The sequence below is a fragment of the Corvus brachyrhynchos genome, unplaced genomic scaffold (assembly GCF_000691975.1).
Source record: "Corvus brachyrhynchos isolate BGI_N302 unplaced genomic scaffold, ASM69197v1 scaffold32, whole genome shotgun sequence".
In the NCBI taxonomy this organism is placed as follows: domain Eukaryota; kingdom Metazoa; phylum Chordata; class Aves; order Passeriformes; family Corvidae; genus Corvus; species Corvus brachyrhynchos.
Genome location: NW_008237919.1, coordinates 7711695 through 7768167, shown reverse-complemented (window position 1 = coordinate 7768167; position 56473 = coordinate 7711695). Strand labels below are relative to the sequence as shown.

At 36.2% G+C, this 56473-nt stretch overlaps 2 long non-coding RNA genes across 9 annotated transcripts; both read left to right on the top strand.

The window, feature by feature from the left end:
* Window positions 1–448: 448 nt before the first annotated feature.
* LOC108446482 lies at window positions 449–31453 on the top strand. 7 transcript variants are annotated; one of them, XR_001861680.1, is made up of 4 exons: window positions 449–2856; window positions 3908–7031; window positions 10333–10537; window positions 23261–31453. It is a non-coding gene; the product is annotated as an uncharacterized LOC108446482 (long non-coding RNA). The 7 variants fall into 7 exon arrangements; XR_001861676.1 differs by having other exon boundaries at window positions 10333–11181; XR_001861678.1 differs by lacking the exon at window positions 23261–31453 and adding an exon at window positions 11018–13188.
* Window positions 31454–35177: 3724 nt separating this feature from the next.
* Window positions 35178–54048, top strand: LOC108446483. Of its 2 annotated transcripts, XR_001861682.1 has the most exons (4): window positions 35185–35259; window positions 39112–39254; window positions 41622–41749; window positions 47590–54048. It is a non-coding gene; the product is annotated as an uncharacterized LOC108446483 (long non-coding RNA). The 2 variants fall into 2 exon arrangements; XR_001861681.1 differs by lacking the exon at window positions 39112–39254 and having other exon boundaries at window positions 35178–35259.
* The last annotated feature ends 2425 nt before the right edge of the window (window positions 54049–56473 follow it).

The following is a 56473-nucleotide window of genomic DNA, read 5'->3' as shown; positions in this document are numbered from 1 at the left end:
TGAGCGGAGCTGCGGCCGGGGGGCAGAAGGGCACCGGGAGCCCTGATGGCCGCGTGTAGCGCGCTTCACCTCACTTCTGGCAGCGCAAAACGTGTCCATCCCCGCGTTCCACCCGAATCGCCTCCTCTTCAGGACTGAGGGGGCCAAGTATTTCACACTAAAGGCAGTTTGCACTCTCTGGTCCACCAAAAGGTTAGAAAACGGTGTATCAGTTTCCTCGTGTTAGGGGAAAAATAAAAGTAAATTAACAGAATTCGTTTTGTGCTCAACGCAGGACCTTCGTCTTCTGAAACAGTAACTGAAATTTGGCCAGTCAGCAATGAGTTGCTGATGAAAATCTTGGTTAGTCACCTCAGCATTTGCTGCCTTTTTGTCTCCTTAAGGAAAAAAGTTATGAGAACATATGATGAACATATTTATGAAAATGACGCTAAATTATCCAGATCTTTTAATTGCATAATTAAAGCCTTTACCATCATGCCTATTCTTGTGTAAAGGTTTCACATTATGTGCAATACTTAAGTACTGGGAGGAGACTGGATTAATTCTAGTTGTTGACATTGTGTTGCAAGACGTACAAAAGGAAATGTTAATATCAAAAATTTTAAAAAACTTGATTGCAAGCACTTTGTTAGAGCCTTATGAACAGGATCTTTACAGGCATGTTAGGAACTGACACTGCCTGTGTATGGACAGGAGGAGAACTTGGGTTGTAGTTGGGGGTGTTCTAGTGTGCTGACCTGCTAGTAAAGGAAGGAAAGACTTGCAGTTTATTTTTGTCTGTTTATTTTCCATTAATAACATATGAATCCCTTAGCTAGCATCAGCCACAATGAACAAAAAGTTTTGAAAAATAATCTGGAAAGGAGCATCTCAGCCCTCAAAAAACCAGCAGCATGAATGGCAATACCTATTACATTGAAGAATCCATTCATGGAGGATTGCTGTCTGAAGCACAAATTAATAGAAACCAGCTTTCTTTGTTTCCTTTTATTATGAATTGATTTGCTTTTATGTGAGAAGTATTAGGAACTTTTCTGTGTTTTAAACTGTAACCATAAAATCAGAAGACACAGACCTGGCAATATCAGTAATGTAACATTTTAGTATTCCTTCATTCTTTAGGATGTTATTGTTATTATTTATGTATCATCCATTTCCAGGGCAAGTTTTCCAGATTCAGGAGGGAATACTTTGTCACGTGTTTGTAAAGCAGCCAGGTCTCTAGAGTCTCTGGGCAGATTCTGTTGCTGTACTCATAAGGAACAGTAAGTAGTTCACTGGTAGAGACAGCAAACACTCTTCTTCCTGAAACAAACTCAACAGTGTGGAGTCATTTTTGTGGCATTGCATAAGCTAAGTAGTACTTGAGTTATGTATCTTGAATCCAGGGGCATGTTTAGGAACAAACATGGTGACTGCCAGGGCGGGTAGTGGAAGTCACAGTTGCATTAATTTAGGCAGCAATATCTTGTGCAAGTTTGTCAAAGGAGCCTGTGCCCAGCATCCTCACAATCACAGTGTCTGTCCTGGCAGCAGATTGCACTACAGGCTTTGGAAGGAAAAGGACCCATGAGGGGCCCACTAAGGCTATTGGAGGGAAGAACAAACACTAAGCCGTGACTCTTGGGCATGCAAGCAAACAAAGCTTGGGTACTGATGCCCATGGTCAAACTCTTCTAGGCAGGCCCACAATAACAGGGTTAAAAATGTTGAAATTAGGATTAAATCTGATGTAAAATCTTTTGTAATAAAAGCTACTAGTGCTGAAATCAAAGTTGTACACTTGGCATTACTGTAGTCTAAAGCTCTCTTCACTATTCAAACACTTTTCATGCCTTAAAGAAAATTGTAGGCCATATAGGACCTCAGACAGTTCCTGTAAAATGCAAAGCATGTCTATGTTGCTCTTTACAGTGAAATAGTACAGTTTACGTGCTGTCTTATATAGTGTTAGAAAAGTCATTTTCTAAGGAAACTGAAAATTGAATACATGAAGATAGAAATGCTACCTTTTTCATTGCATAGTTCTGTTTCCTCCACTGATATGCCCTAACTAAAATAAATATGTATTTATATAGATACAAATATATATTTTTGATTTATAAACGTATCCTATATATTAGACACAATAAATTGTACACAGCTATATATGTGATAAGGTATATCACTTACACAGTATTTGCTGTACTATATAGTACATGCTGCAAGCTGTATGTAACATAGTGCTACATACAGTACAAGTTGATGTACTCTGTGCTTATAAATAAATTTGTATATTTGCATATAGTAACATCCATATAGAAATAGCATATTATATTATCCTATGTTAACCATTACAGGCATATACATCTTCTATATATACCTATGTGCCTCATTCAGCTTCTTTCAATACCTCTTTTCAGAGCACCCTCTGTAGGAAAGGTGATCTTAATTGACTTACTGTTGCTGTGTGCTTCATTGCATTGGTGTTTTCTAGTCCAAGGCAGAGGCAGATCATAAACTAGCTGCAGTTGTAACAGTGTGGGATTCTGGCCTGCAGTCTGCACAAGTTCACACACAGGCTGTTAAGTGCCTGTCACCTGCTTAAAGACACAAAAATTGCCATGAGCCCTCAGACTAGAAGTTTATGTATGAATTAATTTTTTATTCTGACTTTTATTGCAGTGATATCATGTTTTTCAGTGAATACACTCCTCTGTGAGTGTCTGTAGAATGAAGGCACTGAAATAATTTGGTTCTCAGTTGCAGATTGAAAAAAACCCTGTTGTCATTCTGCATCTTTCCAGTCTTGGTGCACCTTTGCTGTAGGAAGCCCATTACTCAAAGTAAAAATGTCCATACCTACCTCTAAGGGTAAGAATTAAAAACGTTTGAGTGATAGCAATTAATACTTTCTGAGTGAGTTTTAAGAAGCTACTAAAGGTTCAGAGCTCTGTGTGCACATCCGTGTGTCTGTGTATGGGAGTGAGGCATTCTGTATTTTTCTGTGAACTAATTGTTAAAAAGAAATTAAATCAACTTATCTACCATATGTGTATGAGAAGAGTGACCTGTGTGGTTGTCAGTTTTGTGTCCAGTTGATAGATAGATTTTTGTGAGGTTGCATGTTAAACACTATCCTGTTTTGGTTGTAACAGATTGACATTTTTTAGTGATATTAACATAAAAGATTTTTAAGTATTATTTTTTACTAGAGAAAAAGAAAATGCTACAAATATTTTCTGTAAGTCTCTACAGTAACTGTTTGGGTAAGTCCCCTACTGGAACAGTCCCTTTTTCCCACATGCCGCTTGTCACAGTTTTAGCTGAATCCAGAATTTTACAGGTCCTCTTCTAAGCTTAGATCTTTTCTGCTACATCACAGGTTGTGTCTTCTTGTCACAAAGTCTGAATCTAAAGGGTGCATGTTTATGACTGTGTGTCGTTCTGGCCTACGTTGGATTACATTCTGATTATGTTCTATTTTTCCTGGACTGATTTCGGTTCCATAAATACACAACTCAAACTTCTCTCACGTCCATAAGCAGGCTGGTGCGGTGCGCATTCTTCTCATCTCCAAGTGATACACAGGATAATATAATGAATGCTATATTGGCAAATCATCTAGGCCACCTTCTGTAAGCTTTATATCAACAGCTAGTAATTGTTAGCCTCTCACTCCGCCCTCATTCATACACACAAATAGCTCTGTCACTAGCATAAAATTTAATCCTACTCCTGTTAGTGAAAGAGATACATGTACTTCAAGTTTTGTGATAAAATTTGTATAAATATGATTAGAATGTAGAATTCTATGATAATATATAGACAAATCATATCTATATAACCAACCATTGAGGTTGGTTTTTACTGTAACCATCAACAATGTCTATTCTAGGCCAAATAAAATTCTTTTCTTTTACAGCTCACGGTGACACAGAACACAGCACGTTGTAACTACAGGAACAGACTCAACTGTGAAAGATCTCTATCAGGCATCACAGAGAATTTGAAGCAGCTGGCAGTTATCAGCTGAAGCAGTTAGTCAGTAGAACTGTACAAGATAAATAGATAATTGCAAAGCCATCTGGAAACCTAAGAGAGATAATAAGCCTCTCTTCTGGAAGGGGGGTAACAACTCAGGTAGGTCACTGATGAACTCAACTCCAAGATCAGTGCTAATATCACTTAAAATACAGTGGTGATTCATGCCTGTCAGCTCTGAGGTAATATTCAAGTTGTTGTTGGAAATGCAGTTTGGCACGTTCAGTTATACAAATCATGATTGCAACGGAGTGAAGAAGGATTGTACTGCTGGAAGACGAGTGACCAATATCCCAGGAGCAACATGGCCCTTTGTTAAATTACAGTTGCTAAAATAGAAAACTAGTAACATTCCCTTTTTACCTTCCATGCTACTTTGTTTATATTGCCATGTAACCAGTAGTATTCCTGCCACGTTGACCACGGTTGTCTGTAGGGTGAGTTCTTTTTTGTGTAATTTATTTTTGTATTCAAATAACAGAACTATTCTGGTTTCTCTACCATGAGCACAGAGAAGGGAGGGAAAAGGCCAATGTCTATAAGTAAAAGAATGTGTTGATCTAAGTAGCTTCATTTTAAAAGAGTCCTAAAATCATCTTCCTGTTCAAGTCAATCTCATGATTCTCAAATTTCTGACTACAGAAAGTGTGAAATCTTGCATGAACATGCAAGGAAACTGATACCGTTTGGTAACTCTTCTTGCTGGGTTCTGATCTCTCATAGATCTATATTGGTTGTAGGGAGATAGCATGAGATATTTTTGTGAGAGTGGGCACAGAAAAGAAGTTTCTGGCCTTTTTCAAAAAAGGAAGTGGCATCTTTCCACCAGAGAAGTGCTTGAATTGATCCATTGACATCTGTATACTTTGTTAAACCACTCAGTTGGACCACAGGAATAACTGATGCCAGTGTAATATTAATTCTTGTGAAGCTGAACAAAACAGAAAAAAAACCATAAAAAAAACAACAAAACAAAAACCAATAAATACTTTGCTGCTCAATTTACTTTGAAAGATGCTTTTAAAAATCTGTCTACAAGAATTCTGTCTAAAAATTCTCTGCATTTACACTGAAAGAACATAAAGAAAAACACATGTATCAAATATTTTTAAGAGTATTAATTGCTACAGTTATAGTACTAACTAGGCAAGCAACATATTACATTCACAAAATCCATTAAGAAAATTTGCATGTGTTCATGTTGCTGGTTGCAGAAATAATGTGAGTCATTTGAACAGTCTCTGTAAATCTTAAAAAGTAACTGCTGTTTTTATTTTTTATGTATTGTTTTAATATTTGTTTTACTAAGATACTGGACATGAATTAGTTGTGTGCCTCTGTAAATTCTGCTTTTAAGTAGTGACTGTTGAGTATGTCTTTCCTTTGATATCTCATTCTATGACTGCCAGAACAAAAAGAGGCAAAGTTTTAAAGCTTAGAAATGCACCAAAAGTCTTAAATTACCATTTGCTATTTTGAAGCCTGATTCATCTTTCCATTATAGTCCTGGTGATAGAATTCAGGTGAGTCTAGATCCATTTTTTATATCAGTTTCTCGGTTTAGATGCAATTGTACAATTATAAATTACCATTGTGTTATAAGATATGCCTAACTTCACTAGATTACAAAATTTCTTGGGTAGCAGGAGAATTTTATTTCTGACTTATGTATTTTTATTTGTTTTTAAAAGAAGATGAAATGAAGTAGCCAAAAAGATTGCTTTCTAAATAAAATTCCAGAGTCTGCCTAAATATTCTATAAGAATCCAGTATATCAATAATTATAATTTAAAAAGATGTTGACAACATGCTGTTGTAAACAGTGCAAATAATACTTAGAATAATATACCCAGCCAGAAGTGAAAAAGCATCACTCCCAGGGAAACATCCTTATAATTAGGATAGACACAAATCTATTTTACTTTTTTCTCTCCCTTATGAATCCTTTGAGTATTTCAGTCTTTTTCTGTGCTGTGATCCAGATTCAACAGGAAAAGTGGAGAATAAATAGTTCAGCTCAGGCTCATGCGATATAACTCTCTGAGATTTAGGTACTGCTACAAGAGGTCTGAACAGAGGAAGTACTTAGACACTCTTTATGGTCAAGTTCACTAATTGTGCGTGAAGGGAGACATCCTTCATTATCTTTTGTGTTCTATGTGTGTGGTTCTAAAGTGAATTGTGAGGAAGGAAAAGTCAACTTTCTATTTGGGGAAGGTCTCAGACTGCTAATCCAAACCCCAAAAATTTTCCCCAAAAATTATGTAGCATGGCAATGTGTTTGCAGGTGTTCACATGTCCTCTTACTTTTTGGTGACTTTCTTATACTTTAACAATTAGGCCTGATGGAGCTTCTGCTGGTGCCCCAGGATCACACTGTTCTGTTTTGATTATTCCACAAAATTAGTAATAATAATTTCTTTTTTAAAGTTTCCATTTTATTGTCAGTCATTGTCTCATTATCAGTAATGTCTTTGGGGACACAGGTCTGATACTGAAGTGGTATTCAAATATCTACTTCTTGTCAAATACTTGAATTCTGTAGAAATTTATTGTGGTCTAGGGTGAGACTTAGGTGGGGATTGAGACATCTAAGGAATCTATATGGAAGGGCTCAGGCATAAACTATGTGTGTAACCTCTTGCTCTAGACAACAGAGTCAATATGTGGACCCTTCTCCGTGCCTTGTCTGCTGATGAACTGCTTTGCATATGTTTCAGAGGGAGCTGAGTTGCTCTCTAAGCTCCACCTGAACACAGAGAAAAATTATGGCATTGTGTGAAATGTACTGTCAGTTTCTGTCTTGCAGCTCTCCACAGGATGAAATTCCCAGAAACTGGAAAAACACTATACTGTTATCACTAAGTTCCTGAAAAAATAGTGAAAAGAACTTTCTTGAGTTTCTCCCAAAGACGAATCAGGATTCCATAAAATTGTTGGATCTTTGCTTGTCATTTGCTGTCACTCATGGACATCATACAACAGTACTTGAAGCTATTGGCCAGGTAAAGCCATCTTGGATATCTTCATGTGCTTTTATTCTGAAAATCTGTATCAAAGTAATGACAGTTCTTGGACCTCTCAGGCTTATTCAATGCATTTAAGATACTAACAGGATTGTTTGAGTTGGTAACCTGAAATAATCTGACACTGCATTTATTGATGCAGAAGGTTATTCTGAATTTTGTGTCCAAAGGTCTTACTTACTTACTTACTTACTTTGCTTACAGTTCCATGTGAATAAAATACTTTGCTTTAAACATAGTTTTTCATTTCCTTTGTAGTGATTCTGTCTACTGTGGAAAGTCATTTGTCCCTTATCCTAGAGACTTTTGCTTCTCATAGCACCAACACCACAGGGTTTTTTAGAGCATTGGGTTAATCTGAAGATCTCCAGCTAATATACAACAAAGCAGGTTGGAATCCAACCATAAAATAAGATCAGAAAGCAATAGCAAAGGACACAATCCAAGTTGTGGTCAAACTAAGGTTACACAGTGTGGCTACTGCCACAGCTACAGAGACACAGCCTCAACAGCTGCAGAGCAGTGGCAGCCAGCCAGCATGCCTGAATAGATGAAGATGAGGCCAAAAGGAGGAGAACTTAAATCTCAGATATTAGCTGCTCTAATATAGAACTAACAAGCTATATAAGAACCTCACATACCCAAAAAAGAACTAGAACAGCTAGTTGAAAACAAAGTCCTTGAAGTTTCTTGTGCAACTTTTCAAATAGAAATTATCACAGCCAAAGTATTTAAAAAATATTAGCTTTTAAGATGATTTAGTTCTAAAAAATTGTTTATACTAGGTACATCATAAACAGTCTTTGCCTTCAAATACATCATATACCCCATAATTTTATTTTTCTTGAAAATGTGAGGCCATTAAATTGAGGCCATGTCTTCACAGGTGCATTACAGTTTATGCAAAGGTAATCCTGGATTACCTTCGTTGGCTGGAAATTAGAAGCTGTTTTCCTATATACTGTTTTTAGTATCCAAAACAATCCACTCTTCATGTGGGCTAGTTAGGATACTCTGCTGTGTCTTCTGAACTTTAATTGTTTTTGAACAAACAAAAACTATTTATGAAAGCCCTGTTTCTCTCTGAAAACTGTGTTTTTCAGATGTAATGTGTAAACTGTGTTTCAGCCAGTTCCGCTGGCTGAAAAGATTATTTTTCCCATTCTCTTTATAAAGGATATTAGTGCTTTACAGAATAGTTGCAAACTGTGACACAAAGATCTGGCAATTGAAAAACAGTCAATTAAACAGCTCAAAAAGGAGGAAAAGAAATGCAATACAAAAAGACCTATGCAGAGAACCCATAGCTGTTTGCAACCCTTCCCATTATTCTGTGTAGGACATACTCAGGATTAGCTATGGATACAGATGATGTCAGAAACAGTCCTCTAAACATTTTCAATTTTCCAGTATGAAAATATGCTGTAGAAAATATGTGGTGTGGTATCGGATATGAAACAAACACGTTGGGGTTTTTTTTTTATGTCAATAGAATTTCTTTTCATTAATTTTTAGTTCATCTGTGCTGTATACTTTTTTCCTATTGAATAAAAAATCTTTCCTGATAAGGACATCCTTTCTGCAAGCACTTCTTAAAATAGACTAGCTTGATGCTGTGGATAGTGCTTTGACATTGAAAAAAACCAGTGAGATGCAAACAAATTCTTGCAAGTCTGGAACTGATGCCTGTATACTTTAGAAATGGTTTGACTTATTAGTAGATTAATAGGCTGCACAGAGAGCTGGATCTTTGAAAGAAGTCAGTGAATTAAGAGCAGACTATTACCCTGTAGCTCCCATTAACCTGCACATTAACCATCTAGATCTACAGATATTTCTGTCCCATACGAATCACTGGAATGATGGATATAGGTTTTATATAAAATCTTTGTGGCCATAAAATGGAATGTAGGAACACTTTTACAACTACTGCAGTTAGAATGGCCAAAGCATTTGAATACAGCTTTGTCAGGGTTTTTATTCTCAAGAGCCCACGTAATTCACAAATCTGGGGTAGCTGAATATCACAGAGTTAGGTTTCCTAGTATGGTTATTTTTTTCTCTGTAATAAGTCATAAAATCATTTAACTACTGTCATGGAAAAATAAAATTTGACAAATCTGATAGAAAATATACCTGCTCTTGGCTGAGGGCAAAGGAATGGCTAAGAGGACCTGTCATCTCTGATTGCAAGCTACTGTTCCCATCCTTTATCTTTCAAACAGTGATGAGTTTTGGTGACAGACACAGTGAAATATAGCAGTCCCTTCCAAAGGGCTTATAGTGCTCTGTGTGTGCAGGAAGGTCATAGGAAAGGTGAGCAAGGTCACAAACACTCCACATTAAAGAGTTCCTTCATGGGCAGGAGCCTTTGCCAGTTCCATTTTGAATTTCAGTTACTTTATGTGAGATTCATAAAAGCAAACGAAGCTTGCAAAGTAGTAGCTGCATTGGAGCTAAGCATCTTGGCTAATTCTCAGCGGTTAGAAATAGGCATCAGAAGGACACAGTTAATTTCATCAAAAAGGTCTGAAGTGGGTCAATGGAATTGTGTTCTGGGACTACCCATTTGTCTCTATTGACCACAAAGATAAGCCAGTGTGCTAGTATAAGCATGAACAGTGGCAGTTTAAAAATCTAAAGGCAAATGAAATTGCTTTATGTGTAACTTTTCCCTCATTTGCATATCACCATCCTCTTTCATGTAAAAAGGGATAAGTGGACTCAAAACAGATATATCATACTTCCTTTAGCTGATTTTTGACTGCTCAATAGTTCGTTATATTCACTCTGTGTTCCTATAGTACAATAACTTACCAGAGACTTCAAATTTTGGGTGATACTTCTGCACTGGATAAGCACATTATTAGTTAAACTGAAGAAAATAAAATCAAAAAGCCATGTTATGTGTGCACACTAATGAATTTCCAGAGTAATAGACTTCGTTCTACAGTCTCCAACATTGAACAATGACAAAAATGGAGAAGACAAGGATTGCGATGTCTTTCCTGATTTTATTTTTGATGCAATAAGAGAAATTTCAGCCTGATCCTGCCTACCCACCAATGTGTGCACCTAAACATAAAGACTTAAAAATTTGTTGCTAAGTTCATTTAACTGCAGGTTGCTAAAGTACTCCAAAGTTGCTAATATATGCCATTTGAAAAGTGTGCTGTGAAAGGATCCTGTAGTGTGGATATAATATCCAAGAGAAGTGAAAAAAATGGCACAATTTTTCTGCACTCATATTTTTTGTAAGTTGTAAAGAATCTTCTTACAGATGGTGTGAACCCCCATAAAGCTCTGCAGGAACAGGAGTGTTTTACTCATTGACAAGCCCAAAGCTACGGCTAATGAACCCAGGCCAGCAATGCAGCTACCACAGATCTGCCCTCAGCTGGCAGCTGATATGTGATATTCATGGAAAAGATATTTTTCCGATGTGTGCAACATCTATTTGCTGATTGTGTTCAGACTTGGCACAGGTAGGAATATTCTGTTTTCAGCTATTTTCTTTTCGATAGGAAACAGTGATCTTTTGTGAGTTTTTTCTCCCACATGTGACAGCTATATTCTCTCTTTCTTTTAGACCTCATCAAAAACTTAGCTAACCATAATTACAAAAACACAGTAAAAGAAGTAATATTCATTTAAAAATCCTGTCTACCATTCTTCTTGTAGTAATATGGATCATTTAGAATTATCAAATAAAATAAGGCGATGGCACTCAAAGGGGAGAAAATTGGATGCATATATATAAGGAATTCAATTTCTATTCATTTTTCAGTGAGAATTTTTAAAGACGAGAAGGTTGTAAAATTATAGTCATATTTTGAGTGAACACGAGACTGATTTCTTGTTTATAAACCAACACTCATGTTTTGTTATGCATATATGACTACAGTTAATTTTTTATCTTTATGTTTATTTTTAACTTTATTATTTTTATCTTTATGTTTATTTAGTGCTTTTGTCATGCATTTCTGTCATTATCCTGAACAAAAGAGGTGAAGATAGAGTGGCTTAAAAAGTAAAGAAAAAACCATCTAGACAAACAGCTCACCCTCCAAAAAAAATCCCAAACCAAAACAAAAGTTTGGATGGAGAAAATCCCTCTCTATTATTTGGGGTAATTTATTGGTCTTTGTCTGAGTATTTCATTTTGATTGTGGTATGGTAATTATTTTTATTGTGAATTAACTCAGAAGGGCTCATATTAGCAAATGAGTGCTTTTCTAAATCTTACTAAGAAAGATCAATAAGTGATTCTAAAATTACTTGTGACAGATCTCAGCAATAACAGAGGAATATAGTTTTCAATTCACTTGTGTACTTCAGTGCATTTATGTAAATGAGACTGATTATATGTTATGGCTGTGCAAAGAATTGATTTTTTAATTTAGCTTCTGAATTAAGCAATAGAAATAATTTTTGTTCTGCGAAACCAGTGGTTTGTGGTTGGGTTTGGTTTTTTTTTCACTTTAAGTTCCAGAATGATTAAAATAAAATCACTTAGTTTGAGACTAAAGTGTTTTGTGGCCTGTATAAACAATTTTCCTTAAGCACAGGTAAGAAAAGGCAAAGAAGGAGTTGGACCAGGTCCAGACAAAGCTGCTGGAGAAAGCCGAATCTTTCTTTCTGTTTGAGTATTATAACATCCATCTGCACTATGCAGCTTAGGTTTAGTTTTCAGTTCATCTTATGGGAATTAAATCTTAAACTTCTCTAATCCTAAATGCTGAGCATTGAATGGTTTTGAAAAGAGGACAATTCTAGCACAATTAAGAGAAACCTCATTTCCTCTTTTCTCTGCATTATTGTCAGAATATCTGTAGCCTCAGGAGAAATTAATAATTTAAGCTATGAAATAAACTGTCTCAGATTCCTACCCTCAATGAGAAAGAGAACACAACTGAGTTCATATAAGTACCAATATCAGGTTGGATGTGGAGCTTGTGAAGGCTGGGAAATTTGTGGATAAGATATCCACATGTTGGGGATACTCTATTATATATGAGACATCATCACTGGCTCAGAGAGAGCAATAGCTTGATAATATGGGGTTCAGAAAACTTTTCAAGAACCACTGGATTTGAAAGCACTAATAAAATACAGCAGAGTTGAAACTAAACATGCTCTCCCATTTCTTCTCTGTACCCTGGAGTTAGGATGCTAACCTAGGATCTGTGAGAAACCTGGGAATTTATTCATTGGACTGCCATATTTTGCATGAATCTCAGGAGCACTAGATTAAACAGGCCTAATGATAGTCCTACATTTGCATGTATGTAACAAAAATTTGAAAATTCTGGTAATGAGCACAGTTGGCTTGCACTCATATCATTTTGAAGTGACTGAAAAGACTTTTGTGGAAGAATTATACTTTGTCAAATTATCATCAACATCATCATCATCATCTCTACTCATGTCTCCTCATCTGTCACCAGCCTTAGTTGCAGTCCTTCAATGGATGAAGATGGAGCAGAAATAAAAGATACCATTGGGAAGACTTAGCACAATAAGGGTGTTTGATATGGAGTATGTTTCATTTTGCATCCTGTTACTAAATTACTACAGTTACAGGAAAGGGGAGAACTATTTCTAGTTTGTCAAATGTACCAAGTTTTGGTCTTACAGAATAAAAACATTTGACTTTAAGAATTGAAGAGCTTAAATGCAGATTCAGGAAAAAAATTAAGATACTGATGCATTTCAAATTTGGAACATGACTGTATGAAAAAGGGCAATGGGCAAACAGAGCAGTAGCTCCCTCTGTTCCTCTGCTTATGGGGTGTAGTGACTTCCTTGACTGTTTTGGACTGATTTTAGTTTCTTTGTCATGTATTTCAGTATTTTGCAGACTGAACAAAGGAACATCAATCAGAATTACAACAGATGCTGTTTCCTGCTGTGTTATTACATCCTAAATACAAAAGTCTTCTTTCTCTCTGTCCCCCCTTCACACATACACTTAGACACAGAAAATTTAGAATAAGTGAGTTTTCATAACCTGATGGTTTAAGTTTGTGGACGAGATTAGAGCCTAAATTAAATCCAACTTAGTAAGAGAAAACAAGAGGCTGTTTTAACCTAATATACAGTGTTATAGAAACTTGTTTTTGAAAGAAGAAACATGAATTATATTACCGCAGGCCTGGTTCCTATGGTATATCACCGTGTCCCGCAGCTATAGGGAGGAAGAGGAGAAGAAGATCCAGCAGGCAGGAATTGTGCAGCAAGATTGATTTATTTAATTATTTTACAAACTCTTTTATAGACTTCTTTCTTCATAGTCTAATTGGACAAAGGACCAGCCACCCCTTGGGGGTGATTGGCCAAAATCCTAAAACATCCATTATCAAAATATTTTCTACTATACCATAAACAAGACTTTCCAAGGTTGCAGGTGGCTTGGTTGTTTACATTCCCTGCTACCTCTTCTGTGAGAGAGAAAAGTCTCTCACGGACTTAGAAAAATAACAAGAAGATCCCCACTAACAGCATTTTTGTACCTACAGAATTATGTAAATTATATCTGTTTAAACTAAAGTTACTCTTGATTATGCAATTTCGAAGTTTCTAGGGAAGTCATGAAAGTGTCTTACTGCGAACCTAAATTTTTTTGTAGAGGAAGTGTGCATGCACAGTACTATCATAGGTTTGTTTTCTGAAAGTGTCAGAAAGAGGATTTCAAAGGACATTTTTGGCAATCAAGTTCAATTTTCTGCTATTTCTGGCTATGTTGTTACAATAATTTTTAAGATTTGGACATCTACATTAAAATAAACTTTTTTTCCCAGAGTTCCTCAATATTTTCTTCCCAAACTCCTCACTCTAGATGGATGGATTTTAGAGCTTCTCTTAGATGATAAGTGTTACGATCTCTTTCTACTGAAATGGGATACAGTATTAGCCACATCCAAGGTTTCTGTTTACTCTCCTTACTCACATATTTATCTTTACCCTATTTTGAAATTGCTTTAAAATTAAGTTCTGAATTATCTTTTTGAATATATGTCTTCTTTGGTTTTTATTCAAGCTTCAAGCTGCTCCCTGTAATTATTGATCTGTTAGCTATGTATTGACTCAAGAAAGGATAAAACTTATTCATTCAAAGAACTCATGATGTAAATTTATGAGTGAAATATTTTCCTTCACTGCACTATGTAGTTAGATAAAGCTGTCCATTAAGAAGTGTACTAATACAAACATTTTCATCAATCTGTGGAGTTTACCCTGGTTCTTAATTGAGGCCATTCACAACAGTAGGCAGTCATTGATTTAACAATAGTCTTGGGATGACTCATACACAAAACTATTTTTGAAATACACCATAAAAATTTTGCCAAAAGGCAAGTAGTTATTCTCTCCAAAGCTGATAATATTTTGCTGCATCTGCAGAGACCAGGCAGATTCTCCCCGAGCACTCTTTTTTCCCCTTCAGCTTCCTACTCAAACTAAGAATATAATTCTTAACTCCTTCAGCACTGAATTCCCTATTCCCTGCAACTGTTCTAATTCAGATAATAGCCTTTATATTATTTTTATGGAGCAATGTCTTTTGCCAAGTGTCTTTAAAAGTGATTTTCTGTGATGCACATAGATTGAATTTTCAGTTCTATGCTTTCCATACCTGAAACTGATCAAAATATTTCAGAAGGCACATATTGCTATACTGAATCTGGTGATGTCTGTATGTCATGAGCCCCTCCTTTTCTGTCTAAATCTTTGTAGTAATGTATATGATTGCAGAATTATTTGGTCTTGCAAAGCACTGCCTTCTCTACATCTGAACTCCATTATGTTTTAGAAGCCTAAAGACTGTTTCCCAAAATATCCAATCCAGAAACTGCTTGTTGGACAGTCTCATGAACTGGGAAGAGAGAGTTCAATCTATGACAAGACACAACTGCTTCCTTCAGAAACCATTGTTTGGAAAAAGATGTGATTACTAGGGTGCATTCACTTGTCACACTGCTTAGAGGTTGGAGCATCCTGGTGGAAGGCAATATACATAGGTTTAATCATCTCTCCCTAGATAATTTATGCGCATTACATTTAGTGTGGGATTAAAACAAAATAGTAATGCCAACAATGTTATTCACCCACTATGGAGCCTATCCAAAACTAATATTTCTAGCTGGGTGCTCTGGATATCACTGTCAGCCCCAAGCTAAGCTATAGTTTTATTGGGAGGCAGTTTGCTTGGGATATGAAAGCTGTGCATTTAAGCTTGTTGGAGTTGAAGGGAAAGATATAATTCTCTGCAACATTCTACATTCAAAGGGTAGGTAGCATCAGACATGCTTTAAAAAAGTTGAGCCCTTCTTGATTGTTTATATGTTTAGCCTAAGGAAAGAATTTAGCGCCTGAGTCCAAATCGCTTAGTGAAGTCTCTTTAGATTAAAAAAAACCCCAAAAACTGTAAACTCTGTATCCCTCCAGATGTCCTCACTGAGAATGTGGAATAGCTAAGCCTTGACAAGTTTAGTGAATTTCTGTATCAGCAGTAGCATTGACCTGCATCTTCATCCTGCAACAGCTGGTGATACTTGTACTTCTAACAGCCAGGGAACGAACACTCTTCAGCTCTAAGGACAACTGACACAGACTGGCCACAGCCACATAATATTCTTAGCCTTGGGCCTGTGCCTGGGACAGTATCCCTGGATCCAAAGATACAGTAATGACTTCATTTTCTTTATTTTTCAGTTAATATGTTTGAAATAATGAAAGAATGTTGAAGCCCAAAATGTTGTTTGCAAAGCTTGTTACTGAGGCCATCTGTTACAGATTCTGAGGTGTCATAGACAGGACTTGGGGGTGTATTCAAGGTGGAAGACTTGCTGGAATAGTGCTGGAGGTGGTAGTAGGTTAGTAGGGGATAGCAGGGTAGAGAGAGCTCTGGGTGGGGCAATGGCCCTTGGTTCTTGCAATGCCAAGTGTTTTCCAGAAGACTGTTAGAGGGTACAGGTGAAAACCATGCCAGAGATTATGTTAATTATTAAGCAGTATGAATGGTTGAGCTCAGGGTTTGAGCTTGCTATCTAGTCCCACTTTATTCAGCAGTGTAGACATAGACAAATGAGATAATGTTTTACTGCTGGGGTCATTTTCCCCTAATCCAAAAAATGTGCAAACATGAGTAGATAAGGAGACGGAAGCAGGTAACATCCAGCTGGTTTCAATAACAAGGACTGGGCAAAGGTAGCGCAAAACACTTGGTTTTCCCCTTCAAAGCTGAAGTAAACTATTCTTTTACCCTCTACTACACATACATATTTACTGGATTTTGTTAGAATGGGAATGCTAGAGACACCAGAGCAGAAATGGAAAGTAAAAGAGGAAACCAGATCACAGAGGTGCAAAGAAAGAAATATGAATGTGTTATAAACTCAGAACTACAGAAGTGAGTATAAACAGGACTTTCATAAATACAACAGATTGCAATGACACCTTCATCCCAGGCCCACAATAGATCTTTGGAAGGACTATTGACGTCACTTCTATGGTATCACCTTTTTTTCAGGTATTGGTTTTAAATAGCAGTTTCAAGTAATAAATTAGTCTAGAAGTATGTCAGTAAAACAGAACAGCTTCCTGAATTTTAAAAAGGAACTGTTACATCTTTGGACAACCCTGGTATCCAAATCTATCTCTCTTGAAAGTTTTTAAAGTAGACGTCATCCTTTGAAACATTTTGAGACAGTATGTCTATAAATTACAATAAAATAAGAAATATGCAGATACATTCAAAATATAAACACAAAAATATGGCAGTTTATTTCATTCTTTATAGATTTTTATATTATCACTTAATTCTAAATTATGATTTTGTAGCTTTCCAAATTACTCAAATTCCTACCTTTAGTATAATTTGTCAGTCTTTGGCTGAAAATTACTCTAGTAAATTCCTTAAGGTCAACAGAAATGACAAGAGATTTTGCAGTTGACTGGTTTCTGAAACAAATATATAAAGAAAAAACTTCTAATTATATTAATTTCAATTAATTGTAATTATATTACAATTCAGTTGTAATAGTGTTTTTAAAATGCAGAACACTGTTGCTGTTTCTTGAAAAAATCTCTTTTAGTATAGTTTTCCTCACAACATTCCATGCTGTAGGTTTTGTGATGTAGTTATTTAAAGGGATGTTAAATCACTTTTTAAAACATTATAGGTGAGCATCAGTTACATGCTTATACTATTTATTTCAATAAGACAAATTAAATGCTGTGACTCCATCCTCAACCAAGTGCTTTGACTGCAGTAGAAATGTGGATCTGTAAAGGGCTGAAATGGCAGGTCATTCTCCACATAGTGCTTTTACCTTTCAGTTACAGTATGATTTTTGAGACTTAGAGTGAGAGGTACTTCACAGAAAAATGGCCTGAAGTGAAGAAGAGCTGATCAAGCCTTTTGTCATTGAAAAGTAAATCAACAGCCGGCTGGTTTTAGAATCTCATGGACATGGCTTTATAGTGTCTCTCTGAGAAATATTATTTCTAATTTTTTGAGGGGATAAGCAAATCTGTAAGAAATGTTTGCTGAGAAGTCAAGATCCCAAGCTGGGAAGGAGGGATAAGATATAACTGTAACACCTTTGATTCCTTTGATGATCCCCACACTATAACTCTCTCTTACTTTGGGCAGGAGCACTAGCCTACTATTTTTTAGTGCATTGACAGCTATATAAAGCTGCAAAGGTACTGAATCAAGTACATTATTTACTAGCAAAGATGACAGTGGGAAAAGCTTGAATGACAGCTCTATGCTCTGCATTACCATCTAAAGATGAAGATCTGAGAACAAATCTATCATAAGGGCTTTGTACCGTAAGGACCTCTTTGAGGACAAAGCCCAAAGGGCTGCAATCACGTACTCATGAGCCTGAGAAATCCAGGTCTCCTTTATGAGTAGGAGAAAAGATGCTGTACTGCTTCTTTCAATGGCCAGTTACAAGCACAAATCCCAATAAACTTCATTTAAGTACTCTGTGTGTGTACTGTATTAAAACGTTTTTCAACTGTCTTGCTTAAAAAGATCTCTGATCTGCATAGATGAGATGATGATGATCAGCCTTAGCCACCCAGTCAAGTAATTTATTAAGAGCATGGATTTTGTCCAGATTCTGCTTGCTCTGTTTTGTGAGTTGCTGTTCTGGACAGCCTAAATCCTGAGGAAACTAAATTAATTTCCTCACCTGTGTACAGTTCTCCACCTCATTCACCAGTGACACATATTGGCCCTATACGACTATAAAAGCATCTTTTTATTTTCTTATATAAAAGAAATCTGTCATGGAACTAAACAAGTTGCCACCAGGTTTGGTTTTTTTGTTGGACTGATGTGATATTTTCTGATAGCAAGAGAGACTGTAATCAGGCAGTCTCTATCTCTACAGGTGGTATTATTTGACAATGAAACTGGGAAAAACTTTCTGTCCTTGTACCCTAAAAGGCAGGGAACATGTTCAGATGAAGTATATAAATATCATTGTGAATGAAGTGAGGAGGCCAAAATACACTGACAAGGACTGGAAGGGGTTGCTGTAAGCTTTAGTGATGACGTTTGCTTTGCATTAGTCCTCTTCATCAAGGAAAGAATGCACTTCATACAACAGGCTGATTCAGGGTGTTTGGGAGACTCTGAGAATCCCTCATCAAGACAAGTGTGAATCATTTCTGCGAGAGAGAAAAATCAGATTAATAAAAAGGAAGGAGACAGCATCAGAGAGATGATTCTCTGAGAGGCAGAGAGTCATATTCAACATTGTCCTCCATGTGATTTAGAGCAGAAATTAAAACACAGGTTTCATCCTGCATTTTAAGAGCAGAAATCCCATTTTGAGAAACACCAATGAGGTGAAATTGGTATTATGTGTAATTGTGTAAATAAGCCTAGTTATGCAGTAGCTGTAGTTTATTTAAGTAACTGCCATATTTCCAAGTTACTGGGAATGAATATCTGAATGCAGATATTTTCCAGGATGACGTAAATGTTTCATGCCTAATTTTCAAGTAGTTGTGGTAAAATAATCAGCATCTGCTGATATGGCTGGATTTTTGTAGCATTCTTTTGGTAGCTAGTAAATCAGCTGAACTATCTATCACACATCACAGGTTTTTTCATAGTTTATGGTCATACCCAAGGAAAGCATTTCAATGGATGTCTCTCAGTAAATAAAGGAATGGCCATCTTGACTTCAGAAACGTAAGGCAAAGCTTTTGTTTGTTTCTTCAGTAAGATAACTACATTCTACAAATAGCCTTGATCTTTCCCCTCAGAGATAATAAATTTACCATTATCTTCTAGAATTTTCCTATTTTGTAATTTAAATTTGAATTTCATCTTTAAAGAAAAAATGTACAGGATCAGTAACAGATGAACCCACATTTATTGAATAAATTTTGAAAAATATAGAAACAGTAATTTATATCCAAGAAGTGCCTGATTTTTCTGATTAACAAGTTAACAATGTCTATTCCCAAGGCTGTAATTTCTATCACTATAAGATATATTAATGAAATAATTATATGTTGTAAAATTGGTGAATGTATAGCTTCATGTTAAGCTCTATATTTCATGGTACAGCTTTTTATCAGTATATTTTGTAATATGGTAATGGAGCTTGGTAATCATAAAAAGACCATTATGCCAGATGGGTAAATAAATAAATAAACAAATAAGCAAAACAAAAAAACCCAACCAACGTAACAAAAAACCCCAGCAAACCAAGGGCAGGTACTTGGATAGAAACATCTATGAAATAAATGTTTACATAGTATTGAATTTGAATAAAAAATTCAAAACTTCTTTTTTGTGAAGTATTTCCACACAATAAAAACTCACATGTGTAGGTGAATGAATGCTAAAAACTGCCAATGAAATTCAACACTGATAATAGCACAGAAATGCACATAGAAAGAACAATCTTAGCTGTAGATACAATCACATGCATCAGTGTAACTGTTTCCACATGAAAAGAGATCTTGGGAGGTTTTTTGCGGTCAGTTCCCTGGCAATCTGAGTTTGATACAGAGCAGAGCAGGGAACATAAATATCCTAATGTGTAAACGTGGAATGTGCAAATAATAAATATTTTATTAATTTCTGAAAATACAAACACATAGAAACCTCCAAAACTGTAAAAAGCATGGAGAAGGGTGCATGGCATAATAAGAGGTAAAAACCTGCTTAGGACAAGTGGAAAATAAATTTAAGATTTTTTGTGTTTCAAATTCTGATTGCTTTCGCTTCAGATATATAATTTCCAGAGCATGTGCTTGGCATGTTTTTATCAAAAGGACAAATAATTTAGTATATTCCAGGATGCTCTTTAGGATTGATGGTTTTTCTTCTAAATTAAGTGCTTGAAAATTAGACACTAAATTTAGTCTTAGCTATCTCCCTTATAGATGCTACAGAAAAGTTTCAGCTCACCTTAACATAGTGATCCAAAATTGCTCCAATGAGTTGCCCTTGAGGTGTCTAGTTTCATCCATCAATTCTAAATATGGCTTAGAGTGTCTAACTCAGCTACAGTAACGTGCTGCTGTTATTTCTGCCATACGTATTTCTGCCACCTCTTTGGTCTACAACACTGTCCTGAAGAAATCCTTTATCGTGATGGAAGGTTGATCAGCTTTCACTTCACTTCTGAGATACCTAACTTGTCACAGACTGTTGGCCATTATTTTATCATACAAACCTTTAACTGAGGACAAATCAACTAGTTAGCAGTATATAAAAGAAAAGTCAAAAAGAGCCCCAAAACAATCAGTTGGGCATGCAAAACTACATCTAGTGCTAGCACTGGCAAGGAATGAGGAGAGTTTGCATATTGTATACACTGTTTACCTCCCTGCAATGTATGCTTATTTCAAAGCTTCTACTGTTTCAAGAGATGTTAGTAATTACAGAAGAAAACAAATTTTTGATGGAGTATGATGATTTGAATGGAATGGGAACACATGAAATATTAATAATAACTTGCAGGTCATGAGTTAGTGAAATACTTTTTCAGTTTTCTTGCAAACCATCATGCTTTTCCTACCCTTGAAAAAATCAGAGTGGTTAAATCTCACTGCAAAGAATTGTTTTTGAAGATTGTAATTAAGGTTCAAATCCAGTTGTAGCCAAAATATTGCATTGTATATGTGCATAGCATTTTTCTGTACGGTTTTATCAGTTAAGGCTGTGGTATTTCCAGTTTTATTGTTACCTGAGAAATCCATTTCCAGCATATTTTGTTCATGACACTGTTCACCCATTGTAAGCACATAAGATTTGTCCTTCAGACACTGCATAACCTTCCTGTCAGTTTTTGGGATGATTTAATAAAATTGTTGTTGACTCTAGCATGCTTAATGGTCTGGAACATTTTTGTATTAACAATTTGCATATTCCTAATGAAAACACTGAGGTATTTCACTGTCAGCTGTTTGCCAGTCATAAATTTCACCTTGCAACATTTGGACTGAAAAGCATTTTTTTCTCCATATGCCTTTATTACATGTTTTTGCTTCTTGCTATTCTTTGCTTAGCGTTGAAGCTGATGTGAAATGAAGTGTATAAATATGCCTTTTCTTGTATATTTTTGCACAAGACAGTAAGGTGGAAAATCTGAACTTTCTATGTTTAGCAGGACAAGTCCAACTTAAAAATGCAGGAGTTTGATGTGGTTCAGTGAAAGCACAGTCATATATTAGAGGAAAATAAAGGTATCAGGACTAAGTGCGGATTTAGATACAGAAGACTATTCAGTAGAATTAATGAACATTATCCTTTTATTCTTAAGCAATGAATGTAAGAGTTATTTTATTCCAGGGCATTATTATTATCTGTATCCAGCATGAACTGTGGAAAATGTACAGTGATTTGCATTGCATAAAAGAGAAGTTATGTTTGGGTTAGAATTAGAAGCATGAAATATGTAGTAATTTTACTCTTGGAGTGTCTCTGTTGATATGGCAAGTATTATATTTGGTTTTTATTAAGTAGGAGATTATCTTTCATCTTAACTAATGTCTTGCACTTTTACTTTCTAATGAGACAAAATGCCTTCCACAGCAAATTTGGTTGTAAGTTTTGTCAGTAGAAGTTTGCCCTATTTAACATTGTTCTTTTCAGAACTTCTCTGTCTTGAGGTCATTACAGAATGCTATTGTTTAGGAGGTTTTTTTTGTGAAATTATTATCACAATGTCTCTACATAGGACATCAACACTGGAGTCAGAGAAAATGAAAAAAAGAAATAAAAATGCTTTTCTCTTCCAAGAAGTTTGTGATCTGTCATGAATTCAGAATTAAACTTTTGGACACTCAGCAAAACAGAAGATCCTTCTGATGAAAAAGTTTATTGCCAAGTTCAAATCAATCAAAATAATTCAAAATAACATACATTCCAGATTTTTCCTTATGAAAATATTTTTCTTTTCCAAGGTGAGACCTGTTCATGCTTCATTACTTATATTTTTTTAACTTATTGCCTCTTCTCTGAAATTAATACCCAAAACATGAGACAACTGTACAAGCAGAAAAGGTCTGTCTTCACATCTCCTGTTGCAATTAATTTTCCACTTAGATATAAATAATAACTGAAGCAGAGAATTCACCTTTACTGTGGTTCTTCACAGGTGTGAATTTAATTTCAAAACAGTTAGTTTCCTTCTCTCAACCAAGAATATTTAGTCATTTATATGAAGAGAAGCAACTGCATGGAGATATTTATGTTTAATACAATCACCTGGCATGTACAAAGGGCAGGAGAGTTCCAAAAAGTCTCCAAATTTTCAGTAAATATCGGATATATTCTTTAATTTAATGATCCCTTTCAGTCTGTTTATCCACAACCTCCCAATATTCAGTGCTTTGTCAAGAGGCCATCACATGGTTGGGTGGTATAGCTTATGCTGAGTTTCTTCATCTTATAAGTTCAGGATAGTTAAACCTTTTCCAGAATTTTTTTTTTTTTTTTTAAGTTTTCTCTGAACACCTGACATTCCCACTTATTTTTCAAGCATTTCTTTTCGTACCCATATAACCTATGCGTGGCCAGCATTCTTCAACTTCCTATCATGCAAATTAGCCTAACATTCCCATTAAAAAACCAGGTTGAACCAAAACAGTTTTCTCCCAGGTCCTATGTTAAACAGACAATTACCCTTACAAATTGAATTCTAATAATTTCTTTCTGTCCTTGACAGATTGCTCCATCTCTACAACATAATGAAATACACGTGCTTCACAAGAATGGCAACGAACAAACGCTGGTTCATAGATGCTCTCTTCTCCTTCCAAGGAAAAGTACAGGCAAGGGAGGAGCACAATTTGCAATGACTCTTTTCAGGAGGGAGTTTACAGCTCTAGTCTTGAGTTAAACAGCCAGTTAAACAGCTGAAAGACATGCAGTCCAGAGCTCTGCCTGTTGTCTTGGGGTGTAGGGGTGTGTGGGAGGGTGTGTGTGTGGGGAAGGATGGTGGGAGTGTGTGTGTTCCTGCTACAAAAGAAAGGTGCCTGCTTTAAAAACCTTTGCTTCTGTCACATATTCCTAAATCAGACACACAGGGAGTTTCAATAGGACATAATCGCTGTCTTTAAAATATTCAGGTCCCTAGCTTTTGACAAACTACAATATCAATTCAACAATTTTTCCTCTGTTTTTCTGAAAATTATTATAAGCAAAATTAAAAGTGAAAAATGAGTCTGTGACAAATAAGGTCAGATTTTGCTCCTAAATATAATTTTCTCTTAGCATGCTGGTATTACTGTTATGTCTATTATGACATTTCTATGAATAAATAGTTAATATTATAAGAAGATCTATTTCTATTCCAAGTGATGCTTTTCCATTTTTTCCCTAGAAATATTCAACCAGAATGTGATTTACAAGTATTACCTAGTTTTTATGTTGCAGGGTCTTTCTTTCTGTAAGATACTTACATACACAAATTCATAATATATAAGCGTACATATATATTCAAATATACTTTTCTACAGTTTTGAATCTGCCAATTTGAATCATGAAATCATATAACTGCTGCAAATAGAGCAAGCAATTTTTGTTGCATCAAAAGACTCAATGTACAAACTTATGATGATTATAAGAACATTTCTTTACAGTGAAAATATTACTATTTCAAATATTAAGTTACAGTGACAAGGTCCCCATTGCAATGTGATTTTATATACTTCTTCAATCTTTCATAATCCCTCCTTTCTGTGACAAGGCTGTCAAAGAAATGCATGCAGTATGTTTTTAGGTAACCCTGGAATCATTATATGTGGAGCTCAGAAGCAGACCAAAGGAGAGACACAGAAGTAAAATAGAAAGGATATCCTTATGTTCCTTCCACACATGAAACTCTAGGAAGCATAGGCTTGAATGAGGAAGAAAATCAAGCTGCAGGGATTAGACATCAATGTAATTTTAGAGCAGTTACTGCAGATGAACAGAATTTCTGGAAACCAAGACAGGCAACCACTTTAAACATGCAGGTATAGTCTCAGAGGATAAACTGTGCCTCGTAGAATATTTAGCATCATGAAAGTCATTACTCTGTTTTCCAGTTCTGGATGGTGAATGCCATATTCTCATAGAGATTACATGGAATTGCAAAATTTCTAAGCAACTGGGTTTTGTGTCTACCTGCTCTTATAGAGAAATGTGTACATTCCTCTAAAAAGGTTTGGTGGCATTTTCTTTCACAGGAAAGCATTGCAATTGACAGGATAATCATTACATGTTTACACAGTTGAATAAATATTTTACAGGGAAAATATTAAATCAGTTTTCCATTTAGATGGTCTGGGACAGTTGGAAGACATTTACATTTGTAGCATCCTCTCTCTTAGTGAGTGGAAGGGATTGTAATAGTGTAAAATTACTGCTAATAAAGCTAAAGTATTCTTTGACAGAACTCCATATACTGTATTAGGAGTGTAAGTACAGAGGAAAAAAGTGGCTCCAGAGAAACCTGTTTTAGACAATGAAGTTTTCTTTTGTGGGTTTTTTTTTCTGTTTTGTAGTGGGTTATTTGTTGGGATTTTTTTCCCTCACGGAAATTCCTTAGCAATAGAAAGAGTAACTCTGATGCTGATGACGATTTCTACACTGGCAACAGACAATATAGTGGTGTCAGAGTGTCTGTTTCCATCATGACATTCCCAGGGGACCAGTATGAAACTAACCTAGTTAGCAGTCACAGCCAGTGATATCAGACTTCCCTAAAATTCCCTTTTCAACAAAACCAGCCTCATCTGTTGGCAATATCACTGGGTTCCTTAGGCGATATGGAAGCCAAAGGCATTGGGAATTTTTTTAAATAATTTTTATCAAAATACTGTTATTGTTGTTATTGTTATCTCGCATACATGAAGACTAGGCCATCTTTCAAGTAGTAAAGTATTCTATTACATGTCGCATTCTATTAATTTTTATGATAATAATTTAAAATTAAGAATTATATCAAGAGTTTGACATAGAATGAATTTGCTAATTCGTTTTTTCTTGTTCTTAATTTCTGTCCTCAGGCAAAAGTAAATAATACAGTTCAACACTGTGTTTCCCACTGGATTATTGCATTATACTTTTAAAATATAAGAAAGATCTTAGGGTTCAGAAAGGCTCCACAAAACTTTTCTATGTAGACATCATAGTGTAACATATTTTGATATATCTTCTTATTTAAATTCCAGTCTGGGTAACTGGATTCAGATTCAGAATAACAAATTCCTCTGTGTTTCAACTGAGAATTTCAAGGTTGTCTGTGAGGTGAAGTGTGAGTCTCCTGTCGACAGCACTGGAGACTACAGGGACTTCATTAGATACAGTATCTGTAGAAAAACAGGCAGGTTTATAGATGGTATCTAGAGGAACGGTACAACAGGGAAAGATTTGAGTTATGCAATGATCAAGGCCATCAGGATTAGCAGGATAACAGGGTGCAAAGAGGAATGCAGTTTGATGGGTTTTTTCTCAACTGAAGAATTCTTTCAAGAAACTCAAAGTATTGCAATAAGGCATTCATTAATCAACACCTACAATCAACAGCCTTATCTGAGGAAAGGGAGCAAATCAGAAAACAAAACTGTCCAAAATCTGGACATCATAGTAATTGAAGGAAGTGACCAATGGTTTTGATCTTTTGAACATTGTGCTTTCAATTTAAGTATGTTCCTTGATCCTGGGTGGTAGAACTCGGATTAATAGTAATGAAATAGTGATGGCATCTCTGCCATTATAATCCAACTTTATAAATTGAGGGGAAATGTTGTTAAAGTTTATCACTTGGCAGTTTCTAATTCATAGTTGAATATTCTGCCTAAAAATAATCTGGGAGATGAAAAAGCTAAACTTGCAAGCTTTTGAATTGCATCTAAAAGCATTACATCATGTTGCTTGGAGCTTCTCATATAGAGAGAGATTTCAGTGTTAAACAGGGAAAAGTGTGATTAATTTCCAGAAACAGTGTGAAAGTTGTTGCAATGGTCAGTTTGTGTGAGCACAGTTTGCATCATTCACTAACTATGCCTTGATCCAAGTTGAATTGCATATGTATGAATTTTGGATTAATTTTGCTATAAGGTTTTGAAAACTAATCTCTTGTTTACTTGATAATACAGTTGAAATAAAAAAGATTCAAAGCATCTTCAACATAGTGCAAGAGGCTAGACTGACAAGATGGGAATGAAAGAGAGACTGGCCAAAGGTTGCATGTGGATTTGAGTGACAAGAGTAATAGAAGTTTCAGGGTTTTGTCAGGTCAGCACCTTTAGCAGCATGAAGCTTACTTATCCCTTCAGTCTTGCACTACCTGCAGCTTGTTAATCACTTGCAGTTCCTGTACATCAATATTTTTCATCTCTATGAAAAAACCCAAAACATGGTGGAAAAATAGAAGCATTGGGAATAAAGCAAGGATATTTGCCAAGCTTATTTTTTAATTTTTCCCTGGGTCCTTTTCACAGTTGAAAGACTAGAGGCATAATTCATCTGATATTTTATGAGAAACTCAATATAATACTTTTTTTTTTATTATTTTTTATTTTTCTGTTTTTTACATCTAAATGTGGTCAGACATGACTGACCACCCATTTTCTAGAACCACTGGAAATATGCCATAGAGCATCCATAAAGATGCTTTCTCCCCTGAAAACACTTTGATAGATTTATGTGCATGATACAATATCATGCAAGAATATCCAAAGGTGTTTTGAGAGATCTAGTTTGGTTACTTGCTTATCTGAGCATTGTTTAACCCATACTAACATATCTTATTACTTAAATCCTTGGACTTTCTCCTGCTTTGCGTGTCAGTGGATCAGCCGTCAAAGTGCAAGGTTTCACATGTTACATTCAGTTGTATTTTGACCAAAAAATTCAGATGGGGACACTGTAGCACTGAAGTCCACAATTTAGGAAAATATTGTTTTACAAAGGTCTCGGGTAGTATTTTTCTGGTTATTTTTGCAGATTTTGGCTTATCCAAAAAATGTGCTTGCAATACCTTAAAAATTAGAAGCTGACCCCTGAAACAAACTGATAAGAGCTGATTCGGAGACAGATGACCTAGATGACAAGATTGTAAAATATTTCCAAGGGTTCTGCTCGAATGTTGGTATCAGAGACCCCTTGACTTCAAGCAAAAAGAACATTCCACTAATGGGATCTTCTCTCTTGGACAAACTGCGAAATCCCATGGTTTTTCCATCTTATATTCTTAGTGCAAAAGATAGGTTACTATTATCTGGGAATTTGGATAGACTTTGTGTATTGTAAGTTAATCCTTTTTGATATTTTTCCTGAAAATGTTAATTAATGTCTGTATAATCTATGCCACAAGAATAGAGGTGATTCCTGTCACACAGCCCTTCTGGTACTATCCAAATTTCCCATTACTGTACATCTGTATCTTTTAAGTACGCAGATGCAATAATAAGATGAGCATAAATAATTATGAAATTTATCAATAATAGTACTGGGTGATGACTAGAAATCTGAAATCTACTCACAGTTCTGCTCATAAGTTTTCACAGCTCTCTGCCCCATCTTCCTCTCTTCATAAAAAAACAACAATCTGTTTCCATTGTAAATTTGTGGTGAGGTTTCCTAATGGAAATATTTGTATGAATGATGGAAAGAATGGCAAGAGTTACCTAACCACATTTTTGTTGCAAATGCATTTATATGCAGGTGCAACTTCAGTTATTATTAAATAGGTGTTATGTTTGTCTTTTAAAAGGACACTCAATTCAATGTAGACCTTCTCTGACAAAAGAAAGTGTTTCATTAAATCTGAGTTAAAGTTGCCCTTGTATTTGTGCCTTACCTCAGAATTAGGGTCAGTGAAATGTAACATTTTAAAATCAGAAAATTCTGAATTGTAGGACACGGAGTTGTTAATCTGCCACCTTTGAGCAACGTCTTTAAAAGTCCGCAATTATACAGATTCACACCTGGTCTTAGCCACCAAAGTCATATTTGAGAGCAAACAAAATGATATCTAACTCTTTTTTTACCTTTTCAAAGGTAAATGTGTGGCTAAATGAACTAGTTCAATATATCCCCAAGAGCTGTAACAGTGGGTTACAAATACGAAGTAACCCCAAATAGGCAATGTTCTACAATCCCTTTATATATCTGCATAAATTAAGTTGATTTTTCTGCAGGATTTTCACTCTCACAGCACTGAAAGATCAGTGTCAAGAGATGGCTTGAATTTTTTTTTCACTGATATTGGATTAAGACACACAGAAATATCTCTTTCCTTGAATAAAGCCAGTACAGGCTCAGACCCAGATCTCCTTACACTGCCAAGTTTCTCCAACTAATCCCTTCACCATTCAATACCACTGCACTTAGCATAGTGAATCCAGCTGAAATTCATGTGGATTTTTGCCAGCAAGGGAGGAACAGTACAGTCAATATTTCACTCTCATATTTTCACATTCTTTTTCTAGATATTCACAAGTTTAAGTTACATATGCATCAACTCCTTGTTTCCTGGCTTTCAGATATCTGAAAGTCACTGGATTAAACATTCTGGAAAGAAACATGACTGTACTGATATTTTAGATCCTGGTAAAAGACATTTTTGTCAGACATTTGTTATGTAGCACACGCTTCAGATCCAAACAAACACGATTTTACTGCATGCCAAGGTAAGTTGCCAAGAAATGTTTTACACAGTGTGGAGAAACGGGGAGGGGGATTATGTAGCTGTTAGGAGATGCTGTAAATTCTTGAGGTCATGAAAAAGTTTGTGGAATAGAGCAAAGTAAAAAGAATGCGCAGGATTCAGTAAGAAAAATAAGGTAAGGTCAGAAGACGTTTTCTTGATTTAAAGCCCTGGAGTTGGGATCTGAAGTAGATGACAGACAAAAAGGTTTTTCTGTAGTGCTTGCTGCTGGCAGTGATTATAGGTGTCCTGGGACTAAGCAGTAGGAAACAGAGACATTGTGAATACCAAAGGGAACAAGATCAAGAATAGAATCTGCAAGAATTTCAGCAGACAGTTTAGCCCAAAAGTAAAATATAGTTTAATGGATTCCTTTTGAACTGGGGGATGTCTGTGGCATTGTTTTGTATAGGAAAAGTGACTAGCTTTGTTCTGTGTTTGTCCTACAAGTCTGGGACTCTGGAGAGAAAAATATTGCCAAACCACCAGTCACCCAGAAAATATGAAAAGAGACTAGGATAACTCATCAAGGATCCAGTAGGGCCTGTGGAAGCAAAACCAGAATAAATGTTAGAGAAAATGCATCATTCATCTCTGGAGCAGCTACACTCATGCAATGACATTGTACAAGAGATGATTACTGATGAGGTGATAAAAAGCAGTAGGGAGCCATGAATAAATATATCCAAGGAAAGTCACAAACACATGATTCATCAAAATGGGGTATCTTTAGAAACATTTCACGGTTCAAATTTTTATGCAAGGTTTCCTTTAGGAAAAAATTTCTAAGCATGAAATCAAATCAGTTCCTTGTTCCTTTCTCTTAACAAAATAATGCTCTAATTTTTACCTTGGAAAGAGACTCCATAGTGAAAAACAAGAAAAGAAAAAAAAAAAAAACAAAACCAAGCTGTTAAAAAAAAAAATCCAACTATGAATTTGCAAAAGTTTTGAAACTTTTTAACATTATGAAAATGAAATGCCAGATTGCCGCACAGTTTGGATCATAAGATACAAGGTAGGTGTTTTCATGCTGCAGGATAAGTACTAATAAATCTTCAGTTTCTACCTACAGGAACAGTTACTGAACTTGCACAATTATGATTAACAATAACTAATAAATAATAAAGGTAAATAGTTGAGAATAGCTCTTGCTGATAAAACATTTGACTGTAAGAAGGAGGGAAAAAAGGGAAAATCAAAGGATAAAACAAAAAATACACATATTTAGACATTAATTTGACTCTATACAAAACCTTCAGAGTTCCAGATCTTACCCAATAACCCTTTAAATCACATTTTGTCTCAACATTTTTAGAAGTGCATGGTGGATAAGAGTGTGAATCTGAAATAGTAATAAAATCCACCAATATCAGATTTTTAAATATTGCTTTTGTAACTGTACCACAGAGACTGCATGTGAATACAATATTCCTATATCTGTACTTAGGGAGCTGACTGTAGAGCTAGATTGGTGTTATCAGTGTTTAACTGTGTGATTGGAATACTGGTGCTACACAGGAAAACTATTACCAACTCCCAGTGTCTGGGGATATTCAGGATTTCTGGATAGTGCCATAATTTCAGATCTGGATAATACTGCATATACACCACAATATGTAGTCCACTTTCCCAGATGAACTCATGACGATTGCATCCTCAACAACTTATATCTTTGCAATAAAATGTTCATAACACAGTCTATGTGTTTATCCTTTCTCATGTGAAATATCCTTCACATACTATCATTCATTATTTAGTAGGACATTATCAACATCAGTATTTAAATAACAACTTCTCACTCACAAGAAAAGGAGGTCAGATTAATCCTAACATTGAGATCTTTTTTGTCTTGATGAATGGCTACTCATCAAATGTACTTTACTAAAATATAAAAAATATATTATATTTTTCTAGTTTGTAACATCATCTCTCCTTTAAATTCTGAGTGAAGCAAAAGCACACTCAGAAGAATATGCACACCCTAAAATTGTAAACTCCTGAGTTCACAGTATCCATTGTTAATACAGATGGATACTTTGTGCTTATACTTTGTGTTGCATGTTGATCTTGAAGTTTTATTTGTTCTTCACTATCTTTAAATCTGAGATAACTCCTTAATGGAATTTTTCAGTGTTGATAATAAAGAAAAATCTGTTTTATTTTTAGATAACATGGATGTGTTCAAAGTTTCCTATCGGAATAAAGTCTTTGAATTCATATTGCTTACATTATCTTTAGTTAATGTTCCATTTAGAAAGTTCAGCCAGTACTTAAGCTTCATTAAAGTATACAACAGATATGACTTACTATAAAGCCATTAATAAATAATTTTCCTAACCATTAGCAAGTATGAGCAGAAGGAAGTGGGTTTTGACATCATACAGTTTATGAAACATTTCTGTCTTAGGTTCTAAATTATGCGCTTAAAAAGATGCACTTTTTTCCCGTTAAGACCTTTGTTTACATTGTATATGTATCACAATAGCACCTAAGGAATAAGAACATAATATTAAAACTAGGGAGTATTCTTAAACTCCAAAATAGTACATTTTATTGCTTAAAAAAAAATAAAAAAAAAAACCAAAAGAAAACTCAGCAGAATTAAACATTTATTGGTTGGAATTTAAAAATCTTTTAACGATGACAAGTATTATTTATTATTCATGACACAGAAAGAATCCTAAAGGTCTTAAATCATGGAAGCAAAAACAGAAACTAAAATGCAGGAACCTGCTGAGCTTAGATTACTTTTCACGATTACCCACAGCCTAGCAGTCTTCAGAATTGAGTGTGTCATCATGGACAATAGGGTGATAACAGCTGCTAAAATAAAATGGATCATGATTGTATAGGGATTTGTAAATAATCAAGAGTACTATAAAGAGAGTTAGTCTCAGCAAACTGAAACTCATTGCTGGCACCTCCAGGGAAAGCATGAATGCTGAGAGAATGTGCAAGTTGCTCCTTTGAATTAGCTTTTCCTTGTGTAGTGTAGGAGTTATTTCTAGAGGTTATCAAAGATTAGGTGATCCATTTGGTCTGATTGTGCATCATGTGTGATCAGAATCAAATAATCAAAGTAAAATGGAACCAGCAGTGCATTAAAGAGGAGAATAGAAAGCACAGCCTGTGTGGTGAATCTCATTTATCTGTTTTGAGCAATGAAGGCTTTCTTCTGAAAAGCCCTTTCAGGAAATGAAGGACTTGACAAAGTCAGGGGTCTATGTTTTAGCACTTATCTACGTTAAAGCAAACTCTTAATCAAGATATGCTACACCATTATAAAACTGAGCTTGCATACACTGTACACTGTAGTTCAGTGAACCTCTTCATATTTATGAACTCAGCCTGTTCAGGCAACAGAACTATAAAACGCAAAATTCTTTTGGAAATATCATCTTTTCAGTAATCACTCATTTTCAGAAGATTAACTATAATGAATATGAACTGGCCACACCCCTCTTCAAAGCAATACGTAGGTTTTTAAATTTATTATATCTCAGGATCCCCCACTCTTACCCACTCTTTTCTCACATATGACAGCAACTATTTCTCCTTTGGGCAAACGGCTGTGAGGGGAGGAGAGAAACATGGGCTTTACTGACTTTTCTTGCACACTGCTTTTTGTGCCCTGAAAGAACAAACCCAACATGTTCCAGATTCTAATTCCTTATCTACACAGCTGTTTGTGCATGTATACTAATTTAGGCAAATTTTCTAGCTGTTTACAACTATTCTAACCTGGTGAGGGGTGCCATGGATAAATCATTCATAGAATCATGGAATATCCTGGGTTGGAAGGTACCCACTAGTATAACTAAATTTGAGCTCCTGGCCCTGCACAGGACCACCCTAAGAATCACACCATGTGCCTGACAGTGTTGTCCATATGTTTCTTGAACTCTGTCAGCCTCAGTGCTCTCACCTCTTCCCTGGGGAGCCTGTTTGAGTGCCCAAACACCCTCTGGGCAAAGGGCCTTTTTCTAATGTCTAATCTAACTGCCCCTCCCATCCCCACCCTTCTACCCAACACAGCTTCAAGCCATTCCCTTGGGTCCTACCCTGGTCAGCAGAGAGAAGATTAGCAGTGTCTAATACATTAGCAGTAACTAATCCTCCTTGAGAGGGATGTTCACAACTACAATGTAAATTAGTCTCCAGGGTTCTGCTGAAGCAAATGTGGAATGCCAGAAGCGGAGATGCAAGAGACAATGTCAGAAATAGAAGTGGTAGTGGAGCAAAAACCAAGACTTCATCATGAAAATGAAAAGAATTAGACAAATAGGTTTTATCCAAAATTGACTATTAACATGTAAAGCTTTTAGATTCAATATCTCTGTCCACTCAGAGGCAGCTTACTGTCCTTCTTTCTTCTGCAGTGCTCTTCAAGGTAACTTTACTTGTATTTTAACTAAATCAAATAAGTAACAGGCATCTTAAACATCTAAGACAGCCCACAATAATTTTATTTATCTTTTAGTGTTTGAAATAACTTTTTTTTCAAAATTCCTTGAGAGATTCCAGGCATCAGACTGATAATTACTGAAGAGAATGTTTTGAAGATTGTAAAGCTGGCCACTCAAAAAATTGATGGATGTCAGTTCTGTTTGTCTGTTTAACCTTATTTAGATTATACATTGATTTTGAGATAGTGTTTAATGATAAAATTGCTATCCAGTTTTCTGCCTTCCTAATAAAAACAGCATGTTGTGCAAAGGCTCCAGTATATACTGATGTAGTGATAAAGCAATAATTTAAATTCCATATTAAGCAAACAGAGGGAGAAACACATCTGCAGAAAAGGTCTAGTTTACTGAGGATAGGGTCTGATATTGTAGATAAGTTTATCTAACTCCTGTTTCCTGATCTTAGACTGTATGTCCCATCTGCATCATGGTGCTGGCTTATTGGCTTTTTTGTTTGTTTTATTGATTGCTTTTTAACCCCAACTGTACATGGAATGAATGTGTGAGAAAGATTTTTACATGTATATGGGTCAGATTACTTTTTCCTGCTATTTTTATCTTTAAATAGGGCCTTAAAAACTGCAGAGTTAGCAGAAGATATGCAGCAGAACTGGGAGTTACATGCTTGAAACTATTGAATCAGTTTCGCTTCAGACACACTTTGAATTTTCATTTCTTGTTTTGTTTTCTCTTTCAAACACAGAAAATTTAGCCTTCCCAGAGAAGGGTCCAGTCTTAAACTAGATATCTACCTCCTGAAAACAGGAGGTAAAGAAAAATAGGAAATTGGAGTAGGAAATAATAAGAAGTGTCCAATGTTTAGATTCACTTGGTATTTGGTCCATCTAAGGAACTAATTATTGATGGTCATATGAGATGAAACACAGAATGTATGAACTTTGTAACAGATTCTAAGATTTCCTGGGTGAATAGGCTCTTCAGCCCTTTCCTTAAAATTCAGCCATTCTTGTTATTCCTGTGGACATAAAAGAGAAAAGAGAAAGTCAGACTGTAATGGATTATTTAGACACACAGCTGGGAGTGAGTGACATGTTTCTAATTCTGCCTGATAGGCACGATAAGGCCTGATAGGCATGATAAGCACGATAGGCAACTGGAGAGCCAGCTGAGATGTGCTTAAATTCTCACAGAATCATGGAATAAGCTGAGTCGGAAGGGACCAACAAGGATCATCAAGTCCAACACCTGGTGCTACACAGCACCATGCCCAAGAGTTCAGTGGAACTCACCGCCTATTTAAAAGGTAGTGGAATGCTCCTGTTCTGCACAGAAGGAGCATCAGCAGGATAAAACACAAATTTACAGACAGAGACTACTCAAGAGAGCTACATCTCCAAAACTGAGCATTACATCGAGCACACGTAGATACTGGAAAGCAGCCTATTGTTCTGTCTCTAGACACAGTAAGAACTGGGAAGAGTAACCCTGGTCTTGATCAATATGTAAAGATTCAAAAAATGTGAAGATAAATCAGATCTTGATAAGATGTATTTCATAATTGTTTGGGAACAAGAAATACCAAGGCCAGCAGATCAGGTATGTATGTTTTGGTTGTGGTTTTGGGTGATTGGGGGGGAGGTGCATGTTTTGTTTTGGATTTTGTGTTTCTTTTAAAAAGCTCCTATACTGTAGGACAAAAATCCTTAGAGATATAAAAATATATTTCCAAGACATCATTAATAGAAGAGGTAATGTATCAGCAGATTATGAAACAGAGAAGAGACTGGAACACAAGTAATAAAAATAGTCCTGCCATGCTCAAAAAATACCTCTCAATATTAATTTAGGTAGATCGGTGGCATTTAGTATTCTAGGAAGTTCAGTAGCTAGATTTCACTGGGAGGAGATGGTCACAAAGTATTTGTCCAACTATGGCAAAAAAAATCATCCCCTAGCTATTGAAGAGGAGATTTTGTGGCAAAAATATATGTGTTTGATATTCTGTATTTATTGAGAATTTTTTTTCTTTAAAAAGTAGTTTGTTTGGCTTGGAGAACTGTGGCTTTGCTGGCTTACATTTGGACTTAGCTCTGTACCTGAAGTACAATCCCAAATAATATAAATAGTTGAAGCTGTTCAGGTTATTAATGTATAACACAGAGGATAGTATAAGGTAGGATGAAATTATATAGGAACATAACTAGACACTGGTAAGTTCTGAAATCAGTTCATGTAGCAGATTTAAAATACAACAACAAATAAAAGACTAAAGAAAGCATATAATAAAGTAAGCATATAATTAAGAAGTGTCTTGTGGGATGTGTCAATATGATAGAAGTGATTCCTTGACCTATAGAAATAAAATTATGTACAAAAATTTGTGAAAAGATATGTTTTGGGGAAAGTTTTTGCCTATTCACTTGCTTTCTTAAGGGCCTTTCTTAATAAGCAAAATTCAGAACAGGGAACAGATACCATCAAAACAAGGAGTTTGACATTCTTACACAATTCCAGCAGAAGACAACTGTCCTGACATTCAAGCACAGTTAGTGCCAGACAAAGCTGTCACCTGATGCTTGTAAGCAGGGCCTCGGGAGCACACTTGCACAGAGGCAGAATGATCACTTGAGACTCGAGCATAGGTTTCCAAACCATGGACTGACTGAGCAGTGGTGTGCAAAAGCAGAAAAAGGATGTCTAGTTTTACTGCATGCAAGGAAGGATATATGTTGCTTTTTTTTCCTGAGGGAGACCAGGTTTGATAGAAAAAGTTCATGAGTTTTGAAAGATGACTGCAAAAAATAAGTTTAAAAAGGCTTCTGAATTTTAGAAACTTTCAGTTTCAGTTGTATGATTTACAAGCAGAGATGGAAGAGGAAAAGACTTTGTGGGAACAGGAAGCTTGTTCTAAGCTTGGGATAGAAATGAAGTAGGAAGACATTCAGGTCCCATACTGGAGCTGGGTGAGCCTGTTCAGAAAAAATTCTTCACGAGGTGTGACCTCTCTCAGAGGATATGATCCGTCACTGCAGAAGCCACAACATAAAATCAAACTGCCAAAGATAGTGATGGTAATTAATATCTTGCCCTTATAACAACGTTGAAGATCTTTCTGACACATATTATACTGTGTTTAAGAACAACAGACTTCATCCTGTGTTGATTTCTGGTTGCAATTTTCTACATATGGTAGTGCCAGAAACACAAATGTTAAACACAAACTTAGGTCAGCTAAGTCTGTGGTTAAGTTACAGAGTAGTATCCTTGAATCTGATCCTTTCACCTGTTCCAGTGTTGTTCAAGTGAAATCAGAAATCAGATCATTAAACTCTTTAGCCAAAAGTAGCGCTGCTGTATGCTGTTGTAAATACCGTAAGAGATTGGGTGTGGAGTGCTGTATAGATATATATGCATATATATGGAGGGAGGATAAAGCTAGGCCCAATATATAATTTTTTTTAACAACATAGAACTGGTTTTATGTGTATGTTATTGAAATTCAAATAAAACATAAGAATATGGGCAAAAACACAGGAATCTTTGAGGAATTTTGCCTTATTCTGGGGATGTGGTAGGTAAGCAAAAACAACTGTGTAAAGAATAGAAAACATTTTCAGAGCCTTCATCAAGAGAAGACAGGAAAGAGGTGGATCCTGTGTGCCTGTCTTCTAAAAAAGAAAAAGCTGGATACCAAAAAGGATCAGAGGAGGTTCTGAGCAACAAGACACAGAGGAAATATATAGTAGTGTGCACTGTCTCTTTGTACAGGGTTGTTGAAGGGCAAGTAATGTGTAACTTAGTGTTGTGAGGCAGCACCTCTGGAACATTCTTGTAAAACTGGTTTGACGTCTGTACACAAGGAGAGCCAATATGGACATAAGGACAAATGTAGACCTTTCCTCTTCCTCTTCAGATCTTAGAAAAATATTTGTAGCTTGCTTCATAAATAACAGAGGTTTGCCTTAGAAATTAGTCCAGGACAGAAGTCTCATTACCTGCAGTAAAGCTGCACGTTCAGGGCTGATTCCTGGATCTGTGAAGGCCAAAGAAAGTTGTTGTGTCCACTGCAGCTTCTGCCCTTCTAGCATGGCCTGGTTTTCTGTCAGGGAAACCCAGGTGTGGCTGGTCTGTGACAAGATCCTTTCTTGGATATGTACTGGGGAAAATGCTAACTCTGAGTGATCAATGGCACACACCATCCCTTCAGGGCCAGTGCTTGCTCAGGGACATTAACAGAGTTAGAGACATTAACACCTAACAACATTACTTTCCCCTGGAGGCTGCCCAGTTTCTGACTGTTTAGTCTAATACTTACTTTTTGGTCCAGCTCTAATGAACCTAATCTGACAGCACCTAAATTATTTCTTCTGTTTCATTACCAAATGTACTCTTCTCAGCTCAGCAGCTCCATTCCCTGAAGCCCTGCTAATCACCAGTCCTTTTCTCCTTGTTTTGTTTATTTCACTTAGGATATTTTTCAATCCTGTTTTCTTCTCTACAAGATCTGTACCACAATTTGCTCTATCATCCATTTATTTGTTCCCATTTTTCCTTGATGAGCCTAGGATTTGGATCTTGTCTCCTCTTTTAGGTCAATGCTTAGACTTCACCTCCCTATTTCTTGCAGGCTGGAGAAGCAGGGTGTACCACAGACAGCCTGTGAAGAGACAGATACCCTCTTATTTTTTCCAGTTCTAGCATCTGTGCAATCCCACTCCTACTTTCCTGATGGTGAAAATTGCTAAATGAAAAATCTGACTTTCCATTTAGTGACTCCGTATCTTTAGTTTACATTTAGGTTATATGAGCCCATTGCTGAGCCCATGACTCACTGCAGAAGCTGTGAAAGAACATATGGTCTAGAAGCACTCTGAAGATATGAGGGGACTGAGCACAGTAAACTGCTCCACAGATCTGGTGCCTGCCCTGGTTGGTCTGAAGCTGTAATAAATTCAAATGTGCGAATCTTTGTTTCCTCAAGTTATTATTAAGCTTCTATAGGTGCTGTCAGGCCCCTGGGAGCACTAAGAGGTCTCAGATACCCTATCCAACCTCAGCTAGGGCCCTTCACCCTCGCCCTGCCCGGGACTCTGATTTAAGCTTGGGCTGGCAATCTGGATTTAAGGTATGACATAATAGCGCCTGTGTTAAGACCTTCTTCTGGCCTTGTCTCCTGGCTGGATTCCCTATACAGACTCCAGCCCTAGTTCCTCACTTGCTTTGTCTGTGACTGTCAGCAACCCTATATAGAGCAGAGCAACCACTGGGAGCAATATCACTTGTGACTTCTCAGCCCTGAGGGAGCAGCTATCCATTGCTGAGCCCTGACACCCATGTGACTAGTCTGAAGGTCAAAAGGAAAAGGCATATATCAAATGCGAGTGTTAAAACAGAGCAATGATACTAAAAGAGTACAGAATTATCTCAATTTATCCTTTCTTCTGGCAGAGCTTCCCAGTGTGCAGCTCCATGGCAGCTTTAACATCACGAGGAAGTTATTTATGGAAGGCACTGTAGGTGGGAAAAAGAAAATTCCATCCGTTCGAAGAGCTGGCTGCTAATGCAGTTACTCAGAATGCTAGATATCTCTGGTAGGTGTTTGTCTTCATGGCAGATTTCTGTTTAATGTTGTACTACTTCCTGTGGTGCACTGACTCTCTCAGCCCTGCACTTTACTTTATTGACCTTGATTATGCACCCTTTTTGTGGGTAATAAGTGCAGGCTTCAAAAAAACCTACATCATTGTACTTCTTAATTCCCTAGCCAGTTCAAGATCCTTTCTCTCACAGAAAGTGTTTGAGATTAGTATGAGACTTGGGTTTGCCTGAAAAACTAATGAAGCATTTGTACCTTTGGCTTGTGGGTCTTTTATTTAATTTCAATCCTTCCTCACAGCTTGGATCATGGAGCTGGAGCCAAGGGAGCAAGTGGGCATGCCTTCAAATTGTAATTTGCCTTCAGCTTTTCCTGGCTCATGAATGCAGTCCCTGAGTGTCACTGCTGAAGTGCTCCTATTCATGCTGTGTCTAACTGAGCCCTTATGGCATACTGGTATAGGCACCTCTCTTTGTTTAGAAATGTGAACACTATAGTTTTGTACAAAAGCTATTACACTGGGTAACTCTGGATTGTCTGAGGGGCTGGATGTTGTCATATCTAAAGAACTTTTCTTCCTTCTGGTTGCAAAACTTCCATTCAGCACACTTCTTACTCTTTCTGATTCTTGTAATCTTCCTCTCTTCCATCATCATTGTTTTGCCTACTTATTATGGGTAGGAGGCTACTACTATATTTATAAATGATGAATTTTCAAAGAAGAGAAGTTTTGGATTTTTTCTGTGATTTCTTCTATGGTTTACCTCATTTGCTGTTTATATCATCTAATCTTTCCAATCATATTATTCTACTGCATGTCTGATCATATGACTGGATCAGTTTACAAAATTGCGATCCTCTTCTCCTTAAACACAAGAAGGGTAGTGTGCAACATTTAGTTGTCATCTAATGAATAAGGCTTTTTCTTAACACTTTATTTTTTTTCCTTTGACTTGCATTTTTTTCCCCCAAGCTTTCAAGCAGAAATAGAAGCAGCTGTTGAAGTGTAACTTCTCTTTCCACATTTTTTCTCTTTATAATTAAAGTTGGTTTGAACATTCAGTATTTATATCTGAATTTCACTCTCTAATGTGGGATTACATCTCAGTTGGAATGATCTCAGGTGGAAGATTTCACCAAGGGAGATCTCATCCCGTATAAAACATACGTGATATGTATTAGGAGGGAGTGGTGTTAGCAGATCTCAGTGAAATACTTTCAGATAGTAAGATGCATCTTTGTAATGACTGCTTATGAATGATTACACTGGGTTCCAGGGCAGCAGAAGGTTTATAAATTTGTGGAGGGGGAGTTTATTTTTTATTTTGCATTTTATTTTATTTACAATCAATAATTTACTTATAAGAATGATGAAAGAACCATTAGGCCATTACAATTAGAAATTCCAGTGATTCGCAAAGGATTCTTCCCATGTGAGTGGAGTCCTACTCGACATTCTTGCTGTCCATAGATTCAGAAGTAAGTAATTTTTGGGATAGGGATGTTGAATACTTCTGAAAACAATGATAGTTACATGAGTCTTTGCAATCTGTTGGATATGAAACTAAAATGTGCTTTCATCACTGTGGCCTATTGCAGCATCTTTAGTATGGCAGGTAGCATGGTGTAAAAGATCTCATTCACCCTCCTTCCCTTTAATTCTCTTCAACCCACTGCAGCAGATCACACAGCCTAGGAAATGATGTGGTAGTAGTGCCTCAAAGAAGAATCTCAGAAGATCTGAGGGATCGTAGCTTTTAGAGAGATTGGGAACTTCAAACTTCACTAGATTACTGGGGTAAAGCCAGTTACTAGCATTGACATCTGACCTGCCAGAAATGTGTCTATCTCAAAATATTTAACATAATTTCTCATATTTACTTTCTGAATCACCTGTTTTTTCACAGTGTATTTCCAATGGCATCTGTATCAAGTAACTGGGAAGGTTCAACCTATGAACATTAAAGATGGGTGACTACAGGATTTTATATTTGCAGAGGAGAAAGGATTTAAAATTAGTTGCCTGCATCCAGTTTCCTAGTTGCTTTTCCAATATTTATTCTCATAGCATTACCTCCTGCTATTTCAATTTACACTGCCAGTTCTGGAAATTTCTGTTTCTCTGTAAAACTCCCGTAAAGCCTGGCCCATTTCTTTGCCACGTAATTAGAGCATTTACAAAGCTGAATGTCTACTGTGGTAGTAGCTGTTCATATTTGATTTTGTCTGAATATCAGAGTCATACTGAGCAAGGTGGGAGGGTGAATGTACCCTGTGCATTTGTAATGGTTTGGAAATACAGTCATATTCTCTTTCATTTACTGAACTGGCTTTTTTTTTTCTTTTTTGGTCTGGAATGCAGAAGAGAGGCTGCTCTTCCCATAACACTCTGGAACAGCAACACAAAGTCAAAGAACTGATTTATGCCTTATTTCCACTAAGTCATGCAAATTGGAAAGCTTCAAAAGCCTTAGCAATCTGATGCAAATGGTAAGATTATTGTTGGAAGCTGATTTCCATGTGTATATACTGTATGCATGCCTTCAGACAATATACAGACCTCTATAAGCAAAAAGAAGTTGCATGCATTTATTAATGACTAAGGACAGCCTTGTTTTCAAAGGGGAAGCAAAGAAATAATTTTGCCATGAACAAGCACACGTGGAAGTAAAAAGAAGAAAAGATTAATTGATCATTTTCTGTAAGATGTATTCATGTTTTTTTGGAAAAGAATCAAAAGAACATATCTAACAAACCCTGTATACAAAATAGGATTAAAACTGACTGTGGTGATTTAGCCCCAGTGAGCAACTAAGCACCAGCAGCTGCTCAGAAGGGGGAGATAATTAGAACAGTAAAAGTGAGAAAACTTGTGGGTTGAGATAAAGACAGTTTAATAGGTAAAGCAAAAGCCATGAACACAAGCAGAGCAAAACAAGGAATTTTTCCGCCACTTCCCATGAGCAGGCAAGCGTTCATCAGGAAAGCAGGGGTCCATCATGCATAACTGTTAGTTGGAAAAACAAAGGCCATCACTCTGAACATCCCACCCTTCCTCCTTCTTTCCCCAGCTTCATATGCTGAGCATGAAACCACATGTTGTGGGACATCCCTGCAGTCTGTTGGGGTCAGCTGTCCTATCTGTCCCCTCCCAGCTTCTTGTGCACTCCCATCCCACTCGGTGGTGGAGTGAGAGGCAGGAAAGGCCTTGACCCTGTGTAAGCACTGCTCAGGAATACAAAGGCATCTGTGTTATCCACATTTTCCTGCGCAAGTCCAAAACAGCCCCATATCAGCTACTGTGAAGAAAAGTCATTCTATCACAGCTAAAACCAGCACAATGCCCTCGAAATTAATATTCAAAATACATTTTTTATTGCTGAGGGAGCTGGGGTTCTTTATGCTGGAGAAGGCTCAGAACAGACCTTATTACTCTCTCTGGTGAGTGGTGCCTTCAGTGCAGGTATCTCGGGGCGCAGCTGCAGTGGGAGCTGCAGGTTGAGTTCTGGGAGCCCGAGACAAGAGGCCATTAACTCCTGACCCTTTGCATAACAAAGGGGCTGGGGACCTGTGGCCTGACCAGGTGACCAGGCAATAGGAGACACAGCAGGAGGCGTATAAAAACCCAGAGATCACTTTGTTTGGTTGATCCTGATCTTGTTCCTTGTTCTAGCAGACCCCACACTGTTATTCTTTTCCCTGGCCCATGTATGTCATACATATAACTGTTTAAAACTCCAGCTGTCCACATACACTACACACAGTGCAATCCTTACTTTATTGTAAGAATATTGTAAAATTAGCAAAAAGCATAACTACATTGCATCACTACTCATACTACAACTAGGTTTTTATTCTGGGTTTACAGTCAGGATTAAAATGCACCTAGAAAGAAGATTGCATTTTAAGTAGGGTCATCTGTAGAATCATGGAAAAAGTAGATGTGTGTTTTGGAAAGCTACTCACTGATTCACAAAGAAAGGGGACAAGACCATTGGAGGGGTATGCAGATGCAAATCAGAAAAGGTAATTTAAGAAGACCTCAAGAGGAAGTCTTCTCTGTTCTTAGAGGCTTTGCTCGCACCACTAAATAAAACAGAATTACCTTGTGGAATCAAGCACTAGTGTGTGACTGCATGTATAATTTCTTTATTAGCACAATGACTAACTGGCAGGAGTTAGAATGAAGTAGAAATATTTCAGAAATTTGGTAGATTTGCTTCTCTCTCCTTTGGAAAGCAGAGTGTTTAAGCAGATGAATATGAACTAGAGCATAGTGGCACATGTAACTTCAGGGTTAGAAATTTGCCCCAGCCTCTTTTAGTTTCTTTTGTAGATGTAATCACAGGCCTCAGGAAGGGAACAGAGCATGGATAATCCTGTGACAGCATTGCTGTACTGAGAAATGGATAGTAAAAAGTGTAGTCATTCAAGGTAAAGTGTTGATTAAAGATCTGATTTCAAGCTTATTCTGCATTTTCAGCACTCCTATGAAATTCCATGGGGGCTTTAGAGGTGCCTTCTATGCAGACCCTAAGGAGAACAAACAGCTGCCTGCCCTTATAGTGCATCACTTCTAAATACTAATGGGATTTGCTAACAGGAGAAAAATAATTTGCACCTGTCTATGCCATCTTCAGAGCATCTGGTCAGTTTAAACCAATTTACATCAATATTCAAAAAGTGTGAATATTGATGTAATATTACACTTTGAAATTGGTCCATTCATTATTTATAATGGATGTTGCTATGTGCCAGTTTCTTTATGGACTGGCTAGAAGGAGGTTTACTTGATTCTATTGACCTACAGTAGTGTGGGAATTCTGGATTTTGCTACAAATCTGCATGAAGAACACACTTTCCCACTGAAAAAAAGCTGTTGATAATTGAATAAAATGAAAATTCTGGTTCTAAATTATTTTTTGTGCATACAGTTTTTAATTGGGACACAAAATAGTCTTGAAATATTGTATGAAGTTAAGTTTCACAAACATTCACCAGTTTAGGCATTTGGAATGAAACTTTCCATCCGAAAGACTTGTCTTAGCCTAAATTTCACTGGAAATCATCAGTAAACTGTGCATGGCCATTTTCTAGTACAAGGCTGAAGAAAACTGCATTTTCCTTTCAAGTTAAAAACAAGTAAAAGAATTGCAGTGGTGTTGCTGTCAAGCTTTAGTAACTCAATATGGAAAAGGTGACTTGACATTTGGCACCAGAGCGGGACTGCATTTTGAGTGTGCCATTTACCAGCAAGTAGCTGTGAAACCTACTGGCATAAATTGAATCTGTAGGGCAGATCAATATGCTGGATGAAAAGTCAGTGATATGTTCTATGAAGTGTGTATTATGTCCAAGAACAGAGGCTGTGTCATGGATGAGTTGCCAATCATTTCTTCAATGTTCTTGAACATCAGGAGTATGTCTAGTGATTCTTTGATGTTTGGTTTATTATTTTAAATCAGAAGGCATGTTCATCACTAAGACAGTAAAGTCAAGTGCTGAAAAATTAGGAACTCATAGGGTTTATGTTTATTTGCAGCCTTAACCAAATACATATATATTAGGAGAGTATTTTGTTTTGTGTGCTTACAGTGTTTTGTTTTGGTGGGATATTTCTTTCATTCAGTGCTCCTGGTAAGCCTGATGAATCATCAGGGTGATTCCAAACCCTAACACACAGAACCACTACTAAACTTAGAAGATAAGTAGTGACAAGACAGGGCACAGGAAGAGTACTTAATGCTGATTGCCTTAGAACTGTAGTGTGATTTTAGGCAAATCAATGAGACCATGTTTTTATAGTTGTGATCCCTGCAAGTATTTAGACTCTTAATCAAGAACAAGTCTGGGCTTGCACGGAGGCCCACAGAGATCCATGAGATCTTCAAAGCACCTTTCTGACTCCCTGAAAATTTCACAGACAAAACTGCAAACAATGAACTTGAGATTAAGTCTTGACTTACTCATTAGCTGGTTGCCTAGTTGCTTGTCCACTTTGAGCCAAGAGTAGGATACAATGCTCTGAAGGATGGAGCCCCTCAGAGGTGTCTTGTCTTAAGCGGGATCATTACGGGGATAAGTGTATTGAAATGTACTTCCAGTAGGAGACTGGCTCTGGCATTTCCCAACTCAGCAGGCCTAAATTTTGCAACTCTTGTATTTTATGAGCATTGTGCAACTGAGAAATATTGTGGAGCTTTGTAATTTAAAGGTAAAATATACTCAAGTGAAGAATTTTATAATAATTTATATTTTAGGGAACAAGGGCTTTTCCTAGTTTTTTTGCAGGTTTGCTGGGGTTGATTTTCAAAAGTAGGAGAATTATTACTTTCTTTTCTTTCACCCTTTATTTGTTTTCTCATTTAAGTTTGGGCACCATGTGGGATGTCCTTTTTCCATTTGTTTGGTTCCATTCACAGTAGGTTGTTCTGGTCCTTTCTCCTTCCAAAACTTTCTACTACTCAACGCTTGTAGTATTAATTTTCTGATTGAGTCACAGCTTCTGCTCTGCAGTGTTAAACAGTGTCATTGCAGAAGAATATCGAGAGAAGGCCAGTGAAGAGAAGGTGAAAATAGTGAAGTGGAGACAGGAGGATAAGGCAACTGGTGTCTACCACAAACTGGGTCCTTCTCAGTGTGCCTGGAAACTAATGGAACAGTGCCAGGAAGTGAAGTCCTGCAGTCTTGGGCACTCTCCCTGTTTCCCCAATAATTGTTGAGTCTGTAAAAATAAAGACTTAGCTTAAGGTGCACTGGCCTTCCTACCTGCTGACCTTGTCTCCCTTTGTGTGAACAACTGATTTGTTGCTTGCTATTTATCAGCATTTCAACAGATTCTCAAGTACTTTTTATTTTTTTCCATTACTAGTTAGAAAACTGTATGCACTGAAGCATAAGGTAAAATCTCATCTTTGGCAGTTACTTGGAGACTTTCAATAGTTCTCCTTAGTAGTTCACTATATAAGCATGATTATCCCATTAGGAAGAGCCCTGGCAGATTACAATGGCTACTGTCTCTAATTCATGCCTGCCAAGCCTGTTGACTCAGCAGCAGGTGACATTTCAATGACAGTTTGAACAAGTCTCACCATTAGGAAGCATCTTGTTGGTTCTCTCATTATAGCAACACCTGATTTCCTTCATTAGCTAGGAGACTTCTTTTTCAGTACAAATATCCAAGAACTGGCAATAACTTCAGTCCTCTGTTTACTATTAGGTTATAGAAATTGTTTAAAAGGAATTTACTGGGCAAGATATCTACAGCCAGAATACTGGTCTTTCTTTTTGTCATACCCACTCATATTCCCAGTAACCTGAGAAGGACGACATTTTCAGTTGTATTGTTAATAAAGGCTACATCTTTGCTTAGTCTTCTTTGATTTATGTAGTTCCTTGCTTTGCTTCCTGAACAGAGAAAACAATGACTAACTTTAAATTAATGGTTTGAGTTTTAATTTGAATTACTTTCTGATATGGTACATTAATTCTCATCACCAACTGCGGTGTCATAAGTCTTCAGAACCAATTGAGGTGAAGCTAGAAAATCTTACACCTTGCTGGGGTCTGGAGCTATAGCATTAAATTATTGTTTTCTACTGCTTTGCAATCTGAAGGTACTTTAATTTTCCTGCTGTCGAATGCACTAAAAGCTTTTAGTTCCTTGTAATTAAGACACATTGGTACAGCTGAGTAAATCTGTTTCTCTCTACACACTATCCAGTTCTGGACATCTTTCTGTTTCAATGCTATTCATTTGTCCCCTGTAACACTGTGGTTGATGACAGCACAATGAATCCTTGCCCATTTTTATTTGGTATAGCTGAAACCTGTGTGACCTACATTTGCCCTTAAGACAGATTTCTATACAGAGGTGGTAGAGAAGTAGTCTGAAAATGGAAGAGTTAGATTGTGTATTGTATCAAAATATTATAATTTTTTCAGAACGAGTCACTCCTACTTCACCATCTTGGCATAACTTTCAATAAAAAGCTTCGAGGAACTGTAACATGAATCAATGAATGGAGATAACTGAATTTATGTATAAACCAAAACACTGATACTTAACATCTTCTGAATCACATTTGCTCAAGCAATATATTAAAATTAGCAAAAACGTAACATGGCGAGGTTGTTTCTTTATGAATATCTTATGGTACGTGGCAATCTGGTCTAAAGTGCCTCATTATCTCTATTCATAGGATAGTTTATGAACTTGTTTACCACAGAGAATGAAGAGGTTTCTTGTAAAATTTGTCCTAATTTAGGTGAATGCTAGTGACAAAAAATTACATTATATTTACTACAAAATCCTCCTTCTTTCCTCGCAGGTTTACAAAAATGAAAGCAACTGAGAAAAGAAAATAAATTGACCTGCAGCATGCAAAAACTGCAATAAAAACCAGTTTCTGGAACACTACAGTTTTGCCAGATATTTACAGTTTAAACTTCATTGTAAGATACTCCCTGGAATGCCAATGCTCCCACAATCTCAAAAGGATCTCCTGCTTTAGACTGAGTTTTGACAAGGATACAAGCAGTATGATGCACTTGTTCAGATATCCAGGGAACTGTTTAAATTCTCAACAGTTCTCCAACTATTTAAAATACTTAATATTTTTAATAAAAAAATTCAATATGTGCCTCAGCTTTTAATTTGTGAGCATAGCATGTCATTTACATGAGGGAAACTTGAATTCTCCTAAAAGAAAATAGAAGATTTAGATAAATGTTAAATACTTTCAGTGCCACCTATTGGCTGATAAATTGTTTCAAATGAACATCAGCTTCATAACTGTGGACAAAGTACGTAGGGCTACTTATAGTAATATTTCTAATTCGTACTGAAGGTAAAACCAGCATCAGGGTCTATAATCATATTTGAAGACATTATTCCATCTCAAAGAATTTAAAGTCTAACCACTTTTTTTTCTTCACAGAAAACAACAAATCCTGGAGGATGCTTCAGACATATTGTGGTGGTATCAATGTTCTAACGCATTTAGAGAATAGGTATGGTGTTGGAAGATGTATGAAGAGGTCAGGAAGTGATTAAAACTTGTCTTTTTAGCCTGGCAATGGGGTTTTACTTGTGTGAACCTATCATCCAATCAGTTTAGCTACAGTTAACTTCTCTGTAAAATCTCAAGTCAAAGACACTCTTCACTGCATCTCAGATCCCATTTCTGGAATATACTGAATTCTGTGGCATCTCTCAGAACTTAGGCCACAGAATTAACTTGCCACATTGATAATTTCATCAGGAACATGAGGAATACCATTCAATTACATGGTTAAATGTAATCTCATGATTGTTTTCTAGAGCAAAATTTGCCATTCTGAATGAATGATGTTTATATATTTTATCATTTTTTTAAATGTGTATGTTTAATAACTCTCCGAATGATCTTGAGTTTAGGATTTTAGGTAAGCTATCTAGAGGCTCTATTTATACAAGGAAGGCTCATTTGTTACATACATAGTTATGAAGCTTGATATTTCTTTGAAGAAATGATAATTCAAGTTTATAATTATTTCTTTGTTCTAGGAATTCCACCCATAAGAATGATTTATACTTTTTTCCTCTTTATGCTGAGGTTTTTTGTTTGCCTCCCAGATAAGTTATGTCACAATAGGGAGATGGAATTATGGCTCATATTTTCAAAGAACCTAACTGCTTTGAAAACAAGGCTTGATCATAGTGCCCTGTGCCAGAAAGGGACTTAATATCCCATACAGCTCTTTGTATTTGCTGACACTTTTTTAAAGAGAGTCACCTTATCTCCTTGATAAACTAGATATTTTAAATCAGCTGCTTGGGAAAAGAGCAGAGCTACACCTATGCCCAGAGAGTCCAGCCACTACAGACTAAGAATGGTCAGTTCTGTCCTCGGAGGAGTTTCGTTAATTACCTTAGAGCTTACAGTCTGCTTAAGGTGAGCCTCTGAATTCCTTCTATAGTCAAAGACAACCTCTCCAGGTTGGCAGCTTGGAGAGAAATCCTAGTTATAGGACAATGATCCAGAACGGTAAAGTATTTTTACAAGGCGACTATCCTGTATCAGGAGCTATTCAGGGAATGCAGGTGACCTTAAATTTAACACTAAAACTTTTTAGGAGACTGACATTTTGAAATGAATCTTATCCTGACTGTCAAACGTTTTAACTTTGAACAGGTCCTTTGCGAGCATTTCCAATTGTCTCAGTTTCCTACAAAAAAAAGAAAAATTTGCCAGGTCTGTGTTACAAAACTAATCTTGGGATAAAGTTGCCAGCTGGGGGCAGACAGGACAGGACCTTTCTGGCTGAGGTCCCAGAGATCATGGAACTGGCCCTGGCTGTCGAGGTTCACCCTGCCTGGCCCAAGGACAGCCTCCACCATTGCTGTCCTCATAGTGCACTGACAGTGTCATTAATTTTGCACTGATTTAACTCATCCTTTCAGGTCTTTTCTACTCCTGGCATTAATTTTTGCTTCTCCTTTCCCCTTATGCCCTCTCGGAATCAGACTGCCCTTTTTTGGCGCTGAAGTGCAGCTAAGCAGCCTGAAGGCTGTGAACTTTTGGCCACAGACTCAGAAGCTGTGACAGAGGCTGAGTCAACAAAATGACTCAAGGCCTGAAACACATCAGAAAAAAGAAAAAATAATCTGTCCCATAGGATTTGAAATAAATTAGGTTTTTAACAAATTACAACAAATCCTTGGCCAAAGGAGAAAAATCCAAGAATGGGAGCAATGTTTTTCTTCAGGCTAACATGGTGAAAATAACATGAGCTTCAGTGCTAAACTATATCCATTGGTGAGGGAAGAATACAAAAGTGCAATATTTATTTAATGACAGAAGAAAATGTCTGACTCAGTGTTCCTCTGAAGCCCAGCTTACTACAATGGTGGTTGTACTTTAATTCCCATATCCAAACCTGAAACTATATAGGCTGAACAGAAACAACTCTCAGCTGTGGAAGATTATTTCCTGGCTAAGGGCAAAATCATATAAGGACATCTAATCTCTAATCTAATGAGTACTAGAAAATAAGTATGGAAGCTCATTTGCAATACTTCTGATGTTAGAAGCTTTTGCTTATGAGTCACAAGATTTTGGTGTTGTCATATCCAAAACAAAATTTACATTTTAACTAGTGCTCTGGATAAAACCAAATGAGGACTTGGAATGCTATTTCTTAACAGAAAAAAGCCACTCATAACTTACATAGCTTTTTTTTATAAATGTTTTGATTATTAATAGATTAATTTATTTAGCTTAATCAGTCTCTAATTTCCAAAACAGGACAATTTTTCATGTTAAATTTTTAAGCACATATACATCTGTAAATAAATTTTTTTGGAGAGTTGCCCATGGCATCATCCTCATTTTAGTACTTCCCTTTCCCAAACAAACAGAAACCATGTAAGCCCTACCTTTCAGGTGGGTTCTTTACCATTTTTCAGTGTTTATATCATTTGACTTAGAAAGTCATTCCTCCAATCCCATATTCAAATAATTTTTAACAATTTTCTAAGTGAAAAACATGTCATTACTATGATAAATCTCAACTGATGACAACACACTGCACAACTAAATTGTCACTCTAAAAAACTCTTTATTTAACAGGGTTTCTTTGGTCATGATACTTGTTCAAGTATTATGAAGTTCATAATAAATTATCTCCACATGGTATTAACCATGTTCATGTCAAAGACATAGGTCTCAAGTGTGTTGATTTAAAATTTCTACAAAAAATGTTTAGTAGAATCAGTGCCTTGAGACCACAGTAGCAGTATAACTTCAGCACTAATTTGCTGTCACCAAGACTGTATAAACATATGCACTGAGCTGCTGCTTTCTTTAGATAGCGGTTCTGGGCTGTGTCTCTGCAAAGTACTTAGGTACAGTTCACTCTTTGTTAAAGATCTCTCAAACAACCAGTGTGCTAGTTGGAAATAAAGTAATAAAAATCGAGTAAGACTTCTTTATACCCACCAAACTGCTAATTCTGTGTTCTCCCTGCAGTTCTTCACAAAGATTATTGCTACACAAATTCGGCTCAGCTTCAGTGGAATGTCAGGAGGGAAAAAGAGAGAAGTGTGGGTTTATACTGTTGAAGATTCATAACTATGGAATAACCTTGTATGAATCCTATGATTCTATGCTTTTTAGATCCAAGTTGTGTCTCCTTTTACTAAAAATGATGATTCTCAATCACAGCCACGTACTTGTTCTATATCCAGAACAGTTCTACAATGTCATAGAATCATAGAATCACTGAATGGCCTGGGTTGGAAAGGACCCAAAATTTTATCTAGTTACAACCCCCTTGCCATGGACAGTCTATCACTGTTTATTAATCAGAGAAAACTATTTTTATATTTATTCCTGAATGTTTTATAAGAGGCAAGTTGGAATTCCAAGTTTTCAGAAATTGGCAAGTGCATAAAGAGTGAACTAGACTTATTTTGAGAGGGTTCTTTTAGTTTTGTCTTTAAAAAAGTTAACTAGATTATGGGGTTTAGGTGAAAATGTTATAACTTTATTTCTGTTTTAAGTCAACTGAAACCAGTCTATTTGTTGACGAGCCAAATAATTTATTTGTTTTAGCTTAAGACATAGCAATGTTTGTAGTCCAAAATTATGTTCCCTGGATATCCTTAATGTGATGCTGTTGGTTTGTTAAGTGTATCCCAAGAAGAGATGAGAACAAGAAAAACCTTAGCTATCTTTCATAAAACAGCTAATATGACAGTTTCATGGTATCTAAAAAATGTTTACTACCATTTTAAAAGATTATGTCAGGAAAAAATTCAAATGCATGAGTGTGCTTCTGGACAGCTTGACTGTTATGTCACACAGCTGTGTCACTTACATTTTTTTGTACAGATTTATGCTGTAGAATTCCAAAATAAGCAAGATTCCAGGCCAAATGGATCCAATCTGATAATGCATTCTGAGAGTGGTACAGTTCCTTTAATTCTTGTTTAAAAAGGCTTCTCAGTCTTCTTCTGAGTACCACCAGAGTGACTAGACTCCCTGCTATTACTGAAGTGTCAGGTTGCTTAATATTTGTACCTCATGTTGTCACTAGGATAATGTACCATTTGATGTGCCCACAAGTCTTTAAAGTGGGAATTATTTGGTTATTTAAATAGTAGCTTGTTTTTCTGTGAAAGTTTAATAATGATGACTGTTCTCAAGGAAAAAAAAGAACAATCCCTAAACCCTTAGAGTGACTTAGACTAGCAGCTGGCTTAGTCAATTAGCTTACAGCATCATCTCTACTGTAATGGTGTTCTTCTGGATCTTGACTTTCTTTTATGCCTGATTCTGGACAGAAAAATGATAATGTTTGTTTTATTAATTTGTATGACACAGATTACCCATGAAAATTCTCACAAGTGATGCCTTTTTGATGGAAATAGACTCTTCTTGGGTCTTTTCTGAAATACATCTTGGTGTATTGATTTAGCAGTTGAAAAAGACGTGATAAGTCAGCAAAAGGAAAAGCAAGCCCTAGAAAATAAATAAATACATATTAAACACAAATATAATTTCTACCTGAATAGATGCATCATATTTTCAATGTCTTGCAGTGTTTTCCATATAACACTCTAACGTTGTCCTGCTATTAATTCAAAGAAACCCAATGCAAATTGCGTCAAGACAAATAGCAGTATCACTGCATAAGATCAACTTCATATAACTATGTTTTAACTGCCTTAAAGTCAAATATGTCTCAATGCTTCCCTCCACTCTGTGCTCTTTTAGAGAGCAGTTCAGCCAGAATCTGAGTGAATTGACATCTGGAAGTACCTGTCTGTCTATTTGTGTTTGCCTCTCACTTGGGGTTAGGTGAGATGGGGTTAGGTGAGCTCACCTTCTACACTCACTTCAAGGTTATTTGAATGAAGTGAGTATAGGAGAAATTAATGTACCCTCCACATTTTAATAACATATTTTATGGGTAAACACAGTTCTATCTTTTTCTGATATTAGTTATTATGTCTATTTGGTCATTACTCTCCTTAAAACCACTAACCTTTTTAATATTTCCAGTTGAAAAAAAAAAACCCTCTTATATAGTAGATGAGAACCTTATTCCATTGTAAAGGTGGAAGAAATGCACAAAAGTGCTACATATTCACATTTTTATCAAATAACCGAAAATTTTAAAAAATCTTTTCTTAATTTAATTATAGCAAAAAGATAAAATCGTATTTACTGTTCTTTTACAGCTGACAATTGAATCCCTTGTTGACTAAATTTCTCTACCTAAACAGATCCACAATGACATATTTGGGAATCAGTCTTTTATCATCCACAGTGATGGAGCTTTCACTGTGAAAGCCATGATGATTACTGAAGTACAGCTTGACTCTTCAAATTTTGCAATGTCTTGTAAAATAAAGGAAGATTTATTTTATATTTACACATATGCTTTGTAATTATTTAATCAACCAAATCAAAATTTTACAAGTAAAAAACATTTGTCATTTCATTATGCATTGTTTGAGGCTGAAAAGGCATTTGATTATCATAATTGAGTAATGGATATTAGCTACAGTGGTAATCAAAATAAACACAGAGCATTTATATAGCATCTTTTCATGGTCCTTTTCCAAATTATATAATCCATGTACAAACTGCACATGAATAAAGTGCTAAGGTTAAACAAACAAGCCTTTAATGATCAGCAATGGTGAAGTCAAGAGGTTTCTTCCAGACATATGTCTCAAAGAGTACCTTTAACTGAAAAAGTTAAACATTAGGTTTTGTCAACATTAAATATTTCTTGTCTCAGTTCTCTAGAGTCTGTAATTTTTTTTTTAAATGTTTAAAAGCTTACTTATTCACTCCCACTCTACAAGGTGTTCTACAGAATCCTTTCACATACTCAAGAGATGCTTTCCAGTGGTGTGTGATTAGTGTTAAAGTGTACTTGGCCTTGTACACAAACATGAAAGACACGATTATATCAGTCTGGAACTTTGCATTAGAAAAAGCTGGCTTCCTTATGATGGCATTTGTTACACTAGTTGCAGGTGTGCAGGTTTTTTCTCTTTTTATTTCTGATTAAATTGCAATATCAAAATGCCCCATTTAGGAATTCCATTGAAATGATCAAATATAATTTTTTATGTTCCCAAAACTTTTGTGTAAGAAGCTTCTATATTTCATGTATTTTTAAATAACAAGTAAAAGGGCTGTAATAAAGTTATTCATTCTTATTACCCAGAAACACATTTTCTGATATTCTGTAAATGCTCTGTAACAGTCCCTTCCAGTACTGTTTGAAACAGATAAAATGTTTCTTCCGTTACAGATGAGATCCTGAATCTGTTGCAGAAAGTGGGAACGTTGTGACCTTCACTTGGGCAGGCTTTTCAGATCAGGTTGTTGAATGTTTTGTCTCAAATGCAAACATCAGATACCAAGTAACTATGCTATAGAAGTAAAATTTTATGCAGGCGGAATCTTAATTGAGGGACCTGAGTAAGGTTTAATTCTAGAAATCTGGAGACTGCACAGGGAATAGTTTGAATATTCAAAGATCCAAGTACCAATGGTTTGAATATTTGTAGTATTTCAAGGTTATCATGAAACAGTATTTCTATTGCTTGTTTTGTACCACATGGTTATGACTATGGAGAAATACTTTTCACTTAGCCTTGTTTTCATGTTAGCAGTATCTCTTTTCTCATTAAGTTTAGTGAAGACGTATAACATGTATAACCATTTTTCTTATATAAAGCTGGAACACTCATTTCTACAAGAGACACTTATATAGCCTGCAGTACATATAAGCCTTGTTAGAGCAGTCTAGGTAATTGTAGTCTTTTGCTGAATTTATGCAAACAGACACGCTACACAGAATGAGAAGAGAGGCTCTTCAGGAAAGCCATTATTGTCTGCAATATTTCTTTTGACCCTTTTTCATTTCAGAAGTGGCATAATCTTGTACTTAATCCCACTGACCCAGGTATTTAAATCCAGTGGACTTTAGGCCATACAAAAATTCTAGGGAGAGGCAGTATCTTCAACATGCCAATGTAAAATAAAGGATAAGATTTCAGGGCTTTTTCACTATGAAACTGAATCAGCCATCAAACAAAAAGAATGGCTCTATGTCTTCTGAGCTAGGTACATTCAAATATTGCTATTTTTACTAGTCTAGTCTTTGGGAACTAGGTAAAATGGTAAATGTCAATTTATTTCCCCCAAATGATTTAAGGAATAGTATACTTGTTTTACTGTATTCAAACACCTCCAGAGAATAGATAGTAATACATTATGGATACCTGGTAAATTCCAGAACACTTTAAAATACATAACCATTGCAATTTGTGAAAACATTTTCTGCCTGTTTGGCCACCTCTATGTAAACTTAATAGTGAAAACCATTAATCCCTATAATGTGGTTACTGTTAATATGTTTTCACTTTAATCTCAGAAAGTCAGAAAAAAAAAAGGTTTTAGGTTATTTGAAGAATTTAGAGCAGTGGCAGATAATCTGTAATTTGAAAGAAGAAGAGCTGGATGTAAAGAAGTGGTAAAGTTTTGCCCTTACTTTCCTGATTCCAGTTTAGGGTTGGGGGGGGGGGCGGGGATTTTGTGACATTCAAAATGAAAATATGTACCTTCTTGCAATAGGTTTTATGCTATACTGGACTCCTTGTAAAAGTGCAATTAAGGAGGAATTTGAAGAAGAGGGAACTTCTCAAGCTGGCTCTCAATGCTAATAATTGAGGAAGTTAATGGAAAGGTCTCCAAGAGTGTAGGTGTAGCTTTGTGCTCTTAATAACTCTAGGTGTACCTGGTCCTATTGCTGTATTTGAGGAAATATTTCTCAGAAGTCACTTACACTATTCTAGGTTTCACATCAGGACGTTTTGCAGTTTTGTGGCTGAATCTTAAATAAGTTTAAAAAATAAAAAATTTGGCTTGTGCTGTATCTTGCCTACTGTACACTACTGTGGCATACATTTTGAAGTAGCATCATAACTGGCAGATCTTTCCATCATTTTGACTGGTTAATGAAATATTTTTCTCAAATTCCCACAAGTAAATAATGAACACTGTGATTTACATGCATATATGCACTTTTTTCGTGGATATTAGACAGTAATACAGAATTCATGGTTTATCTGTCACAGTCCTTGCAATACAGCACTTCTTCCATGAAGGATCTATTAGTCAGACTAATTCAATTCTGTCCATTCCT